Source organism: Pleurodeles waltl, chromosome 4_1, assembly GCF_031143425.1.
Source record: "Pleurodeles waltl isolate 20211129_DDA chromosome 4_1, aPleWal1.hap1.20221129, whole genome shotgun sequence".
NCBI classification, from domain to species: Eukaryota; Metazoa; Chordata; class Amphibia; order Caudata; family Salamandridae; genus Pleurodeles; species Pleurodeles waltl.
In genome coordinates, this window is record NC_090442.1 from 297,896,087 (window position 1) to 297,968,175 (window position 72,089).

The window sequence follows — 72,089 nt, forward strand, 5'->3', positions numbered from 1 at the left end:
AAAACACAGTATGATTCAGAAAGTAGGAGAGTCTTTCTAAGAGTCTTGTAAACATATAGGTCGATAAAGCGTTTTGCACCCATCATTAAAACATGGTTTTAAAGTGCTGAAAAAAAATAACGCAGATGTACAACGATCAATACGAAAATACTTTCTGTAGTTAAGAGGTTTCCTCTTTTCTGGCGAATCAGTAAATTGAAGAAAATATTATCGCTGTGGGGTTGAATTTTTCACAGTCCTCTTTTCGTGTATTATGAAGAGGACAATTATGAATTGCTTTAATGAACACAGATACATGAACTACTGTTATTTGCATTTCGAGCATGCCACTTTCATACTGGTATCAGTTGTTCGCCCTATGCTTTTTCTTGCATCTCTTTCAGAACGTGAACTTTCTGTGGCCTTTAAGGTTAAATGTGGTGATTATGGGAGCCAGCTGCATACATTATTACAAGAATACTTTCATTATGCTGCTTTGTGTTCCGCATTTGTAATTACCATTTGTATCTGGAAGGCATTGTCAGTTCTTTGTGGATGTTCCTTTGAAATAGCACATTGTTATGTAAGAGAATATTATTTTCAGCGTGCATAATCAAGAAAAAATTTAGATCGTGGTTTCTACCTTTCTACCTCAGTTGATAAAGTACGCCTGTATGTTTACTTCATGTTCTGTAGCATTATTTTCTTTTGTATTGCTTCCACGTTTTTGATCTCTTATTTCTTGGCCATACTGGTAGGCTACAATCAAGTAAGATGTGATGGCACAAACAGCCAAATGAAATTCGTCACTGTAAACAAGTCAACAATTAACCTTTATCTACCAAACAAATATCCAGGTCAAAAAGTGCATGCAAATTTCACAAAACCTAGTAGTAGCGTTCATGGCAGAAAAAAACACACCACCACAGGTAAAACTCATAAATATATCTCTAAGGAGCATGTCCTTCCACTCAAGAATCTTACTGGCGTGTACACACGCCAGATTGTCCAAACCAAACAGGGCAGTACAAGAATGGATGTACTCACAATAGCACATGCATTGACCACACAAGCTCAAGGGAATATCAGAGATACTTGCACTCCATGCAAAAGTACATGGAAAACACAATCACGGTATATCTTGTAAGCCAGAGACCAAACAGAAGGGTATAAATCACACATAAGTCAAGGATCAACCTGAACATCATGCAAAGACACGAAAATGACAATAGACAAGCAGCCAAGTGGACACTAGACTCAGTGCCCCACCACGTCTAACAAAAAGAAGTTACATTTAATTTACATTGAATATTTTAAAATCAATTACAACACAGATCCATCACTGTTAAAAAAGCATGTGCACTTAAAACCAACCAATAAAGTGATAATCATAAAATCAAGGCTGCTATAATTGGTCCTTAGTAATTACAGACACTAAAAACACATTAATCACAATTAGGGAAACAATGGTCAAGGACAAAGTTTACCTGTATATTTTTATTGCGTCCACAACAAATTTAAGAACACAGCTCATCTCGTTTTTTGGTAGCACGTGAGAAACCTAAGTTAATAGTGGAAAACTAGACCGACTCCCTGCAAACATAACTATTGGTCGTAGATATCTATACGTCCTGTTCAATACAGACAGCAAATACATACTCTGAATAACCACGTCCCCTCAAATTGTTTTAACAGGAGGTATAGGAAACAGAAATGCATATAAACTGTTCAGTGCACTATTCAAGACTCTCTCCAGTTAGTAGAATCATCTATATTAGGGCTCATCTTCTGACGAAATCTGTATTCATTGCAAAGCTTGTGATAGTGGCATGCTTCATGTTGGCGATTCTAAATGTACATCGAGAAGCACTTTTTCATAAATTGCATTATGAGCAATAACAATATGATGTCTCACTTTAGAACATTGGAGGCTCCATATTGGAATGGTGAAACAGGATGAGGCTACTAAATTTAACCTTAACAAAATCCTGAGAAAACACATTCAAAATTATATCAATATTTTATTATCATAATCTAAATGATCAACACCAATTTTCACTCATATTTGAATTCTACTTCAGACTTTGTAAGAAGGTGTCTAACCAAACCTCATGGTAATAACTGTTACTGACATTCCTGAGTTGGGCTGCACCATTACATGGTTTGGAAAAATTAAAAAGGTTTGTTAGGACATATTATGCAAGAGGAGAATGAAAAATGTCCTAGCTAGCATGAAGGAAAGTTTCAATTCTATTAAGGACACGGAGGCAAGGATTATGCTGCCCTTTCTTCACTTTTAATAATTACAGCAAGTTCAAACAAAAAACATCACAAATACTTCAAATCCCATGATGCTGTGAACATAGTAATGGAAACCATACACCAATCACAACAGTATCCGAATGTCCATATAAATGTTTGACGGGATCATTCCTTCCTCTTCTTCACTGTAGGAAGTTAAGTTCAAGAATCATCAATCTGTTTTTGAATCGCCCCCTAAAATGTAAGTAGTAGGTCAGTGTGCTGGTCTCCAAGTGATTGAAGCTTTTGAAAACAAAACTTTGCTCAACCTTGTCATACAAACAATGCTTACAATTAAAACAATGTTCATGAAAAGAGATCAAAGTCAATACAATCATGTCTGTAACGACATAAAGAAACAACCAATGGCATAAGTATGGATAAAACACATAGGGGGTCATTCTGACTCCCGCCGGGCGCTGGCACCGCGCGCCCGGCGGGAGCCGCCAAAATAGCGTACCGCGGTCGGAAGACCGCAGTGGGTATTTTGAGGTTTCCCCTGGGCTGGCGGGCGGCCTCCAAAAGGCCGCCCGCCAGCCCAGGGGAAACCGTCCTTCCCACGATGAAGCCGGCTCGTAATCGAGCCGGCGGAGTGGGAAGGTGCGACGGGTGCTCTTGCACCCGTCGCGTATTTCACTGTCTGCCAAGCAGACAGTGAAATACTCGTAGGGGCCCTCTTACGGGGGCCCCTGCAGTGCCCATGCCAGTGGCATGGGCACTGCAGGGGCCCCCAGGGGCCCCGCGACCCCCCCTACCGCCATCCGGTTCCCGGCGGGCGGACCGCCGGGAACTGGATGGCGGTAGGGGGGGCCGGAATCCCCTCGGCGGCGCAGCAAGCTGCGCCGCCTTGGAGGATTCAAAGGGGCGGCGGTACACTGGCGGGAGACCGCCAGTGTTGCCGGTCTGACCGCGGCTTTACCGCCGCGGTCAGAATGCCCTGCGGGGCACCGCCGGCCTGTCGGCGGTGCTCCCGCCGACCCTGGCCCCGGCGGTCTAAGACCGCCGGGGTCAGAATGACCCCCATAGTATCTGTAACACATTGAGGTCCTTTACATCAGAATGTACTGCACCACATTCTCTTCACCAGAGTACAGGGAGTGATAATCCTCGCCTCCGTGTCCTTAATAGAATTGAAACTTTTCATCACAGTAGCTAGGAAATGTCTCTTTCTATGTCAGGACCGGAGGTAACGATTATGCATTCATAATGTTCACCAATCTACCACCTACCTGTATGTCTTTTATAAGCCATTGTACCTCTGGTAGAATGAGCACCAATGAAATGGGTATCTATGCCCACTTCAATCATAGTCCATTGTACCCACCTAGCAATAGTCGGAGAAGTGACCTATGTGAGCTATGTGGTTTCTTAATAGTAATCAGTAATTGTCTCTTCCCCAGATGCCTTAATTCCTCTGTCATTAACTCATACGTTTTAAGGCATCTTACAACACACAGCTTAGGGTAAGAATCATGGCTAGGATAAGATACTGACCTGGTATTCGTCTTGGTTCATCTGGAAACTGTAAAAGTAACCCCTTCCTGGGTGAAGACCATAGCCATAATGTCCAGGGCTCAGACATCTGAGACTCTTTTGCATGTTATAAGACACAGCAACATGGCCAGTTTTGCTGAGATTTCTTTCCTAGATAGGAATTGGTTGTCCTGCCATGTTGAAATGAGGTTGAGTACCTTATTGACATCCTATAGCCTTGAATATCTGGGTTCTGGAGGTCTAGATAATCGGACCCCTCCCAGCAGTTTACTCACCCAGGGATGTTCCCCTATCGGAAAGTTGTTGATAAGTAGGTGTCCTGCCGAAATGGCCGATCTGAAAGAGTTGATTGTGTATAATGCCAATCCTGAACTGTACAGTTCTGCTAGGAAGTTGACTATGAGAGGGTGCTCCCATGTGATCCACTTTCCTCTCCAAACACCAACAGGCCCATCGGTTCCAAGCTGATTTATATCTCTTAGGCGTGACCAGTGCCCAAGAGTGTCTGATGAGGGAGTTAGCGTCCTCTGAAAGCTTGATGCCTTGCCACCACCCCCTGAAATCCTCCACGCCATGAGGCTGAGATGTCCCTGAGGGGTGTGGGCGACCCGCTGGATCCGGCAAGATCCCCACGGAAGTTGGCAATTGTCAAGGTGCCATCCAGGCAAGCTCCAGAAGAGTAGGGTACTGCGCTTGTGATTTCCAAATCAAGATAATCAATACTAGAGAAGCTTTCTGTCTCCGGACCTGAGCTGCCACCCGGGGATCAGAAGGAAAGGAGGGAAGGCATATCTCTGATCCATCATCCAGTCCTGTAGAAAGGCATCTACTGCTTCTGCTCCTGGATCTGGCCTTCAACTGAAGTACCTGGGGAGTGTGCATTCTGTCTGGATGCAACAGGTCCACACTGCAGGGTCCCCATCGATCCATCAGAGCCTAGAAAATTGAAGGATCCAGTTGCCAGTCGCTGGAGTCCTTGAGGTAGCAGGAATTCCAATCCGCCACTCTGTTCTTTGCTCATGGGAGATACTTCCCTGTCACCGAGATCTGCTTCAGTAAGCAGTAGTGCCAAACATCCTTGGTCAGCTCCACTAAAGCTCTGGATCGGGTACCCCCGAGTCTGTTGATATATTGGACCATTGGACTATATAATGTCTCTGTTGTTCACAAGATCCTGCCTTGCCAAGGCCAGGCCCCAGACACACACCAGGGGGTTGGAGACTGCATTGTGTGAGGGCAGACACATCCCATTCAGGTATAAGTGACCACTCCTCCCTCACTCTAGCTCAGATTCATCATCTGTGTGTCACAGTCTAGAGGAGATTCACAAACAGCCAAACTGTCAGTCTGACCTAGAAAGGGAATACAGAAACAGGCAGAGTCACAGAATGGTTAAAGCAAGAAAATGCCTACATTCTAGAAGAGGCATTTCCAAACTAACAATCTAAAAACCAACTCCATTAAAAGATGTATTTTTAAATTGTGAGTTCAGTGACAACAAACTCCATATATCTATCTGCTCTCAAAGGGAGCATGCGCTGTAAGAATATTTAAAGGCAGCCCCCAAGTTAACCTATGAGAGAGATTGGTCTTGCAACAGTGAAAACCAAATTTGGCAGTATTTCACTGTTAGGACATGTAAAACACATGAGTACATGTCCCACCTTTAAAATACATTGCACCCTGCCTATGGGGCTACCTTGGGCCTACCTTAGGGGTGCCTTTCACGTATAAAAAGGGAAGGTTTAGGCCTGGCAAGTGGGTACATTTGCCAGGTGGAATTGGCAGTTTAAAACTGCACACACAGACACTGCAGTGGCAGGTCTGAGTCATGTTTACAGGAATACTAATGTGGGTGTACAACCAGTGCTGCAGGCCCACTAGTCGCATTTGAATTACGGGCCCTTGGCACCTCTAGTGCACTTCACTAGGAGCATACCAGTAAATCAAATATGCCAATCAGGAGACGACAATTACAAATAAACTTAACACAAGAGCACTTGTACTTTAGCACTGGTCAGCAGCCCATAACTGATCAATCAGCTCATCAGCTTGGGGATGGGGTGTGCATCACCCTTAGTGATCTTATTGAGTCCCAGGTAATCCACACAGAACCTGAGTTCTGGGGTGGCACCAGGTTTAGCAGCTTTTGGGACTAAGGCCACAGGGCTGACCCAAGGGCTACTGGAGAACTCAATTATACCAAGGGCTAACATTTTGGATACCTCATCCTTTATGTTGGCCCTAACCTTGTCAGTCACTCTGTAAACCTTTTGTTTAACAGGAGGACTGTCCCCGATGTCCACATCATGTGTACACAGATGCGTGACCCTTGGGATCAAGGAAAAGAGAGAGGCAAACTGCCTCAACACTTGGCGACAGTCCCTCTATTGCTCTGGGGTCAGGGAGGGGGAGAGGTTCACACCCTCCACTCAGCCATCTTTCTCTTTGGGAGACAGGAGGTCAGGAAGAGGCTCATTCTCTTCCTTCACCCCATCATATGTGGCCAAGAGCATTGTTACCTCTGTCCACTCAAAATGAGGCGATTGACATGTAGGATCCGCAAAGGGTTCTTGGGAGTCCACAAGTTCACCAGATAGGTGACATTACTCTTGCGCTCCACTATCTCAAATGGCCCAGTCCACTTATACCAGAAAGCCCTAGGCTCCACTGGGCCATCACCCAAACCTTTTGGCCAGGCTGGAACTCAACCAGAGTTGCAATCTGGTTGTATCAGTGCTTCATATCTTCTTGGCTTGCTTCCAGTTTCTTTTGGGCAAGCTTCCTGAAGTGGGCTTCCTGGTTCCTAAAGGCCAGCGTGTAACTGAATACATCCTGGGGTGCTTACTGGGGGGGCTTACTGGAGGCCTTCTCCAAGCCTTCCCTAACCAGACTCAAAGGTTCCATGATAAGGTGGCCATTCAGTAACTTAAAAGGGCTAAATCCAAGACCCTTTAGAGGCACCTACCTGTAGGCAAACAAAAGGAATGGCAAGAGGACGTCCCACTTACGCCTCAAGGGCTCTGAGAGGCCCATGATCATGCCTTACAAGGTGCAGTTGAATCTCTCCACCAGTCCGTTTCTTTGGGGGTGGTCAGGAGTGGTGAACTTATATGTCACCCCACAAATCCTTCCACAGAGATCTCATATATGTTGATATGAAGTTGGTAACCCTATCAGATACCACCTCCTTGGGAACCCCATGCGGATAAACACCCCCATCAAAGCACGTCCCACCACAGGGGAGGTGATTGACCTCGGATGAATGGCTTCCGGGTACCGGATGACATGGTCCACCAAGACCAGGATGAACCTGTTGTCCATGGCTGTCTTGGGATCTTAAGGCCCCACAATGTCAATACCAACTCTTTCCAAGGGGGTGCTGACAACAGGAAAAGGTTGGAGGGAAGCCTTACATTTCCCCCTACTCTTGCCCCTTGCCTGACAAGTTTGGCAATACCTGCAGTGTGCAGCTGAGTGCATGTGCATTTGGGACAAATGGAAGTGGGTGACAAGATGTTCAAAGGTCTTGTCCTCGCCCAAATGACCAGCTGAAGGCACCTCATGACCCAGACCCAGTATGAAGGTTCTGAAGCACTGGGGTACCACCAGCACACGGGCTGACCCAGGGTCAGCAAACTTAGGCTCACTATATTGGAAGCTTTCCTCCTAGTAGATCACGTGTGATCCAGACTCCTTGACAGATGCCTGGTTTGCAGCCTGCTGCCACAAACCTTCCAGAGTAGGGCATGTCTTCTGTGCCTCACAGAGTGCTTTCCTGGTGGGTCCCCCTTCCTGCTGCCACTGAGTCAGCTCAGGGACCTCCCCCAGTTCTGCCACTTGTTTCCCTGTAGGCTCCAGGGCTTCCCTCTCAGTTTCAGCCTCCTCCTGAACCATGAGAACTTCTGGAGCGGATTTCCTGGGCCCATTGCCCATCCTCCTTCTGGCAGACATCTGGGCCACTCTTTTAGGCTCCAGGGTCTCCTGATCACCCTGACAGGCTGCCATCGAATGGAAGGACACACACACCTCATCACCTCATCACCTGCACAGGCACTCAATTCCAGCTTGATTGCCTAGCCATCAACAACCGGTAAAAGGAGCAGAAGAGGGAAGATGACACTAACTCGGGGAGGAAAAAATTGGCTAAGAGGTTAAGGCAAAGCTCCCCAGGAACAACAGACTTAATGGTCCAGCTGACTGACTCTTCTGAGTGGAACTCTTCCACTAACCCAGCGACGAACAAGAAACCCGTCAACACCTCAAGTAAACTAATTGGAGATCACAAGAAAGATGGATACAATATCACTGATTTCTGTTAACTAAGCCAGTAGATAAGCCCATTCTAGCTCACAATAGCTCACAGCCGGCTCTACTGCATATGGACACTGCTACTGGGACAACCTTTGCAGCAACACAGAGGCCCCTTCAGGACAGAGAAAACTTCCACAGCAGCACCCCAAGTGCCCCTAAAGTAATAACTATGGCAGAAGTACATACTGGTAATCTACAGGACTCCTTCTCCACTTTAAATCTCAGTAACTGGAATAACTGGAGCCAGAACTTCCCTCTACAGTTTCCACAAGTATCGTAATTATAGCCATTACAGCAATCACCACAGGGGAGGTGTATCAGCAACTACACAGTGACGCATGATCTACCTCTAATTGACCTCTCTGTTACTTGCGCTACTGTTCTTCAACTGAGCCAGTGGACTGTGGGATTTTCTAATGCAGCCCAATCATCCAACACCAAAACCAACATCAACACCACGTAAGGAGGAGAGGAGCATTCGGAGAATCCAACAGCTATTCTGAAACAGTGTATTACCAGTAGCAGCAGCTCATTGGCAGAGATGGCGGCATACCCCTCCTCCAATCCACGGCGCCCTAATGCCCTAGCCAAGCCGGATCAGGACACAGGCACTGTGTTGGACTGTCTAGAGGAGGCAAAAGCCCCAGCGGATCCTTCTCTGGAAGCTAAACTCAAGGAAGACCGGTCAGTTTCTGGGGAGGCCGGGGCCTCTCGACAAGCCCTCCCATCGACCATGGATGCAATGTCAGTAGCGATTTATTTTCAAGCAGACAAACAGGAAACTCAGGTGGACCTACTCAGTGACTTGGCAGTCCATGCCGTGAGTATCGACAAGAAGCTTCAAGAGTTGAACAACCTGAAAGGAAGGGCACAGACCCAAACTTACACTCAGCAAGTGCTTCTATTGGAGACAATACACCCAAGACTATTGAAATTCTAAATTACATCTTGACAGAAGTCATGGCCCAGGCCTCTAGATCTCAAGACGGGCTTTGTAGGAGGGATGGGTCTGTGTACGACAATTACCTTGATAAGAATGGCGCTGACAGTGAAACAGCAATCCAGGGGCTACTTGCTTCTTCTAGTAGGAGAAAAACCAGAGCGCATCTGGGGGTAGCAAAGACTCCAACACTCAAGCAACAAGTCCCGTCAAGGAAGGCATAGTAGGAGAAGCTACAAACACCTCAGCAGCAAAAGAGGTCTCTCTTACTAAAAGGAAAAATAAATGACAAAGGAAAGCTCGGAAGAAGGCCATGGTGGCTCAGCAAAACAGTATCTGGAAATCATTTGTAATGTCTGTTGGCACGCAGGGATTTGGAGGGCAGCAGCATACACTTCATGCAGCAGACGTCTGTGCAAAAGGTTAACCAGGATAACCCAAAACAAGCCATTTCCACATTAAAAAATCAACCATCTAATCAAAATCAGTCACTTAAGGATATCAGGTCTCCGTCCAGCTGCTGGGGTAGGATCCCAGTTCAGTTGGAGCTCATAACTAGCAACGCCCCAGAAATGGATCGTAACATTGATCAGATTACTGTTCAAGGGAACCAAAGGGGCAACGCTGATTGGGAAGCCATAATTGTAGGGAAAACAACCAAATTCCTGTAGTAATCAATCATTGTCAGGTCTTACAACACCCTCCACAGGCAAACACCATGCCGAATACCGGCAAGAAACAACACACAAGGAACAATACTAATCTTAATCTGCCGACATCATTAAGCCCACCAGGAGGACAGACCTTACAACAAACTGAGGCTTTGAGTGACTACAAACTCCTTTTCATCCCCCAGTACAATTCAAAAGGGGAATTTGACATCTTAAATAGAGGAACAATCATTAAGCTCTTAAATGAAATTCGGTCCCTAGTCCAAATTACTATGGCTGAGCTGCAGACAGTAGAGTTTGTTCCGCACCCGAATAATAGGGACAAAGAGGCAACACTCACATCTTGGTCCTCTCCAGCCACTGCTGCCCAAATTCTGGCACACCAGGACACTTTTGGTTCATGGGGCATCATGTTACAAAGACAAGGCCTCAGCGCTGAAAGGAGCAGTTGGAGTGGAGTTGACTCCAAGCAGACGAGCAAATTTAACTATAGTAAGGAATCAAAGTTCCCTTCATCAGGGGAGCAGCCATCAAGTATTTATTGGCAGACCTCCAATTTGGAATCAGGAAGAGCGGCAATCGTCTACAGTAGCAATTGCTCCTGACGAAAGATCTAGATGGGAAACAGCTATAGAGGACAGCCTCTACATATGCCCTTGGCCATGTTGCCATGGTATGAAACAAATAATAACAGACGCAGAGTTATCGATGTTCTCACAGAAATTTGATATCATCATGCTTTAGGAAACCTGGTGTACGGAGCCTATTCGAATCGCAGGCTATGTTAGATGGCATGTTCCTGCAGTCAAGATCCAGAAATGTGGCCATGCTAAATGTGGCCTTACTACCTTCTATTCAACTAAAACTAATTTGGCCATCAAACAAATTGATCTCAGAATAGACTGCTGGCTGCTACCAATTAAGTTGGAACGTCAGGGGCTAAACTGTGCTAATGCACCACTGCTAATAACCAATGTGTAAATTCAACCGAAAAAGGAACAAAATAGAGAAAACATGGAAACACTGTTAAATACCCTCAAAATGTTGACGAGGCAGTACAAGGAGGCCATTCATATTGTGTCTGGTGACTTTAATGTTGACTTGAGCAAAGGCTATACTAAACAGGGTCAAAAATACCAGGGCTTGCATCTGAACAATAGATATGAAAATCTTGGCCTCTGTCGCTTGATGACCCACTTAGGGGGAGACTCTCCTTCACTAGTAACATTTTCAAGTGGTTCAATAAAATACCAGTTGACTTCACATTAATATATGAAGCAGCTTTTCCACTAGTTGCCACCTACAATATTTATGCACATCTAGAGAGTGATCATTTTCTATAAGCCACACAGCTGAAACGGGCATTGAAGCGACTACCAACCGCAAACATTATCATCGCCGCTCCAAGCTGCTACAATACAAAGAAGTTAAAATGGCAGGTGCATGGCATTAAGAAAGTGATGGAATAAGTGTATTGCTGTGCAGGGTCACTAGAAGAGCTCAAGAGAGAATTTGAGAACCAGGAACAAACTGCATTGTGTTCAGGAGCACAGGTGAAGGCATGGAAGCATCTAGTCGATTCTCTCCTGAACACATTTCCTAATAAAATCCCTCTCTCAAGCTCTGCAATTGTAGCAAATAAAAATCTGAAAGGTGTTAACGAAGAGCATCCATGGTATAACAGATCTCTGTGTAAATTAAAAAATCAAGTCTCACATGAGACAAAAAAAGTGGCACAGGAGGCATGAAGGAATTAGAACACCGATAAAACAAAGCTCCTTGAATTGAGATTACAATATAAGAAATATTACGGGATGAAAAAGGCTGTACTATGAAGATCTGTGGTCAAAGCTCCTGATGTCCTATAAACTGAAGAACAACTAGAAGTTCTGGCAACTGATGAATGGGCTGGTACATGGGAAAAAACGTCCTTCTAATGCAGGCATTGATGCTGCCTTCTGGGAAGCCCACGTCTCGGCGTTGTATTTGTCCTCAGACCAAAAGGTGATGGGAGGGGACCCTCTGCCAGCAATTGGAAGCAGCTGAAGTTCGACTGACTTTGGCTTTAGAGTAAAGTTGAAAACAGACGCTTCCCTTCCCGACTCTGATCAAGACAATGCTATCATGGATATAGACATTGAGCAGCTAATAGGCATTATAACGAGGTTAAAAAGGGAAGGAGCAGCAGGACAAAGTGGTATCCCTAATGCCCTTTTTAAAGGTGATGCAACATACTGGGCTTACTACTTGGCGCTCCTTTTTAACGATCTCCATAGCACAAAGATGCTTCCAGATGCCTGGAAAGGTAACATCTTTCATCCAATTTATAAAACCGGCAATCCTGCCTCTCCGCTAAATTACAGGCTAATAGCCTTGATTGATGTTGAAGCAAAGCTTTATGCATCCTGTTTGCTGTTATAATTATCGGTTTGGATACATGAGAAACATCGCCTACCACAAAGTCAGATTGGTTTCAGAGTTGGCATGGGGACTTCAACCAACTTGACTGCCTTGGCTTTGCTACATATAAAGTCCAGGCACAAGAAAAGCCGACTATTTGCCTGTTTTATTGATCTTACGTCTGCGTTTGATTATGTCCCAAGAGCCCGCCTAGGGGAAAAATGAAAAGCTGGGGTATCACCAGTAGCCTGTTGAATGCAAATATGAAACTATACTCAGACACTTGGGCGCAAGTCAAAATTGGAGAAGGTGGTCATGTTACTAATAGAATTCAAACGGTAAATGGTCTAAAGCAAGGATGTGTCTTAGCCCCTATGCTTTTCAACCTATATCTAGCAGACCTAGCCAATGCTTTTTCTACGGTAAACAATCACCCGCCCGTTCTGTCTCAGGAAGCAATTGCATGGTTGCAGTATACAGACTACATAGTATTACTTAGTCAAACTCCAATTGGTCTGCAGCAGAGCATCAATGCACTTACTCGTTATATAGCCTAGCAAGGTTTGGAATTGAACTTGAATACAACTAAAGTGGTCAGACTGGTGGACTTGAAATTTAAATCTTTCTCATGATTCATCAACGCAACCCCAGTGGAGGTTGTTCCCACATATAAATACTTGGGCTTCAAAGTAGACCATAATCTAACCTTTAAACCTCAGCTTATTGCTGTTCAAGCAAAGGCACAATCCTTGGCCTATGGGTTTAAGATTTTAAAACAAAAAATGTGCTGGCAATCATACAACCATCTTCTCTCTGTAATGTCTGCATGGCTAATGCCAACAGATACATATGGGGCTGAAATAATGTTGTGCAAAGAAATAGCAGTTTTAAATCAAATTCAAAGGTTAATAAAACTGTGTTCCAGATACCAAAATCAGCTTCGCCGGCTCAGGTACGCTTAGAATTTGGAATAAAAAACAAAAAAATTCAGAGCAAAAACACGGACGTAAAACTTTGCTGGAGACTGCGAGCTGCAGCGACAGGATCTATAAGCAATCTATGCTGGAGTGAAATCGAGGAGCAACAGCACTGCAACAATACAGGCTCATGGGGAAATCATCTAAACAACTCTATAAAGGTCTGGGGCATGAGCTTGAGCAAAGCAGAGTTCTACCAGATGGTAAACGTTGCAACTCGGTACCATTGCTTACAACAGGCAAGAACATGCTTGCCAAAAGACGACACGCCTGGACCGTACTATCATCATGTAAAGCACTCCAAGCTCAGGAATATTTATCAGCATTTTTCACACAATCGCTGAAATATCAATTAATGCTTCTGTGCTTCGGGACAATTGAAACTAAAGACATGGCCCATCCTGGAAGCAGCAGTCCAGGATTCAATCTTGTCACCTTTGTGGGTACAAACAAGAGTCACTTGTTCATGTTTTCTGCACATGCCCGGTGTTGGCCCGAACAAAGGAAAACATACCTGAATCACATTTTTATGGCCCTGGGTATACACTCATGTAGGCCAGCCACCATCAGCTGGTTAAGTGGCTCATGAATTCCTCTCGCCTGCCGGGCGCTGTCTTTGAAAAAACTGTCAAATATTGCTGAAATGGTACCGCAAAGTCTGGGAGGACAGGTGTGCCACTGTTTCTAATTTCCCCGGGTTCTTGTGGATAGGTAGGAGTTATTTGGCTAAGCACAGGAAACTGAGCAGGTTGTGACATATTAGAGTTTAGTTGTAGTGTTATCATCTATCATGCGGTGTATTCAAGTATTTTTGGATTTTAGACTTAAGACTCAGGAACATGGGAACTCGTTATTTTGATTTTGTGGGCATTTTAGGATCGCTAATTAGGTTGTACTGCTATTGTATATATGGCCGTAAGAGAGGTCTTGTTTCTAAGACCCCACTCTTGGACCATTCTTACATACAGGTTTTAAGCATTATGACCACTAGGCGGGGCCAATACACTGTGAAAGTGAGTGGTCTAGTGGTACATCAATTAAATACTACTGGGGTCTGCTTTTACTGTTTTTTGTAATTGACTGTTACTAATGTATCTGCGGGCGCTCATTAGCCCGACAATGTTATGAGTTTTGAATTGCCGTTGGTTTTAATTAACTATGCTAATAAATTATTTACCACTATTTACCACTGAAACACACCCCGACCCAGGCAGACCCAAATCTCCAAGTGAGACCTCTGTTCCACCTCCTTCCAAGGGGAATCCTCCAGATCATTGCCAAGCAGACAATCTACAGGCAGGGTTGGACTCACACCTGAGACCCCTCCATGCAAATGGGAACCTGCACCACTCTGCACAGGTGCTCTGAGTTGTCTACAGCAACTACTTGGTGAAGTACATGGGGATCCATCGGCTCTTCAGACACCAGCTGACTTCTTACTGTAGTCCCTCTGGCTGCTGTGTTTCTCAGAGCCTCCATTCCACCCTCTGTCAATTGATTGTCACCCATTGCCTGTACTTCTTAGTGTTTTTAGGCACAATGGTTCTCTGGGCCATCTTAATGTCAACTAGTGAGACAAAAGTCATCTCAGTTGGCTCCCACCCACCTGGAACCAACTCTTCCCTAAGTGCTACACTCGCCAAACCATATGACTGAGCACCAGTGGGTGCCTGTGTCCACTTGGGACATTTGGAGTCCCCCCTCACATAACCCACCTGGTCACATGCATAACATTTGCAGGAACACCCCTCTGCAGGTTTCCGTTTGGAAAACCAGGGCTTCTTTTCAACTGGGGGCTGGGATTCATTACCCCGGGAACTAGGTTGGGCCCTTTAGAGAACTCCCCCTGTTTATCCTTACTCCCCTTATTCTTCTGAGGGGGACCCTGCCCACCTATGGCGTGGTCTCCCCCATATCTCTTCTGGAACCTGGTGCTCTCCCAATGGTCCACTTGCTGTGCAAGCTTCCTGGTGTCAGGAATCCCCAAGGTGCCTCCTGCATTATCTGTTGGCATCCCCAGGGATTAGGGTTAAATCATATCTCTGTTACTGGTTAAACCTTCATGTTTCTAAGTAAACATAATGTGCTGTGTTACACAATTGGTTTTATCATTGCTTGTTTTACCAATGCTTGTTTGCTAATGTGAGCAGGTGTAGACATGTGCTTCTAATTGAGTGTGGTGTAGACATGTGCTTCTAATTGGGTGTGGTGACTCATCCACATGTGGAAACACAACTGCTTTCTTGATTGGCTATAAATAGCAGAGTGAAGCATGCCTCCCTGCTTGGCTTTGTTTTGCTTCCTGATCTCAGCATCTAATTTGGCAGTCCCGCCCATGCTGTCATCCTCGTATTCAGGACTTTTGAGGCAATACTTTTCTTCATTCCTGTACCAGCTGACACCAGGCATTCTACCAGCACTCTGGGAAAGACCGCAGCTAAGTGACTAGTATTCTCCAGGGAGTTTGTTATTTGAGCGCTCCGCTTTCCTAGAACAGCTGGTGTATTTCAGACCTCGTATTTTGGCAGAGTGCTTATCTTGAAGAGACAAACTCATTTCTGAACATTCTACATTATTATTGTAGTTACTTGCCTAAATGTGCTTTAGGAAATCTGCTTGAGCTTAAGTACTACAAAAAGTGATCGTGCAATTTTAAAAGGTCATTTACGTGACTTTTCTTTCTCTAATAGCATAACTCTTGGATTTAAATTGTGTCATTCATGCCTGTGTTTCAGGTTTGAGGAACTTGCTTTTGAAGGGTTTTTCACACACACAGTGAAACCAAACTGTGCCACCCCAACTGTTTAAACCCAGAGTGGACATTTGTATTTCTTGGATTGTTTTTGTTCCTTTTAGTTTAACCCTATGCATGCAGGAAAGTTATACGTGATATGATTAATGCCCTTGTTTGTCTTTCATGTGCAACCACAGTTCCAATTGTAGTGTGCAACAGTGAATCTCTGTGAAGCCAGCCCTAGTGTTGCAGTACTTATTGTTATGGTACTCAGTTGGGTTTTTGGTAATGCAGTGTTAGTAATTGTGCCAACAGTTATTATTATCCAAGAAAAGTGCTGGAGCATCCCAGTGTTCTTCTACCGCTCCCGTGCCCATATCAGAAAGAGAGATTCAGTTTCAAGGAAGTTGAGTGCACTAACTCTACTATCACTCTGTGAACAACGACCTGCCCCACGAAGATACAAGGTGCCTGGCTGGACCGGCAAGACGTGGCAGTGTTTTGTCTCTTTCTCTTCCACTCCCCCTTTCCTTTTGAGACCCATGCCAGGGTTTCTGTGTCCACCAGGAAGTGCCGAGAGGTGTTCCAGGAGGTCGGGGGCATTCCATCTCCCCTGCAGACATTCTGCTTTTCAGGTGAGTGGCCCGTTTTGACATAAAGCCAAGCCACAACATACAGAGCTGCCTGGGCGATGGATTCCTCAATGGGTACTTTCAAAAGTACAGGCTTTACCAGCTGATCAGGATGCTCCATCTTTATTAGATTTAACTGGGGCCCTAGCGAGATTAAAGGAGAAAGTTCTTTCCTTAAAGCAAGAGAACCTGGAGTTGCACACTGAACTACAGCGGTATAAACCACAAGACACCCCCTGGGGAGGAGTCAAACTAAAACTAAGATCTCCAGTACTACAGGCCCCTCGGGTTGACCCGTCTAATCATGTTCCTAGACCCGATTCAGGCCCTACGACTTCCACCACACAACCCATGCAGGTAATGGTCACAACACCAACCCCTGTGCCCTTAGCTCCTCCAGAAAGGTTTTTTGCATATAGTGCCAAGTTCAACATTTTTCTTAACCAGTGCCAGCTACAGTTTTTGTGTCGGGCAGCTGCATTCCCCAACAATGCTGCAAAGGTAGCTTTTATTATCTCTTATTTGGGAGGCAATGCAGCTAATTGGTCCATTCCGCTGGTGGAGCGCAATGACCCAATACTGTATGATTTCAACCGGTTCAAGGAAGCCTTGCAGAAACTGTTAGCCAAACACCTCTTCGTTCAAGCCAGTGACAATGAGTTGCTGATTTTGCGCCAGGGAAACAAGGATCTATATCACCACTTTCAATCAGTTGGTGGCAGAGGCTGAGTGGCCCAAGGAGAAGAGGACCTCCCTCTTCTATCGTGGCCTTCGGGACGATCTCAAGAATGTTCTAGCCCAAATTGTGGAACCTCCTACGGAATGCTCCGAGTTCATTGACCTGGTGGTACGATTGAATCAACGCTTGAGTGAACGTAGGGGAGAAAAATTCTGGGGTGACACAGGCTTAGTGGTGCTCAAAACTGAGAAAAAGGAGTCCACCATTCTTACTCATGATACACCTGAGCCCATGCAAATTGGCAGTGTGCGGGTCCACTATCTAAGGAAGAGAAAGAACGTAGGAAAAAATTGAAACTGTGTTTATACTGCGGTAAGGCAGGGCATTTTGCTCGGGAATGTCCTAACAAGCCTACTGCTCCAAAGAAAGCCATCGGAGCGGTAACACAGCCTGAATTCTCTCTTCCTGACCAGGCGGAAATCTATTATAGAGTGCTTCTTTCAATATGGTCTCATATCTTCTGGCTAATACCACCAGTCCAGTACCTCAACATATAACTCTTATTGTGACGTTAGTGTTGCCCCCTCAGGTTCGTAAGGTCATTCCCATATTGCTTGACTCTGGGGCTACCGGAAACTTTTTAGACTTGGGTTTGGTTAAAACCCTAAATATTATGACTGTCAGAAAACACATCTCTGAACCAGTCAGAGCTGTGGATGGCTCAGAATTGTCCTCCAGGCTTATCGTTTATCAAACAACACCCTTGTCCATGCTTTGTGCAAACAACCATACAGAACAAATTCAGTTTCACCTCATAGACACCCCAGTATTTGGAGCCATTTTGGGATACCCTGGCTTCAGTTACACAATCCCAAAATTGACTGGACAGCAAGGACAGTGACATTTGACTTTAAACATTGCTGGCACTCCTGTTACCAAGACAAACCATTACTAGTGACACCCTTGCATTGTGGGTCCACACATAGTATGGCTATCAAGCCGGACGGCACACTGGCCATTCCTGCACCGTATAAAGACTTCCATGCTGTCTTTAGTGAACAGAAAGCCACCCAGCTGCCCCCACATAGGTCATACGATTGTCGTATAGACTTGATGCCAGGGGCAACGCTACCATGTAGTAGGGTGTATGCTCTTTCTGAGCCTGAGAATTCAAACCTGCGAGACTACCTGGATGATCTATTGTCTAAGGGTTTCATTCGTCACTCAACGTCACCAGTATCGTCGTCTTTGTTCTTCATGCCCAAGAAGAATCGTGGCTGCGCACCTGTATAGATTATCATGCAGTGAACTAAGTGACCATAAAAAATCGGTATCCACTTCCGGTACTTTTAGATCAGGTACGTCAGTCGACCATTTATACTAAATTCAACCTCTGGGATGCCTACCACTTGATCCGAGTGATGAAGGTGGATGAGTGGAAGACGGTGTTCCGAACTAAATTCGGACTCTTCGAGCACACAGTGATGCCCTTTGGGTTGTGTAACACTCCTGCATATGCTTGTTTGCTAATGTGAGCAGATGTAGACATGTGCTTCTAATTGGGTGTGGTGTAGACATGTTGTAGGAAGTTGGCTCTGTATGCACTATTTCAAAGTAAGGAATAGTATGCACGGAGTCCAAGGGTTCCCCTTAGAGGTAAGATAGTGGCAAAAAGAGATAATACTAATGCTCTATTTTGTGGTAGTGTGGTCGAGCAGTAGGCTTATCAAAGGAGTACTGTTAAGCATTTGTTGTACACACACAGGCAATAAATGAGGAACACACACTCAGAGACAATTCCAGGCCAATAGGTTTTTGTATAGAAAAATATATTTTCTTAGTTTATTTTAAGAACCACAGGTTCAAGATTTACATGTAATACTTCGAATGAAAGGTATTGCAGGTAGGTACTTTAGGAACTTTGAATTAGCAAAATAGCATATACAGTTTTCACATAAATCACATATAGCTATTTTAAAACTAGACACTGCAATTTTCAACAGTTCCTGGGGGGAGTAAGAGTTTGTTAGTTTTTGCAGGTAAGTAAACCACCTACGGGGCTCAAGTTTGGGTCCAAGGTAGCCCACCGTTGGGGGTTTAGAGCAACCCCAAAGTTACCACACCAGCAGCTCAGGCCCGGTCAGGTGCAGAGGTCAAAGTGGTGCCCAAAACGCATAGGCTTCAATGGAGAAGGGGGTGCTCCGGTTCCAGTCTGCCAGCAGGTAAGTACCCGCGTCTTCGGAGGGCAGACCAGGGGGGTTTTGTAGGGCACCGGAGGGGACACAAGTCCACACAGAAAGTACACCCTCAGTGGCACGGGGGCAGCCGGGTGCAGTGTGCAAACAAGTGTTGGGTTTGTAATAGAAAGCAATGGGAGACCAAGGGGTCTCTTCAGCGATGCAGGCAGGCAAGGGGGGGGCTCCTAGGTGTAGCCACCACCTGGGCAAGGGACAGGGCCACCTGGAGGTCGCTCCTGCACTGGAGGTTGGATCCTTCAGGTCCTGGGGGCCGCGGGTGCAGTGTCCCTACCAGGCGTCGGGTTCTTAGAAGCAGGCAGTTGCGGTCATGGGGAGCCTCGGGATTCCCTCTGCAGGCGTCGCTGTGGGGGTTCAGGGGGGCAACTCTGGCTGCTCACGGTCTCGCAGTCGCCGGGGAGTCCTCCCTGAAGTGATTGTTCTCCACAAGTCGAGCCGGGGGCGTCAGGTGCAGAGTGCCAAGTCTCACGCTTCCGGCGGGAAACGCGTGTTGTTTCAAAGTTGCTTCTTTGTTGCAAAGTTGCAGTCTTTGGTGAACAGAGCCACTATCCTCAGGAGTTCTTGGTCCTTCTAGATGCAGGGCAGTCCTCTGAGGCTTCAGAGGTCGCTGGTCCCTGTGGAAAGCGTTGCTGGAGCAGTGTCTTTAGAAGTGGGGTGACAGGCCGGTAGAGCTGGGGCCAAATCAGTTGGTGTCTCCGTCTTCTCTGCAAGGTTTTTCAGCTTAGCAGTCCTCTTCTTCTTAGGTTGCAGGAATCTGAGTTCCTAGGTTCTTGGGAGCCCTCAAATACTAAATTTAAGGGTGTGTTTAGGTCTGGGGAGTTAGTAGCCAGTGGCTACTAGCCCTGAGGGTGGGTACACCCTCTTTGTGCCTCCTCCCTGAGGGGAGAGGGGCACATCCCTAATCCTATTGGGGGAATCCTCCATCTGCAAGATGGAGGATTTCTAAAAGTTGGAGTCACCTCAGCTCAGGACACTTTAGGGGCTGTCCTGACTGGCCAGTGACTCCTCCTTGTTTTTCTCATTATCTCCTCCGGCCTTGCCGCCAAAAGTGGGGCCGTGGCCGGAGGGGGCGGGCAACTCCACTAGCTGGAGTGCCTTGGGTTGCTGTAACAAAGGGGGTGAGCCTTTGAGGCTCACCGCCAGGGGTTACAGTTCCTGCAGGGGGAGGTGTGAAGCACCTCCACCCAGTACAGGCTTTGTTATTAGCCACAGAGTGACAAAGGCACTCTCCCCATGTGGCCAGCAACATGTCTGGTGTGTGGAAGGCTTCTAAAACTAGTCAGCCTAAGGTACCTCTAAGGTACCCTCTGGGGTGTATGTTACAATAAAATGTACACTGGCATCAGTGTGCATTTATTGTGCTGAGAAGTTTGATACCAAACAGTTTTCAGTGTAGCCATTATGGTGCTGTGGAGTTCGTGCATGACAGACTCCCAGACCATATACTCTTATGGCTACTCTGCACTTACAATGTCTAAGGTTTTGCTTAGACACTGTAGGGGCATAGTGCTCATGCACTTATGCCCTCACCTATGGTATAGTGCACCCTGCCTTAGGGCTGTAAGGCCTGCTAGAGGGGTGAATTATCTATACTGCATAGGCAGTGTGAGGTTGGCATGGCACCCTGAGGTGAGTGCCATGTCGACTTAGTCTTTTTATCCCCACTAGCACACACAAGCTGGCAAGCAGTGTGTCTGTGCTGAGTGAGGGGTCCCCAGGGTGGCATAAGATATGCTGCAGCCCTTAGAGACCTTCCCTGGCATCAGGGCCCTTGGTACCAGGGGTACCAGTTACAAGGGACTTACCTGGACGCCAGGGTGTGCCAATTGTGGAAACAAAAGTACAGGTTAGGGAAAGAACACTGGGGCTGGGGCTGGGGCCTGGTTAGCAGGCCTCAGCACACTTTCAAATCAAAACTTAGCATCAGCAAAGGCAAAAAGTCAGGGGGTAACCATGCCAAGGAGGCATTTCCTTACACATGTGCTTCTAATTGGGTGTGGTGACTCATCCACATGTGGAAACTCAACTGCTTTCCTGATTGGCTATAAATAGCAGAGTGAAGCATGCCTCCCTGCTTGGCTTTGTTTTGCTTCACGATCTCAGTCCTGCTGTCACCCTCGTACTCAGGACTTTTGAGGCAATTATTTTCTTTGTTCCTGTACCATCTGACACCAGGCATTCCTCCAGCACTCTGGAAAATACTACAGCTAAGTGACTAGTATTCTCCACAACCCCCCCAAACAAAAGAGGATGAGACTAACCTTTCCCAAGAGAGTCTTCATTTTCTAAGTGGAAGAACCTGGAAAGGCCATCTGCATTGGCATGGGCAGTCCCAGGTCTGTGTTCCACTCTAAAGTCCATTCCCTGTAGGGAGATGGACCACCTCAACAGTTTTGGATTTTCACCTTTCATTTGCATCAGCCATCTGAGAGGTCTGTGGTCAGTCTGAACTACAAAGTGAGTACCAAAGAGGTATGGTCTCAGCTTCGTCAGGGACCAAACCACAGCAAAGGCCTCCCTCTCAATGGCACTCCAACGCTGCTCCCTGGGGAGTAACCTCCTGCTAATTAAAGCAACAGGGTGGTCAAGGCCATCAAAACTGCCCCTATCCCATGTTCAGAGGCATCTGTCTGCACAATGAACTGCTTGGAGTAATCTGGAGCTTTTAGAACTGGTGCTGTGCACATTGCTTGTTTCAGGGTGTCAAAGGCCTGTTGGCATTCTACAGTCCAGTTTACTTTCTTGGGCATTTTCTTGGAGGTAAGTTCTGTGAGGGCTGTCACTATGGATCCATATCCCTTCACAAACCTCCTGTAATACCCAGTCAAGCCAAGGAATGCCCTGACTTGAGTCTGGGTTTTTGGAGCTGCCCAGTCCAGAATAGTCTGGATCTTAGGCTGGAGTGGCTGAACTTGGCCTCCACCTACAAGGTGACCCAAGTAAACCACAGTTCCCTGCCCTATCTGGCATTTGGATGCCTTGATAGAGAGGCCTGCTGATTGCAGAGCCTTTAAAACCTTCTTCAGGTGGACAAGGTGATCCTGCCAGCTGGAGCTAAAGACAGCAATATCGTCAAGATAAGCTGCACTAAAGGACTCCAAGCCAGCAAGGACTTGATTCACCAACCTTTGGAAGGTGGCAGCGGCATTCTTTAAACCAAAGGGCATAACAGTACACTGATAATGCCCATCAGGTGTGGAGAATGCTGGCTTTTCTTTTGCTCCTGGTGCCATTCTGATTTGCCAGTACCCTGCTGTTAAGTCAAAGGTACTTAAGAATTTGGCAGCACCTAATTTGTCAATCAGTTCATCAGCCCTTGGAATGGGGTGGGCATCTGTCTTGGTGACAGAATTAAGTCCTCTGTAGTCCACACAAAACCTCATCTCTCTCTTTCCATCTTTGGTGTGAGGTTTGCGGACTAAGACCACTGGGCTAGCCCAGGGGCTGTCAGAGTGCTCAATGACTCCCAGTTCCAGCATCTTGTGGACTTCCACTTTGATGCTTTCCTTAACTTGGTCAGACTGTCTGAATATTTTGTTTTTGACAGGCATGCTGTCTCCTGTGTCCACATCATGGGTACACAGGTGTGTCTGACCAGGGGTTAGGGGAAAGAGCTCAGCAAACTGTTTCAGGACCTTCCTACAGTCAGATTGCTGTTGGCCAGAGAGGGTGTCTGAATAGATCACTCCATCTACTGAGCCATATTTAGGGTCTGTGGAGAGGAGATCAGGGAGAGGTTCACTCTCAGCTTCCTGGTCCTCATCTGTTACCATCAACAGATTCACATCAGCCCTGTCATGGAAGAGCTTAAGGCGGTTCACATGGATCACCCTCTTGGGGGTCCTGCTAGTGCCTAGGTCCACCAGGTAGGTGACCTCACTCTTCTTTTCTAGCACTGGGTAAGGGCCACTCCATCTGTCCTGAAGTGCCCTGGGAGCCACAGGCTCCAAAACCCAGACTTTCTGCCCTGGTTGAAATTCAACCATTGCAGCCTTTTGGTCATACCAAAACCTCTGGAGCTGTTGGCTGGCCTCAAGGTTTTTGCTTTCCTTTTCCATGTACTCTGCCATCCTTGAACGTAGGCCAAGTACATAGTCCACTATATCTTGCTTAGGCTCATGAACAGGTCTCTCCCAGCCTTCTTTCACAAGAGCTAGTGGTCCCCTTACAGGGTGGCCGAACAGAAGTTCAAAGGGGGAAAACCCTACTCCCTTCTGAGGCACCTCTCTGTAAGCGAAAAGCAGACATGGCAAGAGGACATCCCATCTCCTTTTGAGTTTTTCAGGGAGCCCCATGATCATGCCTTTAAATGTCTTGTTGAATCTCTCAACAAGGCCATTGGTTTGTGGATGGTATGGTGTGGTGAATTTGTAAGTCACCCCACACTCATTCCACATGTGTTTCAGGTATGCTGACATAAAGTTGGTACCTCTGTCAGACACCACCTCCTTAGGAAAACCCACTCTGGTAAAAATACCAATGAGTGCTTTGGCTACTGCAGGGGCAGTAGTAAACCTAAAGGGAATTGCTTCAGGGTATCTAGTAGCATGATCCACTACTACTAGTATATATAGGTTCCCTGAGGCTGTGGGAGGTTCAAGTGGACCCACTATGTCCACACCCACTCTTTCAAAGGGGACCCCCACCACTGGAAGTGGAATGAGGGGGGCCTTTGGGTGTCCACCTGTCTTACCACTGGCTTGACAGGTGGCACAGGAGACAAAAAACTCCTTGACTTTCTGGGACATGTTGGCCCAATAGAAGTGGTTGACTAGTCTCTCCCACGTCTTGGTCTGTCCCAAATGCCCAGCAAGAGGAATATCATGGGCTAAGGTCAGTATGAACTCTCTAAACTCCTGAGGCACTACCACTCTCCTAGTGGCACCAGGTTTGGGATCTCTTGCCTCAGTGTAAAGGAGTCCATCTTCCCAATAGACCCTATGTGTTACTGTTTTCTTGCCATTGGACTCTTTAGCAGCTTGCTGCATAAGGCCTTCAAGGGAGGGACAGTTTTCTTGCCCCTTATACAACTGTTCCCTTGAGGGTCCCCCTGGGCCTAGGAGCTCAACCTGATAAGGTCATAACTCCATAGGCTCAGTTCCCTCAGAGGGCAGAACTTCTTCCTGAGAAGAGAGGTTCTCTTTTTCTTGTTGTGTTGCAACTGGTTCCCCAGTTGTCCTTCCTTTTCTCTTGGTAGGTTGGGCCCTTTTTCCAGGCTCCAACACAAATTTTTCACCCTGAGCTTTGCACTGTGCCCTTGTCTTGACACACACCAGTTCAGGGATACCCAGCATGGCTGCATGGGTTTTCAGTTCTACCTCAGCACATGCTGAGGACTCCAGGTCATTTCCAAGCAAACAGTCTACAGGGATATTTGAGGAGACCACCACCTGTTTCAGGCCATTGACACCTCCCCACTCTAAAGTTACCATAGCCATGGGATGTACTTTAGTCTGATTGTCAGCGTTGGTGACTGGATAAGTTTGTCCAGCCAGGTATTGACCAGGGGAAACCAGTTTCTCTGTCACCATGGTGACACTGGCACCTGTATCCCTCAGGCCTTCTACACTTGTCCCATTAATTAAGAGCTGCTGCCTGTATTTTTGCATGTTAGGGGGCCAGGCAGCCAGTGTGGCTAAATCCACTCCACCCTCAGAGACTAATGTAGCTTCAGTGTGACACCTGATTTGCTCTGGCACACTGTTGATCCCACTTGGAGACTAGCCATTCCAGTGTTAGCTGGAGTAGAGTTAGTAGTGGAACCTTTCTTGGGACAGGCCTTGTCTCCAGTTTGGTGTCCAGGCTGATTACAGCTACGACACCAGGCCTTTTTGGGATCAAAGTTTTTACCCTTGTACCCAAAATTGGATTGTGAAGAGGCTCTGGGCCCACCCTCCTGTGCAGGTTTTTGGGGGCCTGTAGAAGACTCTTTACTATTTTTCCCTTTGGATGTCTCAACACTCTTCCCCTGGGGAGGCTTTGTGACCCCTTTCTTTTGGTCACCCCCTGTGGAAGTCTTGGTCACCCTAGTCTTGACCCAATGGTCCGCGTTCTTTCCCAATTCTTGGGGAGAAATTGGTCCTAGGTCTACCAGATGCTGATGCAGTTTATCATTTGAACAATTACTTAATAGGTGTTCTTTCACAAATAAATTGTACAGCCCATCATAATCATTTACACCACTGCCTTGAATCCAACCATCCAGTGTTTTCACTGAGTAGTCCACAAAATCAACCCAGGTCTGGCTCGAGGATTTTTGAGCCCCCCTGAACCTAATTCTATACTCCTCAGTGGAGAATCCAAAGCCCTCAATCAGGGTAGCCTTCATGAGGTCATAGGATTCTGCATCTTTTCCAGAGAGTGTGAGGAGTCTATCCCTACACTTTCCAGTGAACATTTCCCAAAGGAGAGCGCCCCAGTGAGATCTGATTACTTTTCTGGTTGCACAAGCCCTCTCAAAAGCTGTGAACCATTTGGTGATGTCATCACCATCTTCATATTTAGTTACAATCCCTTTTGGGATTTTCAACATGTCTGGAGAATCTCTGACCCTATTTATGTTGCTGCCACCATGGATGGGACCAAAAGCCATCTCTTGTCTTTCCCTTTCTATGGCTAGGAGCTGTCTCGCTAAAGCCAATCTTTTGGCCATCCTGGCTAGCAGGAGGTCATCTTCACTGAGGCTATCCTCAGTGACTCCAGAGGTGCTGGACCCTCCTGTGAGGGAAGCAGCATCTCTGACTATCACAGTTGGAGACAGGGCTTGAGGGGCCCTGATCTCCCTAATTAGGACTGGAGGGGGGAATTCTCCTCCAAATCACTAGCTTCCTCCTCTGGGAGGTCATCCTCAGAGGGGTTGGCTTTGGCAAACGCTGCCAACAGCTCCTGGAGCTGTAGTTTGGTAGGGTTTATGCCAGCTTTTATATTTTTTAATTTGCAGAGAGACCTTAACTCCCTCATTCTAAAATGGAGGTAAGGTGTGAGGTCAAGTTCCATCACACTCTCTTCTGCATTAGACATTATGGGGGTCATTACGACCCTGGCGGCCGACGGTAAGGTGGCGGTAACACCGCCAACAGGCTGGCGGTGTTCCGCCAGCAATTATGACCGTGGTGGAATTGCCACGGCCATACCGCTGGCCCCTCCAATATCCCGCCAGGATTCTGCCTGGCGGTCATAATCCCCAGGGCAGCGGTGCAAGCACCGCTGACCTGGGGATTATGAGTCCCTGACCGCCAGCCTGTCCGTGGCGGTAGACACCGCCATTGAAAGGCTGGCGGTAAGGGGACTTGGGGTGCCCCTGGGGGCCCCTGCACTGCCCATGCACTTGGCATGGCCAGTGCAGGGGCCCCCAGGCATAGCCCCGTCGTGCATTTCACTGCCCGAATTTCGGGCAGTGAAATGCACGACGGGTGCTACTGCACCCGCTGCACATCAGCATTGCCGCCGGCTCTATTACGAACCAGCAGCAATGTTGATGTGACATTTCCGCTGGGCCAGGGGACGGTAACACTGTTACCGTCCGCTGGCCCAGCGGATATGTCATAATAGGGAGCCAGGAATACCGCCCACAATGGCGGTATTCTGTCTCCGGCGGCCTCGGCGGTCTTTTTACAAGACCGCCGAGGTCGTAATGACCCCCTATGTTTCTAAAAGTTGGAATACTTTTTAAGAATCTAAAACTATCTCTAGAACTTAATTCAAACTTTCACAAAACTTTTAAACTCTAAAAGAAATGCTAACAGGGACTAACACAAGGCCCCAGCAGGACTTTAAAAAATTTAGAAAAATAGCTCAAATTTAAAAAATCAGTTTCTAATGACAATTTATGGAACTTTGTCGTGTGATCAGGTATTGGCTGAGTAGTCCAGCAAATGCAAAGTCTTGTACCCCACCGCTGATCCACCAATGTAGGAAGTTGGCTCTGTATGCACTATTTCAAAGTAAGGAATAGTATGCACAGAGTCCAAGGGTTCCCCTTAGAGGTAAGATAGTGGCAAAAAGAGATAATACTAATGCTCTATTTTGTGGTAGTGTGGTCGAGCAGTAGGCTTATCAAAGGAGTAGTGTTAAGCATTTGTTGTACACACACAGGCAATAAATGAGGAACACACACTCAGAGACAATTCCAGGCCAATAGGTTTTTGTGTAGAAAAATATATTTTCTTAGTTTATTTTAAGAACCACAGGTTCAAGATTTACATGTAATACTTCGAATGAAAGGTATTGCAGGTAGGTACTTTAGGAAATTTGAATTAGCAAAATAGCCTATACAGTTTTCACATAAATCACATATAGCTATTTTAAAACTAGACACAGTGCAATTTTCAACAGTTCCTGGGGGGAGTAAGAGTTTGTTAGTTTTTGCAGGTAAGTAAACCACCTACGGGGTTCAAGTTTGGGTGCAAGGTAGCCCACCGTTGGGGGTTCAGAGCAACCCCAAAGTTACCACACCAGCAGCTCAGGGCCAGTCAGATGCAGAGGTCAAAGTGGTGCCCAAAACGCATAGGCTTCAATGGAGAAGGGGGTGCCCCGGTTCCAGCCTGCCAGCAGGTAAGTACCCGCGTCTTCGGAGGGCAGACCAGGGGGGTTTTGTAGGGCACTGGGGGGGGACACAAGTCCACACAGAAAGTACACCCTCAGCGGCACGGGGGCGGCCGGGTGCAGTGTGCAAACAGGCGCCGGGTTTGTAATAGAAAGCAATGGGAGACCAAGGGGTCTCTTCAGCGATGCAGGCAGACAAGGGGGGGCTCTCAGGGTAGCCACCACCTGGGCAAGGGAGAGGGCCACCTGGGGGTCGCTACTGCACTGGAGGTCGGATCCTTCAGGTCCTGGGGGCCGCGGGTGCAGTGTCCCTACCAGGTGTCGGGTTCTTAGAAGAAGGCAGTTGAGGTCAGGGGGAGCCTCGGGATTCCCTCTGCAGGCGTCGCTGTGGGGGCTCAGGGGGGGCAACTCTGGCTACTCACGGTCTCGCAGTCGCCGGGGAGTCCTCCCTGAAGTGATTGTTCTCCACAAGTCGAGCCGGGGGCGTCGGGTGCAGAGTGCCAAGTCTCACGCTCCTGGCGGGAAACGCGTGTTGTTTCAAAGTTGCTTCTTTGTTGCAAAGTTGCAGTCTTTGGTGAACAGAGCCGCTGTCCTCAGGAGTTCTTGGTCCTTCTAGATGCAGAGCAGTCCTCTGAGGCTTCAGAGGTCGCTGGTCCCTGTGGAAAGCGTCGCTGGAGCAGTGTCTTTAGAAGTGGGGAGACAGGCCGGTAGAGCTGGGGCCAAAGCAGTTGGTGTCTCCGTCTTCTCTGCAGGGTTTTTCAGCTTAGCAGTCCTCTTCTTCTTAGGTTGCAGGAATCTGAATTCCTAGGTTCTTGGGAGCCCTTAAATACTAAATTTAAGGGTGTGTTTAGGTCTGGAGGGTTAGTACCCAATGGCTACTAGCCCTGAGGGTGGGTACACCCTCTTTGTGCCTCCTCCCTGAGGGGAGGGGGGCACATCCCTAATCCTATTGGGGGAATCCTCCATCTGGAAGATGGAGGATTTCTAAAAGTTAGAGTCACCTCAGCTCAGGACACCTTAGGGGCTGTCCTGACTGGCCAGTGACTCCTCCTTGTTTTTCTCATTATCTCCTCCGGCCTTGCCGCCAAAAGTGGGGCCGTGGCCGGAGGGGGCGAGCAGCTCCACTAGCTGGAGTGCCCTGGGGTGCTGTAACAAAGGGGCTGAGCCTTTGAGGCTCACCGCCAGGTGTTACAGTTCCTGCAGGGGGAGGTGTGAAGCACCTCCACCCAGTACAGGCTTTGTTACTAGCCACAGAGTGACAAAGGCACTCTCCCCATGTGGCCAGCAACATGTCTGGTGTGTGGCAGACTGCTAAAACTAGTCAGCCTACACGGATAGTCGGTTAAGGTTTCAGGGGGCACCTCTAAGGTACCCTCTGGGGTGTATGTTACAATAAAATGTACACTGGCATCAGTGTGCATTTATTGTGCTGAGAAGTTTGATACCAAACTTCACATTTTTCAGTGTAGCCATTATGGTGCTGTGGAGTTCGTGCATGACAGACTCCCAGACCATATACTCTTATGGCTACCCTGCACTTACAATGTCTAAGGTTTTGCTTAGACACTGTAAGGGCACAGAGCTCATGCACTTATGCCCTCACCTAAGGTGTAGTGCACCCTGCCTTAGGGCTGTAAGGCCTGCTAGAGGGGTGACTTATCTATACTGCATAGGCAGTGTGAGGTTGGCATGGCACCCTGAGGGGAGTGCCTTGTCGACTTAGTCTTTTTATCCCCACTAGCACACACAAGCTGGCAAGCAGTGTGTCTGTGCTGAGTGAGGGGTCCCCAGGGTGGCATAAGATATGCTGCAGCCCTTAGAGACCTTTCCTGGCATCAGGGCCCTTGGTACCAGGGGCACCAGTTACAAGGGACTTACCTGGATGCCAGGGTGTGCCAATTGTGGAAACAAAAGTACAGGTTAGGGAAAGAACACTGGTGCTGGGGCCTAGTTAGCAGGCCTCAGCACACTTTCAAATCAAAACTTAGCAACAGCAAATGCAAAAAGTCAGGGGGTAACCATGCCAAGGAGGCATTTCCTTACACATGTGCTTCTAATTGGGTGTGGTGACTCATCCACATGTGGAAACTCAACTGCTTTCCTGATTGGCTATAAATAGCAGAGTGAAGCATGCCTCCCTGCTTGGCTTTGTTTTGCTTCACGATCTCAGTCCTGCTGTCACCCTCGTACTCAGGACTTTTGAGGCAATTATTTTCTTTGTTCCTGTACCATCTGACACCAGGCATTCCTCCAGCACTCTGGAAAATACTACAGCTAAGTGACTAGTATTCTCCAGGGAGTTTGTTCTTTGAGCGCCGCGCTTTCCTAGAACAGCTGGTGTATTTCAGACCTCGTATTTTGGCAGAGTGCTTATCTTGAAGAGACAAATGCATTTCTGAACATTCTACATTATTATTGTAGTTACTTGTCTAAATGTGCTTCAGGAAATCTTCTTGAGCTCAAGTACTACAAAAAGTGACAGTGCAATTTTAAAAGAGCATTTACGTGACTTTTCTTTCTCCAACAGCATAACTTGTGGATTTAAATTGTGTGATTCATGCCTGTGTTTCAGGTTTTAGAAATTTGCTTTTGAAGGGTTTTTCACACACACAGTGAAACCAAACTGTGCCACCCTAACTGTTTAAACCCAGAGTGGAGATTTGTATTTCTTGGATTGTTTTTGTTCCTTTTAGTTTAACCCTATGCATGCAGGAAAGTTATATGTGATATAATTAATGCCCTTGTTTGTCTTTCTTGTGCATGATAAGTGCAACCACAGTTCTAATTGTAGTGGGCAACAGTGAATCTCTGGAAGCCAGTCTTAGTGTTGCAGTACTTATTGTTATGGTACTCAGTTTGGGCTTATTGTTATGGTACTCAGTTTGGGTTTTTGGTAATGCAGTGTTAGTAATTGTGGCAACAGTTATTATTATCCAAGAAAAGTGCTGGAGCATCCCGGTGTTTTTCTACCGCTCCTGTGCCCATATCAGATAGAGAGATTCAGCTCCAAGGAAGTTGAGTGCACAAACTCTACTATCACTCTGTCAACAACGACCTGGCCCCCTGAAGATACAGGGTGCCTGGCTGGACTGGCAAGACGTGGCAGTGTTTTGTCTCTTTCTCTTCAACTCCCACTTTCCTTTTGGGACACCTGCTGCGGTCTCTGTTTACATCAGGAGGTGCCAAAAGTTGTTGAAGGAGGTCGGGCATACCATTGCCCCTGCAGACATCCTGCTTTTCAGGTGGGTGGCCCCATCTCGACACCTGGGGTCAGTCAGGTTGCTGTCAATCAAGTGATGGTGCAGCTCTGGAAAACAGACTATACAAATGCTCCCAAGCAATTAAATTGTACAGCACCTCAAAAGGTGTTACCTTACTGCCCTTCACCTAACCATCCAGTGACCTGCAAAAAGAGTCAACACATTCCAACTATGTTTGGGATTCCTTCTTTTTGTAAGACCTAAACTTGCCATTATACTGCTCAGGGGTGAGACCATACCTGGTGAGTAGGTCATCTTTCAGAATAGAGTAAGTGAGTCCCTGAGGATCCCCTAAGGGTGACAGAGTATCCCTCCCCTCTACCTTAAATTGCTTCCACAGACCCGCCCCCCCAATGTGCTTCAGGGACCAGGTTCATGTGGAGAGCATACCACCCCTTGAACCACAGATATATGTAATCCTCCCACTTGTAATCCTTCACTAAATCTTTTGGGATGTGTACCCACCTGTTAGGCTGTACTGAGGTACTGCTGCACCATCTCTAATAGACCGGCTCCTCTGATCAAATTCCCTTAAAGTAAGCTCATGAGCCAGCTGTATTGTTTTCTCCTCACTGGCCAGTCCCATGGCTCATGGCATCCTAAACGTCTCTAACTCCAACTGGTGAGACCTCTCTGCCTGTCTGTCTGGCGACTACTCAGGAGTCAGACCCTTGGATGACACACTGCTACCTGCCCTGGAGACCCTCCCTCAGGCATATCAGGTGCATCCACTACACCATTGTGAACACACTGCACCTCCTCATCCTCATCCTCCTCCTCATTGTGCCCCCCAGCCTCCTTGGTTGTCACCCAGGCCCTCAGTGCCTTTTGCAGCTCCTCCTTCCTGGTGGAACTCTTAATGGGACAGGCAGGACCCTTACAGAGCTGTTTCATTTGAGCAACTGTGCAAGTTTCCAGTTTCTCTAGCTCAAAAACAACTCCAGCTGGCGCATCTCCAGATTGAGACATGATGGCAAATCAAAAGTGAAAAGTTCCAAGGCAGAAAAAAGAATTCCCAATGAGAAGTTCAAGAAATCAACACAAATGTCATCAAAAATATGGAAGCAGGAAAAAGTCCAAAAAGAGAAAAAAGCAAAAACAAGTAGTAAGTGATCACGTAATGGTCTGCACTGAAAACAATAGTGTACACTTAATCACTGTATGTCAAGTACAAATGCAAGTCCAGTACTCACTGCTGATCACCAATGTTAGAAATGGTGTCTTTGGTTGGCAGTCAGGTTACCCCCCTTTCCAAGCAAGGACACTCACTCAAGTCAGGGCAATGGTAAAGCATACTTAGATAACCCCTGCTTACCCCCTTGGTAGCTTGGCACAAGCAGTCAGCTTATCTCAGAAGCAATGTGTGAAGTATTTGTACCAACACGCACAGTAATACAGTGAAAACACTACAAAATGGAACCCACACCAGTTTAGACACATAGGTAATATTTATCTAAATCAAACAAGACCAAAATGACAAAAATCAAACATGCTCAAGTCAAAATATAAATAAGAATAGCAGTCTTACTCCATAGAAAACAATGGAAACATTGATTTTGCACAAAGTACCTGGTTTGCATCAAAAATAAAGCTGCACGGGCGAGCGTATGTTGGAAAAGTCAGCGATGCTTTAATTCCTTACTCTCAAGTGAGGCCATCCGTTGTTTCTTCTCTGGTTGGGTAGGTGATGCGCTGTTTTTCTCCCTCTCGAGAAAGAGATGTGTCGATTTCCGGACAGGGTACCTTTGATCCTCATCATTTCACAATGTCTTTGACACCCAGGGATGATGTGTGCAAAATCTGGTCTCCTAGTGTTAGAAAACTGAGCTGCGTGGGGTTTGCATCATTATCAGCAGCCGCAAGTGGGTGTTGCGTCCTTTCTCCAGCTGTGATGCATCGATCTCCCAGCCATGATGCAGGTGGAGCATTGATTTCAGCCACAAAGCAGGTCGTGCGTCGTTTATCAGCCGTGTTGCAGATTGTGCATCGAAAAAGTTTCCTGCACGGCGTTCTGTGCGTGGATTTTAGCTCTTGTTCTGCCAAATTCACCTTTCAAGGGAACAGGGACTGGATAAGGCGCCACTTGGCAGGGCAGGAGTCTCAGCAGACAGTCCAAGTGCTGGCAGAGTCTTTGATGGCCCTGAGACTTCAAAATAGGAGGCAAGCCCAGTTCAAGCTCTTGGCGATTCTTTTTCAAACAGGAATGCACAACAAAGTTCAGTCTTTGTCCCTTTCACAGGCAGAAGCAGCAACTGTAGGATAGCCCAACAAAGCACAGTCACAGGCAGCACTTCTCAGCTCTTCAACTCTTCAGCTCTTCTCCTTGTCAGAAGTTCGTCTTGGTTCCAGAAGTGATATAAAAGTCTGGGGTTTACGTTCCACTACTTATACCCCTTTCTGCCTTAGAAGTAGGCAAACTTCAAAGAAAGTCTCTGTTGTTCACAAGATCCTGCCTTGCCCAGGCCAGGTCACAGACACATGCCAAGAGGTTGGAAACTGCATTGTGTGTGGGCAGGCACAGCCCATTCAGGTGTAAGTGACCACTCCTCCATCCACTGTAGCTCAGATAGCTCATAAGGATATGCCAGCTACACCCCAGCTCCCTTTGTGTCACTGTCTACAGGAGATTCACAAACAGCCCAACTGTCAGTCTGGCACAGACAGGGAATCCACAGACAGGCAGAGTCACAGAATGGTTAAAGCAAGAAAATGCCTACTTCCTAAAAGTTGCACTTTCAAACTAACAATCTAAAAAACAACTGCCCTAAAAGATGTATTTTTAAATTGTGGGTTCAGAGACACCAAACTCCATATTTCTATCTGCTCTCAAAGGGAATCTGCACCTTAAGAATATTTAAAGGCAGCCCCCACGTAAACCTGTGAGAGAGATAGGCCTTGCAACAGTGGAAACCAAATTTGACTCCACACAGGTTTAGAAAAATAGAGAATATGTATCTGAGTAAAACAAGAAAAAGACAAAAAGACAATCATTAGAGGTTGAGATATGCTTTTTTAAAGAATAAACTAAATAGTGCTTAGAAGTCACTAGTAGTCAAAAGGTTACTTGAGGATTCAAGGGAGTGGTGCAAATCCAAAGTTCAGACCGACTGTGATGGAGGGTAGGCCGGCTACAAAACCCTCCCAGGGTCTTCTGAAAATTTACCTTAGATGGAGGAAAGCACAGATGTCGAGTGCACGATTTGTTGATCTTTTCAACAGAATCAGGTTACTGCGTCATTGTCGGGCTCCAGTGGAATACAGGTAATGCGGCGTCATTGAGCTGTGCAGAGTGTTGTCATCGGGCCATGCAGGCTGTGGATCTGCTGTTGTCGAACAACCTCTGCTTCTGAAGGGCGATGTGTCTGTTCCGACCGACGCAGTGGTGAAGATGCATCAGTTTTTGCCGAAAACAGTAGCAGAACCCTCTTCTGAGGCCCAGGACTGGAGTGGTAAACTCAGGCAAGGGCAGTACTCATAGACGGCAGTATACTGCAGCACCAGGAGAGTTGCAACAAGTCTTTTGTATCCTTGAGACTTCAGAAAACAGGAGGCAATCCCTTGGAGTCACTCTGGGTTCAAGTGAAATGGGTCCAGTCCTTGTCCTCAGCAGGGCAGAGATCAGCAGGCAGCAGGACAGCTCAGCAAAGCAGAGAAGCAGTTCCTCATAACAGTCAGTCCAGGCAAAAGTGGCAATCCTTACAGCACAGCAGTTTTTACTCCAGCAGAGTTCTTCCCAGGTCCAGTAGTGTACTGTCTTGGTAGGGCCAGAGCCACATAATTTATACCCAAATGTGCCTTTGAAGTGGGGGTGACTCCAAAGCAGTTCCTTGAAGTGTGCAGGTCCCCCTTTCATCGTGTTCCTGGCTAAAGACTATTAGTAGGGGGTAATCAGCTCTTTCTGTGGGACAAAGGACACTGCCTATTGAAGTGTAAGTGTCACTACCCCTCCCTCCTCCTGCTAGGAACAGATATCAGAATGCAGATGAATCCATATGAGTTCTTTGTCACACCTACCCTTCCTGTGTTTGTGTCTGTCTAGATGGAAGGCACAAAGTACAACTGTCACCTACCCCAGACGTGTTTTGAAGACAGGCTGCAATGCAAGCAGAGCAGTGAGAGCAGAGAAATACCCACTTTCTATAGTGGCATTTCTAAATTACTAATGTTAAATTCAACTTTACCAGAAAAGAGAATTTATTATTATCATTCCAAAGATATTCCTTTCAGAAATTACAACTTAAAAGCTTATTAAGGAATTCCCAATGCTAGCCTAAATTTAAAAGCTTATTAAGGAATTCCCAATGCTGGCCTATAATACTAGCAGGTCCCACAGTAGTGAAAAATGACTGTGGGAGTTTTTCACTACCAGGACATGTAAAACTTAAGAGTACATGTCCTACCTTTTACTTACATAGCACCTTGCCATTTGGGTTACCAAGGGCCTATCTTAGGGATGACATATATGTACTAAGAGGGGAGTTTACGGCTTGGCAACAGGTTTTAAATGCCAAGTCGAATTGGCAGTGAAACAGCCCACACAGGCTCTGCAATGGCAAGCCTGAGACATGTTTAAGGGCTACTGAAGAGGGTGGCACAATCGGTGCTGCAGGCCCACTAGTAGCATTTAATTTACAGGACCTGGTTATATGGTATACCACTTTACAAGGGACTTATAAGTAAATTAAGCAATAGAACTGCCCACAGACAGGATAGCTAAAGTTGTCTTTAGCCAAGACCTAAAAAGGGAGACACCACTATGCCAGTCATCTACAAGCCTATTGTTTTGTTGGACTTGGGTGGGAACTTGTTTGGAAGGATTTTGATAGTCAGATTGAAGCGATGTGTCTCTAAATAAATTACACCATTTCGGACAGAAAGAGTTCCACAACAATTGTGTTTGATCACGTTGATCATTCTAAAGAATGAGTATGTCAAGCTTAAAGAAGGGGTCTGTGACTGAAATCTGTTACATCTAATAATACAATTCATTTGCAGGGCCCGGGTTTGAGTTAAACTTCTGAATATACTGCTCATATCACCCAGTATTGTGACATATAATGAAATAAAATAGATGTGCATTTCAGCTCTGCTGCTTTTCTTCTATTAAAAGGCAGATTTGCCAAAAATACGAGTCTCTCTGGATGCTCATCCGCAAAAGCTGTCTGACTATAGCCTTACTGACATGGCCTATGCAAATGCTCTAGTTTTGGTGTTCAGAAGGGGTTGCAATGACTGATTAAAAAACTGCAATATAACAAGGATAACTCTTTGTGTTTAAATCTGGCTAAAATGAAAATACTAGGCTTCGGAGGCAAAGAAGAAGTCTCATGAGTGGATGTTTGAAAATTGAGCAATTGATTATGTCCCAGACTAGCCAAATCTTTGAATTGGGATAGACAATAAATTGAACTTGAAATGTCATACTCTTTCTGTGTAGCCTGACATGTTTAAATAGAATTAAGCCATGTTCACATATTTGTAATGGTGGTGCTTTAGGTCAGGGGTTAAAAATTAAAATTGTTCTATTTCTATCGACATATCACTTGTGGGTGCCTTAAAATGAAAACTGAGCTTAGTATGTACAACTTGTGTTTGAGTTTTTTTTAAAATCTTAGTACATTCCATTGTGCCTTATTAACATCTAGTATATTCGTGTAGTTTCTGCATTGGTGGAGCTTTGTTTTATGAATGACTTCATTACTTGCAGTAAGTTTGGCAAAGAGTCCTTAAAAGTCCTTAAACATAGCGAGTTGCAGAACAAATGCTAGCAGTAAAAAGAAAATACTAAAAGAGCCACTGGTCATGGAATATTCTTTTGAATGTCCAGGTCTGGAATAAAAAAAATACAGAGAAACAGATAATTCTTTTTTTAAAGAATGGTATTGGAAAATAACTTTGCAACAGATTTAGCGGTTGTGATAAATATAAATCTTCACAATATGTTACAATACATATTAACACTTACAGAGTGGTGCACTATATACACAGGGCCTGCAAATTAAATGCTACTATTGGCCCTGCAGCACTTTTTGTGCCACCCCCTTCAAAGCATGTTCCAGGCCTGCCATTGGAACCTGAATGCAGTTTTGAACTGCCATGTCAACTTGGCACTTAAACCTCCTTGCCGAGCCGTAAACTCCCCTATTATTACATATATCTCACCCCTGATGTAGGCCTGAGGCAGCCTGTAGGGCAGCATCTCTGTAATTAAGATGTTGGACATGTACGTTTTTAGTTTTTTTCATGTCTTTGAAGTGAAAACTCTTACATTTGATTTTTGCTACTATGAGGCCCACCCCTCCCATAGTATAACATTTGGTGTCTCTTATTATATTTAATTTGATGTCAGTGCCAATTGTGAACTGAGAGCTATTTCATGTTTAGTGTCTTTGGAATAGTGGGAAAGAGATCTATTTAATTGGAAAGTCAGGTTTTACTTCCTCCATCTTAAACTGTCACCTGGTCCCAGCCTGAGTGAGTTCAGACCCTCCAAGAGGTGCCCTTCTAATACTGGACCCTTGGAAGTGGTGCCAAAGGTGCCCAGTGAGCCAAAATCCAAAAGTGGGAGCTTAGAATCTTTTTGGCTGAAAACTACTTTAAGGACCAGGAGGAGACCGGGACCAACCTGCTTGCCTAGCTGCCTGAAGTGCATCGCCTGTTGGATGGACTTTACGGCTTCTTCCGCTGCAGAAGCAAATCCATTTCAGCAGTCCTTCACCAAAGGGGTATCTGACTTTGTGGAATTGTCTTCAGCTACAGCCCTCTGCCTCATCCCACTGGAGATTTTCAACTTCCATTTCAGAGTTTAAGGGGCAGTGTTAAGAGCCCCTAGCGCCTCTATGCACTACATTAACGTAATTTGTTTTATACAAATGTGGCCCAAGAAGGCCAAAATAGCCAAATTTACAAAATGGCACAATGCCTGCATTGCGCCACTTTGTAACGCTTTGCGCTACATTATGCCTGCTTCAGGCATAATGTATGCAAGCAGGATTCCCCGGTTAGGGGAGGCTGACAAAATGGTGCACAGAAATCAAAAAGATTTCTTTGCACCATTTTTTTCAGCACTTTTAAATCCTGCTCAGCGCATGCGTTAACCCCTTCGCTGCCAGGCCTTTTCTCCCTCAGGTGCCAGGCCTTTTTTAGCTACTTGGGCAGTTCGCGCTTAGGCCCTAATAACGTTTTGTCCACATGAGCTACCCATGCCAAATTTGCGTCCTTTTTCTCTAACATCCTAGGTATTCTAGAGGTACCCAGAGTTTGTGCATTCCCCTGAAGGAGACCAAGATAATAGCCAAAATACAGCAAAAATTTCGTTTTTTTCAAACGATGGGGAAAAAAGGGCTGCAGAAGAAGGCTTGTGCTTTTTTCCCTGAAAATGGCATCCACAAAAGGTTTGTGGTACTAAAATCACCAGCTTTTCAACTTTCAGGAACAGGCAAACTTGCATCAGAAAACTCAATTTTTCAACACACTTTTGGCATTTTACTGGGACATACCCCATTTTTACTATTTTTTGTGCATTTAGCCTCCTTCCAGTTAGTGACAGAAATGGGTGTGAACCCCATGCTGGATCCCAGAAAGCAAAACATTTCTGAAAAGTAGACAACATTCTGAATTAAGCAAGGGGTCATTAGTGTAGATCCTACAAGGTTTTCCTCAGAAAATAACAGCTGAAATAAAAAAATATTGAAATTGAGGTGAAAAAAACCAGCCATTTTTCTTCATGTTTTACTCTAACTTTTTACTGCGATGTCAGATTTTTTAAAGCAATATACCGTTACATCTGCTGGACTCTTCTGGTTGTGAAGATATATAGGGCTTGTAGGTTCATCAAGAACCCTAAGTACCCAGAGCCAATAAATGTGCTGCACCTTGTAATGGGTTTTCATTCTATACTGGGTATACAGCAATTCAGTTGCTGAAATATAAAGGTATCAAGAAAACCTTTGTATTTAAAAAATGGGCACAAGATAAGGTGTTGAGAAGCAGTGGCTAGTTGCACATCTCTCAATTCTGGGGTCCCCATACTAGCATGTGAATTACAGGGCATTTCTCAAATAGACGTCTTTTTTACACACTTTCTTACATTTGGAAGGACAAAATGTAGAGAAACACATGGGGCAATAACACTTGTTCTGCTATTCTGTTTTCCCCCAAGTCTACCAATAAAAATTGTACCTCACTTGCGTGGGTAGGCCTAATGCCCGCGACAGGAGATGCAACATGAACACATCACATTTTCCCAAAGAAAACTGACGTGTTTTTTGGAAAGTGCCTAGCTGTGGATTTTGGCCTCTAGCTCAGCTGGCACCCAGGAAAACCTACCAAACTTGTGCATTTTTTTAAAACTAGACACCTAGGGGAATCCAAGATGGGGTGACTTTTGGGGCTCTCACAAAATTCTGTTACCCAGAATCCTTTGCAAACCTCAAAATTTGGCCAGAAAAACAGTTTTTTCTCACATTTTGGTGACAGAAAGTTCTGGACTCTGAGAGGAGCGACAAATTTCCTTCCATCCAAAGTTCCCCCATGTCTCCCGAAAAAAATGGTACCTCACTTTTGTGGGTAGGCCTAGTGCCTGCAAAAGGAAATGCCCCAAAACACTATGGCCCTCATTACAACCCTTAATACTGCCAACAGGCCAGCAGAAAAATAATGGAATCACGACCGTGGCGGAAACCGCCAACATAGACAGCCACTTTAACACTCCGACTGCCACGGCGGTACAAAGAAACAAGGTGGCAGACACCGCCAACAGACAGACGAAAGACAATGTACTCCCCACACTATTATGAGAGGCCAATCCGCAACCTTTTCCGGGGCGGAACCAACGCAAACAAAAACACGGCAGAAACAGGACTTGGAAGGGAAAACACTCACCACTCCACACCCCACGAGGAACCAGGATGCCATGGAGCCAGAACTACTAATACTCCTTGCAATGGTATTCCTGCTCCTCTATCAGGAGCTCCAAAGACGGCAGCGACGACCACGGTGAGTACTGCACCTACAACACAGGGGGGAGGGAAAAGAGAGTGACACACACACGCAACACGCAAAACCCCCACCCCCACTCTCACCCACAACAACATACAAACAAATACATGCTGAAACATTACATTTACACCCCCCCATCCCCTCTGGAAGAACACAAGGACAAAAGGAAATGAGTTGAACGATTGTAATCATGAAAAAACCAGTAGTCCAAACTCGAAATACAGTATATGCAATTATGTACACCAACTACACAAGTCCGTATAGTGCACCAATTATTGTCTGTGGACCACTGGGCCCAAAATGCATGGGCGAGGGCCACACTCAATACCACACTTCAAACAGAGAGAACACTGCAGGGGCACCAGATCGAAATGAAAGAGGCACCTCAGGGGGAAGGAAAGGGGGGGCACCTCAGCCGGATGAGTGCACGACGCTACTGCTCCACGAGGGGGCTCCATGCCCACTGCTTTATCCTGGGGAATGCAAAGCCACAGTCTCTCAAGTCTTTCCAGTGGGTGGTTTGCCCAATGCTGTATCCTGGGGAGTGCAAAGCCACAGTCTCTCAAGTCGTTCCAGTGGGTGGTTTGCCCACTGCTTTATCCTGGGGAGTGCAAAGCCACAGTCTCTCAAGTCTTTCCAGTGGGTGGTTTGCCCACTGCTTTATCCAGGGGAGTGAAAAGCCACAGTCTCTCAAGTCTTTCCAGTGGGTGGTTTGCCCACTGCTTTATCCTGGGGAGTGCAAAGCCACAGTCTCTCAGGTGGATGCCTTTGTCCACTGGTTCTGGAGGGGGCTTTGTGCCCAGAGTGCTTCATCTTGCCAAGGACAGAGATAGTGGATGCCTTTCTCCACTGGTTCTGGAGGGAGCTTTGTGCCGAGAGTGCATCATCATGCCAAGGACTGAGGTAGTGGATGTGATACTCCACTGGTTCTGGAGGGGGCTATGTGCCCAGAGTGCTTCATCCTGCCAAGGACTGAGGTAGGGGATGTGATACTCCACTGGTTCTGGAGCGGGCTTTGTGCCCAGAGTGCTTCATGCTGCCAAGGACAGAGGTAGTGGATGCCTTTCTCCACTGGTTCTGGAGGGGGCTATGTGCCCAGAGTGCTCCATCCTGCCAAGGACAGAGGTAGTGGATGTGATACTCCACTGAAGGTGGTGCAACATGGAAGCTGCCCAGGCTCCTGGAACTGACCACCAGGCTCGGCGACTGACCGCTGGGGATGGCAGCCATGTCTGCGGTGGTGCCACTGGCTCAGGATGTCGCGGTGCTGCTGGCAGTGCTTGCGGTGGTGTCAGTAGTGGCGGTGCTTGTGGCGGGCTCTGTGGCATCAGTGCTGGTGGTGGACTCTGTGGCAGTGGTGCTGGTGGCTGACTCTGTGGCATCGGTGCTGGTGGCGGACTCTGTGGCAGCGGTGCTTGTGGCGGACTTTGTCGCAGCGGTGCTTGTGGCAGACTCTGTGGCATCGGTGCTGGTGGCGGGCTCTGTGGCGGGGTGCTGGTGGCGGGCTCAGTGGCAGCGGTGCTGGTGGCGGGCTCAGTGACTGCGGTGCTGGTGGTGGGCTCAGTGGCAGCGGTGCTGGTGGCGGGCTCAGTGACTGCGGTGCTGGTGGTGGGCTCAGTGACTGCGGTGCTGGTGGCGGTGCAGGTGGCGGTCTTGTCCACCGTACAGGTTTGCATCGACGTGAAGGTGTGACACTGGTCCCATTGTTGGTGCCACCATGCCCTCTCCTGACCTGCCCTTGATTTTCTGGCCCTTCCCCACCTTGGATGGTGGCGCAGCTGTCTTGCCAACATCCCCTTTTGTTTTGCCTGAGTCCTTGGTGGCAGGTGTTTTCACCTTCTCCCTCCGGGATGTGGGCACATTTTTTACTTTTGCAGGTGGCGGAATGTCCTTGCCCTCACTCCGTGGCACTCTGGCATCCCTGATGCTTGGCGCACTCCAAAAGCCCGCAGTTGCTGGCACCACTGTGCCCGGTGAGGGGATGGCTGAGGTGCAGGGTAGGGACCTGGAAAGCCTGGCCCTAGGGGACGGACGGGAGGGGGGAGGTGTAGGGAAGAGGTCAATATTAGCTAGGAAAAGTTTTTTAGACACACTGGGATGGGTAGGTGGTGGGGGTTTGGGAGTGGAGGACGAGGTAGTGGTTGTAGGAGGTGTACGTTTGCTGAATTTGGGTGAAGGTGCATGGGCTGGAGGCTATTATGAGGTGGATGGCTGTTGGGTGGGTGTGTGGCTGCGTTTGTGTACTTTGGGAGGAGGGCTCACAGACACACTGGTAGAGGACACGGGATGTGTGAATGGTAGTGGCGGTGGTGAGTGCATGTGAGCGGTGTGTGGTGATGGGCGTGCTGGTGATGGAAGTAGTGGCTGAAGATGTAGTGCATGCAGGTGTGAGTGGAGATGAGACAGGGAGGGAGGAGGGAGACGTGGAGGAGGGAGACGTGGAGGAGGGGGACACAGTGGGGGCAGTGGACGTTGGTATGTGTGCATGGGTATGATGCTTGTGTGAGTGCCTGTGGGATGTGTGGTGCTTATGTTTGCCAGAGCCACCCTTGTGTGTTGAGGTGTGTGCATGCTGGTCTGATGGTGTGCTTGGGATAGGCTGAGGTACAGGGGATTGGGTCTGGGTGGAGGAAGTTGGGGGGGGGGAGGCTGGACACAGGGACAATGGCTGCCATCAGTGCTGAGGCCAGAGCCTGAAATGCTCTCTGTTGGGCTGCCTGGCCACAATGAATGCCCTCCAGGTATGCATGTGTTTGTTGCAAATGCCTCTCAACACCCTGGATGGCATTCACAATGGTAGATTGCCCAACAGTGAGGGATCTCAGGAGGTCAATAGCCTCCTCACTGAGGGCAGCAGGGCTGACTGGGGCAGGGCCTGAGGTGCCTGGGGCGAAGGAGATGCCCACCCTCCTGGGAGAGCGGGCATAGGACAGATGCTGAGGGGCTGCTAGGAGGGCGTTGCTGGTGGGGGGGTGGCAGCTGTACTTGTTGATGCGGAGGGCACAGAGGGGCCTTCCACCGCAAGGGAGCTCCCATCAGAGGAGGAGTCGCTGTCACTGATATCACCTCCTGTCCCCGCCGTGGAGTTCCCCTCGCCATCCGTCCCACTGTGGCTTCAGACTCCGTTGTCTCGCCCTCCAGGGCCAAGTGGGATGCAGCTCCCTCCTCCTCCGGTGCCAATGCTCCTCCGCCTAATGATGCTATGGCACACAAGAACAGGGATACCACAAAAAGAGGGGGGGGGAGACAGAAGAAAGACATGTTCAGTGCATGCAAAACCACTACCGTTGGCGGACACTACAGACACAGAAGCCCTCTGCACTACGCCATGCACTTATAGTTCCTAAATTAATCACATGCCCATGGGGTACAAGGCCTATGCCCGATTGCTGCACACTTGGAAGTCACAGGAGCCTGACTAGATGTAGATGGCTGTTACCACTGGTGGGGTTGGGGTGCCTCAAAAAGGGTCCTTGCCTACAAAGCTTGCCCTGGCCTAGGGTAACCCACTGCCCACCTCCCCCACCCAGACAACTCGTAATGCGCGCAGAGTCAGATGGATGTGACGGTACTCACCCCCTTGTGGCTGCTGTGATGTCCTCAAGCACCCATCCAACTCCAGATACGCCACCGCCAGGATCCGGAACATCAGGGGGGTCATGGTGCGACGGGCACCTCTCCCACGTTGGGAGGCTATCCCCAGCTGGGCCTCCGCCGTCTTCTTGCTCCAGCGGTGAATGTCCTCCCATCTTTTCCGGCAGTGGGTGCTCCGTCTGTGGTGGACCCCCAGGGTCTGGACGTCCTTGGCGATGGCACGCCAAATATCCTTCTTCTGGTGGGCGCTGACCTACAGGAATAGTACAGGGGAATACGTAAAACTTTAACCGTCTGGACCGTCACAGTGATTGGCCCCCGTTCCCACCCTTGCCCTGACGCACATACACTCACTGTCTGCACATGCAGGCCTCAACCCCCCATTTATCTTCCATCCACACCACTCCAAACAGGCATTGCCCATGCAGCATACTCACAGTGTACTCACCTGTTTGTCTGGAGGACCGTAGAGTAGCGTGTACTGGGGGAGGACCCCATCCACTAACTTCTCCAACTCCTCCGAAGGCTCTTTCCCCAGACACATGAGCCATCATCCCTTCCAGACTGAGGTCACAGCAGCACTTGCAGTGTAGGTCCTCTCCTGTCAAAGGTCAGGTATCAAGTGAGTGAACAGACAGAAAATGGCGGTCACGTCCGCGGCGGTGCACACCGTCACCGCCGGCGTACATCGTCATTGGCTCCTGGGACCCATAGGGTCCAATGTTAACCAATGCAGGATTTTGCTGCGGTCTTCAACCGCCTACCGCGACGGTGTAGAACGTCAGCGCAGTTACCTCATCTCCCCTTGTCCCACCTTACAGGTCAGGCAGCCGCCATTTCAGGGGGCCACATGGCATTAATAATCACTGCGTCACACAAATGTAGGCCTTGCATACACACAGTAACAGGCACATTACGGATTAATAACGTTTCTGCAAATAACATATTGTGATACCTCAGTGTTGGCTGACTCTCTGCTCGCTGTTCTCGGCCATAGGGCATGTCCACTGGGGCAGGTGAGGTGATGGCTGCATTCTCCGGTGTACAGACCTGTCGACAATGGAAGAGAGACACGTAATAGTCACCTACAGACTTGATCGTGCAACAATCCATGAACTGTGTGCCCAGTTGGAGCCAGACCTCATGTCAGCAATCCACCATCCCACAGGGATCCCCCCTCTAGTGCAGGTCCTGTCAGTACTCCATTTCCTGGCAAGTGGGTCTTTTCAGTGGCCATTGCATTAGGGATGTCCCAGCCTATGTTCTCAAACGTGTTGTCCAGGGTGTTGTCTGCCCTGCTGAAACACATGCGCAGCTACATCGTTTTCCCTCAGGTGGACGATTTGCCTACTGTGAAAGGTGACTTGTATGCCCTGGGACATATCCGCAACATCGTAGGTGCCATTGATGGGACACATGTGGCCTGGGTACCCCCCTCAGGAGTGAACAGGTGTACAGAAACCGGAAAAGCTACCATTCAATGAATGTGCAGATGGTGTGTTTGGCTGACCAGTACATCTCCCATGTGAATGCCAAGTTTCCTGTCTCAGTGCATGACGCTTACATTCTGAAGAATTGCAGCATCCCTTATGTGATGGGGCAACTCCAGAGGCACTGTGTGTGGCTAATAGGTGAGGATATGGACCCTATACCCTGTGAATAGTTGTCTGGGTCTGGGGTTGTTCCTAAGGGTTAGTGTGTGTCTAACAGTTGTCCCTCAACATTTGCAGGTGACTCTGGGTACCCCAACCTGTTATGGCTACTGACCCCAGTGAGGAATCCCAGGACAAGGGCAGAGGAACGCTACAATGAGGCACATGGGCGAACTAGGAGAGTGATTGAAAGGACCTTCGGCCTCCCGAAGGCCAGGTTCCGGTGCCTCCATATGACAGGTGGTTCTCTCTACTACTCACCAAAGAAGGTGTGCCAGATCATCGTGGCCTGCTGTATGCTGCACAACCTGGATTTGCGATGACAAGTGCCTTTTCTGCAGGAGGATGGTCCAGAAGGAGGTCTTGTGGCAGCTGTGGAGCCTGTGGACAGTGAAGAAGAGGAGGCAGAAGAAGAGGATATCGACAACAGAAACAACGTTATCCAGCAATACTTCCAGTGAGACACAGGTAAGAAGATGCCACTGCCTCACACATCTCATACAATTGTTAGACCTATCATATGTCTGTCACTTTCACCCAGTGTATGGACCCTGACTTGTCACTTTGCCTTTCCATTTCACAGATGTGGGTCCCACTGTGTGACCTCTGCTATATTACCTTATGGACTAGAGCTGTGTTACATCAGTATGTTGACAATACAATCGACATTGCTATTTTCCATAGTTATTGCTAATACACTATTTTGAAATTACAGACAGACTCCATATTGTTTTGTGCTTTAAGGGTGTTTATTTATGTGCTTAAGATTGGAGGGGGTTGTAAAATGGTGAGGGCTGATGGTGGAGGAATGTCCATGGCAGAGTCCAGTCTATTAGTCTCACAGGTGCATTGCCCAAATGGGCATAGGAAGTGGAGCTAGGGCAGTTTGAGGATGGACAGGGTGACAAAGTGGGACAGAAGGATGACATTCAGGGTGGTCTCATTTCTTGGTGGGGGTCTTGGCATCGTTCTCTGTCTTTGTCCTGGATCTCAGGGACCGTTTGCGGGGTGGTTCTCCCTCTGCGGGGTGGGGTGCTGGTGTGGTGGTCCTGTGGCGGTGCCTCCTGTCCACTGGCGCCGGCGGAGGTGGTGTACTGTTCATCATCCAGGCTAGTGTCAGGGGCCCCTTGTTGTGCCACAGTGTCCCTCCTGGTGTTGACAAGGTCCTTCAGCACCCCCTTACAATGGTGACCAGGGTGGTGTTGATGGACTTGAGTTCCTTCCTGATCCCCAGATACTGTTCCTCCTGCAGCCGCTGGGTCTCCTGAAAGTTGGTCAGTACCGTTGCCATTGTCTCCTGGGAATGATGGTACGCTCCCATGATGTTGAATAGGGCCTCGTGGAGAGTGGGTTCCCTGGGCCTGTCCTCCCCCTGTCGCACAGCAGTCCTCCCAGTTCCCCTGTTTTCCTGTGCCTTTGTCCCCTGAACCGTGTGCCCACTGCCACTGCCCTCAGGTCCCTGATTTTCTTGGGGTGGTGGGTTTGCCTGGTTCCCTGCTTGACGTGTCCTGGGGACAGAGGTATGAGCCTGCTGGGTGGGTGCTGTGCTGGTGTTTCCTGAGGGGGGATGCTTTGTGGTGGCATGTGCCAGTGTCAGGGGAACCGACTGTCCTGAGGTCCCAGATGGGCCGGGCTGGTCATCTTGATCCAGTTGGACAGAACTGCTGTCATCACTGTGGGCCTCTTCTGTGGGGGGAGTGGACATGTCTGGAACCTCCTGTCCGGTGACGTTGGGTAGGGGTCCTGCAGGGGTGTAAAGGCATGATTATTGCATCTGTGTGTGCCATCATGTGCAATGGGTGGGTGACCCTGTACTCCAGTGCTTGCATTCTGGTCTAGGACCTTGTGTGATACTTGGTTTAGGGTCTGTGTGGGTATCTTTAGTGGACATGCTTTGGTGATGGGTGTCCATGCTTTGGTGTTGCATGCAGGGCTTGGTGTTGGGATGGGTGGGTTGTGATAGTGGGACATTTGTGAGATTTGTGAGGTGTTGGAGTGATGGGGTGAGGGTGGGGTATGTGATAGCATGCAGGTAGGGTGGGGGATGTAATAGTTAAGATTTGACTTACCAGAGTCCATTCCTCCTGCTACTCCTGCGAGGCCCTCAGGGTGCAGTATAGCCAAGACTTGCTCCTCCCATGTTGTTAGTTGTGGGGGTCCGCCGCCAGTCCTCTGTACTGCAATCTGGTGTCTTGAGAGCACGGAATGCACCTTCCCCCGTAGGTCGTTCCACCTCTTCCTGATGTCATCCCGTGTTCTTGGATGCTGTCCCACTGCGTTGACCCTATCTACGAATACGCGCCATAGCTCAATCTTCCTAGCTTTGGAGGTGTGCTGCACCTGTGATCCGAATAGCTGTGGCTCTACCCGGACGATTTCCTCCACCATGACCCTGAGCTCCTCCTCAGAGAAACTGGGATGTCTTTGAGGTGCCAAGATGTGGTGTGGGTGATGTGTGAGGTGGTGTCAGTTATGATGTGTGAGGGGATGTGTTTGTGTGTGTTGTCTGAGGTGCGTGGATGTTGTGTGAGTGATGGTGTTGTGTGCCTGTGGATGCTAGTGTTGTCTCTGGTGGTGTCTCTCTCTGGGCTTCTTTCTCAGTTTTGGTCGTAAGGGTTTGTGGGTGATGTGGGTGTGTGTTTTATATTGGATTGGGTGTGTGGGAGTGGTGTGTGTATGTGTATCAGGTGTGTGTATTTTGAATTGTCCAATGTGTTTTGTAAATGTGTGTGTATTTTGAGCGCAGCGGTGTGTACCGCCAATGGTTTACCGCGGTTGAAAGACCACCGCGTGGATTCATGGGTCGTGATAGTGTGGGCGTATTCCTGTTGGCGTGACGGTGGAGGTTTTGTTATCGCCAGTTTATCACTGACCTTTGGTGTGGCAGACTTGTGTGGGTGTCTGGATTTTGTCAGATTCCGAGCTGTGGGTGGTAATAGCTGTAGCGGAATTCCGCCACCGCAGCAGTGTGTTGGCGGTCTTCTGCACGGCGGTAAGCGGGATTTAGCACCAATGTTGTAATGAGGGCCTATGTGGACACATCACATTTTCCCAAAGAAAACTGAGCTGCTTTTGCAAAGTGCCAAGCTGTGGATTTTGGCCTCTAGCTCAGCCGGCACCTAGGGAAACCTACCAAACCTGTGCATTTTTTAAAACTAGACACCTGGGGGAATCCATAATGGGGTGACTTGTGGGGCTGTCACCAGGTTTTGGTGCCCACAATCCTTTGCAAACCTTTAAAATCTGGCCAAAAAACACTTTTTCCTCACATTTTGGTGACAGAAAGTTCTGGAATCTTAGAGGAGACACAAATTTCCCCCAAGGGTTCCCCCAAGTCTCCTGATAAAAATGGTACCTCACTTGTGTGGGTAGGCCTAGTGCCCGCAAAAGGAAATGCCCCAAAACACTATGTGGACACATCAAAATTATCAAATATTAAACTACCTGTTTTTGCAGGGGACCTGCATTTTTGGTCCTGGGCTCAGCAGCCATATAGGGAAACCTACCAAACCCAAACATTTCTGAAAACTAGACACCTGAAGGAATCCAGGGAGGTGTGACTTGTGTGGATCCCTCAATGTTTTCTTACCTAGAATCCTCATATTTAGCTAAAAAACATTTTTCCTACATTTCTGTGTGGGATCACCGCACCGGGACAAATTACCACCAAACGGTCCCCTCAGTCTCCTGGTAAAAATGATACCTCACTTGTGTAGGTGGGCCAAGTGCCTGTGAGATGGAAGAGCCAAAAACATATCGAAATTGAGGGGGAACCAAAGCGAGTCCAAAAGGGAAGTTTAAAAAAAGAAAATAAGGCTGACAAGTGGGGCAGAATTTTTATCGTATAGATGCGACAATGCTGGGGGTTATGAATTGTGGGGCTTCCTTCAGATTCTGGAAGGTTCCATCACAAAAATGTGGGAAAAATGTATGATTTTCAGCGAAGTTGGAGGTTTGCAGGGCATTGTGGGTACGAAAATGGTGCTGGGTGCATGTGAAGCTCACCACCCTGGAATCACCCAGATGTTTAGTTTTCAGATATGTCTAGGTCTTGTGGATTTCTCAGCATGGCAGCGTGCCAAAGTCCAAAAAGTGCAGCCCTCACCATTCCAAGTGGGACGATTTTGAGAGTTAGCCAAGCTCTCATTGTCCAAGTGTAAAACCAAAACCCAAAATAATCAAATGTCCTCTTGCTTGCCGTGGGATAAGATGTTTTAGTGTGCGAGGGGAGAGCTGAAAGACTGTTACCCCCTTCAGTTGCAGTGGGGGCATAACCAGGCCTATACTGGTTGGTAGCCACCACCCCACTATTTTTTTTCATTTCATGGCATCTAGTAGACTTTCTGCCCCCCTGGGGTGTGGATCGGGGGTAAATGCCCCATCTGCCCACTGCTGGGCTGAACATCTTTGGCCCGATTTATTTATATGGCCATACCCCCACCCTCTTATTTTGAAAAAAAAAATCTTCCCTGGTCTCTGGTGGGCTTTCTTCCCCTCCCCTGGGGGCCAATGGGCCTTCCAAAAATAGGCCAATCTGCCCCCGAGGGGGATAGATATGGCCAACAGTAATGTTCCCCCATTGGGACCGACCCTTCCCCAAGGGGCATCCCATCAAACAAAAAGCACACACACCAATCCCTGGTGCCTAAGTGGTTTCTGCCCCCCTGGGGGCAGATCAACCTAATAAAAATAGGCCCACCTGCAGAAATGGCCTAAATACAATTTTCCCCCAAGGGGAGCGACCCTTGCCTAAGGGGTTGCTCCCCACATATAAAAAAATAAAGTAACCAAAAAAATATATATCCCTGGTGTCTTGGGGTTTCTGCCCCCCCGGGGGCAGATCGTCCCAATTATAATAATCTGATCTGCCCCCGGGGGGGCAGAAATGGCCTAAAAATATTTTGCCCCCTGGGGAGTGGCCCTTGCCCAAGGGGCCGCTCCCCTTATGTATAAATAAATAAAACAATCCCTGGGCAAGGGCTGCTCCCCAGGGAGGCAATTTATGTTTAGGCCATGCCCAATGGGGGCAGATTGACCTAATACAAATAGGCCGATCTGCCCCCAACGGGGACAGAAATGGCCTAAAATTAATTTTGCCCCCAGGGGAGCGACCCTTGCCTAAGGAGTCGATCCCCACATATAAAAAAAAAAAATGAAACAACAAAAAAAATTATCCCTGGTGTCTAGAGGTTTCTGTCCCCCCCCCGGGGGCAGATTGGCCTAATTATAATAGGCCAATCTACCCCCAGGGGGGCAGAAAAGGCCTAAAAATAAATTGCACCTCTGGGTAGCAGCCCTTGCCCGAGGTGTTGCTCCTCTTATTCGATCATTAAAAAAAAAACATTTCCCTGGTGTCTAGTGACATTTCTGCTGCTTGATCGCGATGCTGAGAAAGGCATCAAAGGAAAGGAAAGGCCTTTCCTTTCCTTTGATGCCTCTCTCGACCCCTCCACGTGTTTCCTTTGATGCCTCTCTCGGCCCCTGCACGTGATCGGAAGAGAAATGCTGTTGTGTGAGGCCAGGGCACAGTCTTTACAAATGCAGGTGTGCCCCGCCTCTCCCTTCTCTCAGCCCAGGAAGGCTTTACAATATGTAGATGCACCTCTGTATCACCTCCACCCTCCCTGTGTTCAGGCTGTCTGAAAAGTAACCACAAAGCCCCAACTGTCAGTCTGCCCAGAAGTGGATTGGAGACAAGCTGCAAAACACCAAAGTCATAAGCACAGATAAATGCGCACTTTCTAGAAGTGGCATTTCTGTGATAGTAATAAAAAATACACCTACACTAGTAAGCAGCATTTCTCACCACTATCACAACCATACCAAACATGCCTACGCTACCCCTCATAAATCAGACAATACTCCTCACACATAAGGCAGGGCATTTCCAATGTAAATCTATGAGGAGGCAGCGCTCACAGCAGTGCAAAAGTGCTCAGAGTCAAAACGTCAGCCAACAAAGGTCAGAAAAATGAGGAGGCAAAAGCAAAAAGTCTGGGGAATGACCCTGTAAAAGGGCCAGGTCCAACAGAAAGGAACCACAAAGAAAGTGACATCATCTGGTTTGTGTTTGAAAAGGTTAACTTGGAGTGATACTAATAAAAGAAGGACGTTGGGAAAACTATACTATGTTTATTGAAATTCAGTTATTTTGGTGTAGGTTTGAACAGTAGAGAAGACTAGAAACGCATTGTGGGCTAACTGTATAGTAATATAGTAGTATTGGATGATTGTGTTATTTTTGTATAGTTGACAGCCACTAGATGTTGGGTATGGGCTTGTGAGGTCAGCGACTACCTCCCTGTCTCTTTGTACAATTGATAAAGGGTTTGATCCCAAGGTCTGCCCTGTAGTCCCTTAGATGAGTGGGGCATATTTACATGAGAAATTTAAGGTTTTCAACCCTGGGTGATTTATGTTGGTTTGTAAGCCGACTTGTAACGTAAATTATTTGGGTTCAGTTGATATTCCTCTAGGAGCGTTTGATTCCTAAACCAGCCTGCATGCAAAAATGGCGCCAATGTTAGGACATCGGTAGAGTCCCTACCGTGAATAAATGGAAAACTAAGTAGTTCTTCAGTCTCCAATACTTAGGGCCTGATTACTACCTTGGCGGATAGGATACTCCGTTACAAATGTGATGGAAATACCGCCCAATGTTTTACATGTTCCATAGGATATAATGGAACTTGTAATTCGCTGGGCGGGATATCTGTCACGTTCGTGATGGAGTATCCCATTGGACAAGGATGTAATCAGGCCCTAAGTGTTTTATTTGATAGTTCATAATAAAAAACATATTATCTTAGCTAAGCAAGTGTTTGAGGTTTAATATCGAAAAAACACCGAGACAGTAAGATAAGATGGGGTTGCCGGTTCGAGTCTTTTATAGCTGTTCATTTCTATGAAATTCACCAGCAATTATGTAAAACAGGTGAGGGAGAACGCTGGGAGATATAAATAGTAGGCTACCCAGTAGATATTTCTTTTTCAGATTATCGTGGAAAGACATGAACAGCAATAACAATATCGAAGGTAAGCAGGTGGTCATCTGTCAGCATAGCACTAGACAGAGGGAATTTACAATATCAAAAATGGGTTGTAATGTATATCCCTTCCCACCACAGACGGAAGCTGTGACCAGCAGCACAACTAAAATAGTCGTCATTAGGAGTTCCAACAGGAACTGAAGCGATTGGAGCTTAGTTTACAGCTTGTTTTTAGGAAAGAATGTTACGGCAAGTAACAGGAGATACTATTGACGAGCTAAATTCATATTGAATTTTATATTTTTATATTTAAATTGCTGGAATAGTGCGCAAAACTAGGATAATCCCCTGAGTGATCTGTTGATGGTTTCTGTCGAGCCTCCGGTTAAGAATGTCCCCCAAATTCATTAGAGAAGAAAATATGATATGGTGAGACACAGAATTTTTGAGCTTGTAGCTATGAATCGAAATAGTATGTCATTGAGAACTAGCTGTGATAATTTTTGGTGTGCAGCGGTTGTAGAAAACCCTTTTTAAAGAAAGTATTTCTCTTTAATTTATAGAGGGGATTTGAAGCTATTTTATTGACTTTACTGGTAGGGGAGAATCTGCACATTTTGTAACCTTTTGAGTTTATATATTATGAGGTGAGTACTTAATTAAAAGAAGCCAGTGTATCAAATTACAGAACATTTATTTATTGGTATGGGAAGTATGTGGTACATTTTTGGAACAGATATCCACTTGTATCTACCCCTTTATTGATGGTTATGTTCGATTTTGAAAGCTAATACATGAGCCTGTTAATATATATTTTTTCTTATATTTTTGATGTTTGTGTCTATGTGTTTTTATGGTATATTAATACATAACAAAATGAACACGTTTTTAGAAGATTTTTTTAAATAAGTATAAATATTTAATAATAATCTTAAAAATATGATGTGGGTGTTTTCACAGTGTTCCTATATTTCGATACTGGAAATCCTACCTCCCAGAGTCTCACGATGGAACAGCCTAGTAGGAGGTTATATCCACACACAACAGGAATTTTAGAGACGTGAGACTGAAATTTAGCTTTCTTCAAAATACTGCATGAATAGTATTGGTATCTATATAAATAGTATTGGAGGAAACTGTCGGAGCATGCCCACTGCTGGAGGGGTGGCCACGCCAGTGGAGACATGGCCTATATACTTTTGTCCTGCCAGGAAATCCAACTATACTGGAAATCCCTCTGGAACACTCTAAATGATACCATGGACCTCTGTACGAGCCCATCCATTGAGTTGGCACTGCTGCATGATACCGACCAAGACATGGATAGTGTTACCAACCACAAGAAATGGTGGCTTGGCACGTAATTTCCTGCAGCCATATTATGTGTACTAAACCATTGGAACCAAGTGTAACCTCTGACACGAGTGGAATTGATGCAGAATATGGCATATATTGCATTCCCAGGAACAGATATTCTACAAGCTGAATGACCAACTACAAATGTTTGATGACATTTGGGGACCCTTCCTGTGCTAGGTGCCCCAATGTTCCATGGGATGACCCGCCTCTGCCCATCCCTAACATGCTCAAGGGTCCACTATTCACTGATATTATACACACCACGCTCCTACACATTACGCACTAGTAATGGGGTGCATGTATTATGATTCATGCGGATTAAAACATTGTATGCCACATGTGATGCATCCATGACTCCCCACGAAGTACTCAAAAAACAAAATGTTTTACAGGTGAGTTAAACCCATAGACTCACGCACGCCAACCAGAATAACGCATGTGTTTATTACTGTAAGAAATTTGGATTTTGGTTGACAGTGATGTGAGCGCTGGTCAAGCAGCAACCTCAATCCTTGAGAGGGTATGGTACAAGCAAACCCCAAGATAACCTGTGTTCAAATATCTTGTCAGCTTCGCGCAGAGCAGTCATGCTTAATCTAGAGGCAATGATATAAATATTTTTGCAACACTTCAAACAGTAACTGAGAACACACAGCAAAAGGAGCCCACAACAGGGTTAGAAAAAAAGAGTAGTATTAATTAAATAAAACAAGACCAAACGTGTAAAAAATCAAATTAGTAGAATTTGAAATAGTGGATTTAAAAGTTTCAAAAGTAAATAGCGCCTAAAGGCATTAAGAGCGAACTACGGTTATCTGGTCATGCTGGACCGGGACAGAGTAAAAAGGTCAGGCTAGATGCAATGGAGTGCAAGCCGGCTATAGGGACCCAGTTAGGCCCACTGAACAAAAATACCTTTAATCCTGGTATGCCAAGCTTTGCATGGATCAGTGTCGAAAATGTGTTGCACAGCCGAGGTGATGAGTCGGTTGCAAGATGTGTCAATGCTGTGGTGTGAGGTCCTATTGTGTTGATGTTGAGGATCCCATTGACAGGACTTGCAATATGTAGTCAGGTATCGGTGATGGGATGTGCAGTCAAGGCGCTGCCTCATTTTCGAAGAGATGCAAAGCTGCACTGCAAAGTCTGGCATTATTGTTGAGGCTGCCTTTGACAAGAGATGCGAGGGCTTGCACCTGGGAGGCGTCCCGCAGATGCAGTTCTGAAGGTGATGGCGATTTGAGTTTTTGCAGTGGGTTGAATCCACACAGTGGTGGCGATGCATTGGTTCTGCTCAGGTTTGCGCCGCACTGCAGGGGAGATGCATCCACTGGATCCACAGGCTGGCAAAGAACCTTAGGCCTACTTCCAAGGGTACTCACTACTGCAAGGCCCACTCCTCTCATAGGTTAACTTTGGGAATTTCTTATTACAATCTTAAGCTGTAACCCCTGTTTGAGAAGAAGTGGCTTTGCCATGTTTCATATCATTGGAATGGTAAAGAGAAATCCTCTTTGCTGGCAAAGTTGTATTTAACATTACTCTTTTAGAAATACCACTTTTAGAAAGTTGGTATTTCTCTGCTCTTAAAGCTCTCTGTGCCTGTAGCCTGTCTCCCATACACGTCTGGGGTAGGTGACAGCTTGACTTTGTGCATTCCCTGTAGACAGCAACACACAAAGGAAGTCACACCCACTTCAAAGACAAAACTGGTTATAAGCAATGGGTCTCTGACCCCACCAAATCAGACACTTCTGGCCCTCTAAAGAACCTCTGTCAGAACAACTGCTGTGCTGCTACAAGGACTGACATGCTGTTGGACTGCTGCTCTGGAAGAACTGCTTTTCTGCTGTGCTGCCCTGCTGCATGCTGCTTTCTAGCCCTCCTGAGAGAGAGCTGGAAGTTGCCTGGAATCCAAAGTGGTTTCTGAGGGCTTGTTGGCTTGCCTGCTCTCCTAGGGTTTGTCAGCTTGCCTCCTGTTGCTTGAGACCAATTTATAAAAATAGAAACAACGTTATTGAGCAAATAGATGCCAGAACAACAAGAATTGGTTTTAGGGAACCAGAGATATGATTTTTCAATGTTTCAGATATATCTAGTGCCAAAAAGAAAAAAGCTCCAACTGTATCTAGTAATGCTGGACCGGATCAAAATCACAGGTTAAGGCCGATCATGGTGGAGCACCTGTCAGATACAGGGTTCAGGTTTGTCCTGCTAGAAAATGTACAGAGAAGAATGCAGAAGCAACGCCCAATTTGCCATTTATATACAGTAACATTTTTCTTTTAAACAATCATAATTTTTAGAACTATGTGGGTGCACTCCTTCATACTTTGTATTTTTCAAACCTAGATGACAGAACATTTAGATATTTAATACCTTGGGTATCTGGGGATGAAGGACGGTTTGCAATGCATTTAATTGAACTGTCATTCCTTCATTTCCTTCCACAACAGATTTGATGATGATGTTGTGCTGCTCATCGACCTGATGACTATTGCTGTTGTGTAGTGTTTGTCTTTGTCACACCTTTCCCCAATTACCTGTTCCCATCCATTAATCAAGCCCCTAGTCCTGTTCCCCCACTCTGCGTGATTATTGAGGTCTGACTTTACACCATACATGGATCACGCACTTGGTGGGGCGGATGTGGTGAAAGCAACACCAACTAACTGCAGGATCTAATCTCACCTGAGCAATAGTCCATGCCAGCCTGTCATAAAAGGGATACATATATAACATAATTCTACAAAATCATCATTGAAGTCTTGTATTGCTTAAATGCGTAACTTTCTCCTGAGTCCAATCCTCCTGACTCAAGGATTTCGTAAGTTTAGTTTTAATTGTTTTGATAAATTAAATACTAGCTCCCCATTGCTCAGACAAAGTTACTAGTGCTAGGTTTTTGTGATAATATCAGGTCTTTGTGTTATGGTGGTAGTCTGGCTGCAGGCTTTGACAAGGTATGATATAAATAACGCATTAACTATGTGTTTTCTTTCAATCTAGTTGCCTGTGAGGGATAATCCTTCTGAATAATCCCACAGTTAAAGTTAATCAAAGTGGGAGTAGGATCTCACTTGTGATGTCTCCACTTTTAGCAAGCTAGCCTGCTATTACTACAAGCATCATTAATAAGGCACCTTGGTAAACCCTGCAATATGTTTTTGGAAGATTGAGAGAGGTGTCAGCCATCACTTCAACTATTCAGGTAAAAGAACTAAGGAGTGAAGTGAACTAGTATAGTTAGTAATGTATGTTACAGGCAATAGGCATAGGCATAACCCCCTATGTCAATATAGTTACAGAGGGTAGTAGGACAATCAACTTGCATACACTTTGATAATTGCTTCGGTGCTGCAAAAATTAACATACTCAAGCAATAATACAGACCTACAGCCTGATTTAAAGTTTGGCGGATGGGTTACTCCGTCACAAATGTGACCGATATCCCGTCCGCCATATTACAATGTCCATAGGATATAATGGACTTGTAATATGGCAGACGGGATATCCGTCATATTTGTGACGGAGTAATCCCATCGGCCAAACTCTAAATCAGGCCCCTAGCCTGCGTTGTTCCCACTCTCGTAATGGGGTATTGTTTGGGTACAAGTAAAGTAAGTAACCTAACAAATAATTATATGCAAGGGACTTCAGAATCAGCTATAGAAATCTAGGGGGAAAAGTCGATGTTCAGTAAATGATTGTTTTTTGTCAATTAAAAAAAAGGAGGCTGCGCTAAAAGCAGTGAATAGACAAAAGGCAGATAGCTGCCATATTAAGAAACAAACTGTCCATTTATTTTTATTACAAATACAACTGACCAAAGTAAGTCCAAAGACCTTGCCCCAAATGCCCTTCCCAATTCTGACCCTCTCCACCCACAATAAAAGTCCCTCACACCAAAGAAAGCATATTGAAAAAAAGGCTTTAGAGGGCATCTAGCTGGGCATGAAGACATGGCACCTCTTGATGAAGCAGCACCAGCTCCCATAGGATGCAGGAGAGGAGGCAGTCTGTGTAGGATGGGGTTAGGTGTGCTAGTGGGTGGCAGCAGTGGTGGATCCTGGGGCCAGAGGGACTGGGGCATTGGCACATGCCTGCGCTTCCTCCTCTTCCTGTTGTGAGGTTGTTTTGGTGTTTAGGTAGGCACATTTATTTTAGCTTGGGTCTGAGGCCTATGCCCTCTCACCTGGTCACTTGTCATTTTATTCCTCTTATTATTTTAGCAAGGTTTCATTTTAGTAGTGGTGATCTATCATTTTTTATCAGTTGCCCTTCCATGCAGAATTTGTTATTCATTTCCTTGCACAATATTTTCATCCTGTGCTCACTCTAAGGCTGCACACAATAGTTTACTGGGTATTGCCGATCCAGAGATTACAAATTCTATCCTACACAGAAAAATATGTGTTGTCACATCAGGGCAGTTCTCAGAACAACAAGATGCTTTATTATAAAACAACATGCTACCCCTACTATGTTAGAGCGGACATTCCAGTCAGCCAGCCATCTCATGTTGCACATCATCGCAGTTTCTACAGAAACTCTGCGCTATCTCTTTGTCTATGTGGGAGGACTCTCAGCAGACTAACATACCTCTTCTCTACCTCTGAACACAGGTTTGGGGATTGGGCTTCCTTATCGGGACTAGATGGGCAGTATGATATTTGCTCTCATGTAGAAACTTAGTAGTGTAGAGAGGGATATTAGAAACACTATTGTGACACTATGGTGGGACTTTTCCTGTGTTTCACTTTCCTGGTCACTGCTGTAATAGTGTTGTGTTTCATTATCCTCATAATCGCAATTCATTCCTTTCTAAATAGAACCCAGTTGCTTCACTAAAACCTATTGAACAAACACCTGCTTCCATTTGTCTTTGCATGTATGAGACTTGTATCACTGAGAGAAAGGGGTACAATCTGTTCTACTATGACTTCCCTGTACAGCCTTTGAGTGTCATGCAATAGGCTGCCACAAATCACTTTTACCTCTGGTACGGGTGAGTTGCTGCCAGCTAGCCAGAAGGGTTAGGCCAACAGCTGTCACACGGTGTGAGATCAGACTCAGTCCCCTGTGCTCAGTGGTACTGTCAACCAAAAGCCCGCAGGTTTTGTCATTACAACAGGATTCCTATGACATGGCGTAGTTAACGTTGGTTTGGCACTGACTTTACAGATCTCCCAAGTATCTCTGTCTCATTATGTGCAAAAAGCACCCCAATTACCTTATACGGAGACACCGGTGGTATTAGGGAATACCCTCCCCAGCTAGCTAGGTAGTACCTATTGAACAATGTAGGTTGTTCAAGCTTGAACCTTTAAAAGGATCTCCTCAATTGGAGTTTCTATCTCTGAACAATTCAATTCTATTTTACAAAATGGCAGACCAAAACAGGGTTGTAATTGCAGCAAACATGAGGCTCCCCCTCACAACACACTTAAGAAATAGTGGTCTCACAGAAGAGGGAGGAGAGGCTACGTTAGTCGTTGAGGATCGCAATGAAATTTTGAAACCTAAAGTGGTGGGAACAGGCTCCCCCTCCCTCAAAGGGACGCTGTGAGGAATTTGCTCAGTTCCTCATTGTTAGAAATGGGGTCTTTGGTTGACAGTCAGGTTACCCCCTGTTCAAGCAAGGACCCTCACTCTGGTCAGGGTAAAACAGAACCCCTGCTTACCCCCTTGGTAGCTTGGCAGAGCAGTAGGCTTAACTTCAGAGTGCTAGGTGTAAAGTATTTGTACCAGCACACACAGTAACTTAAGGAAAACACTACAAAATGACACAACACCAGTTTAGAAAAATAGAAAATATTTATCTAAACAAAACGACAAAAGTCCAACATACACAAGTCAAGTTATCAATAAAAATGCAAAAAGAGTCTTTAAGTAGTTTTAAACACACACTAGCACTGCTAGCATGAAATTGTACCTGGTGTGCGTCAAAAATAACCCGGCACAGGCGGGTGTGAGTCGGAAATCCAGCCACACGATAATCCGAAAACCCCACAGCACAGGTTGTGATTGCCCAGCCTCCGTCAGCGATGCTGCTCATCGTTTCTCCTGCTCCGTGCGTCGATTCTTCGGTTGCGTTTCCTGCGAGCATCGTTTCTCAGCTGTGGAGCCGGCGGCGTGTCATTTTTTCAGCCGCAGATCGGAGTCGCGTCAATCTTTTCCCCGCACAGCGCTCTATTCGTGGATTTCCTTGTCTTTAGGCTGCTAGCTTCTCCTTTCAGGGTCCCAGGAACTGGATGGGCACCACAGGGCAGAGTAGGAGTCTCTCCAGAGATTCCAGGTGCTGGCAGAGAGAAGTCTTTGCTGTCCCTGAGACTTCAAACAACAGGAGGCAAGCTCTAGATCAAGCTCTTGGAGATTTCTTCTCAAGATGGAAGGCACACAAAGTCCAGTCTTTGCCTTCTTACTCTGGCAGAAGCAGCAACTGCAGGATAGCTCCACAAAGCACAGTCACAGGCAGGGCAGCTCTTCTTCCTCAGCTATTCAGCTCTTCTCCAGGCAGAGGTTCCTCTTGGTTCCTGGAGTGTTTCTAAAGTGTGGTTTTGGGTGCCCTTCTTATACCCAATTTCTCCTTTGAAGTAGGCCTACTTCAAAGTAAACTCTCTTGTGAATGTGAAATCCTGCCTTGCCTAGGCCAGGCCCCAGTCACTCACCAGGGGGTTGGAGACTGCATTGTGTGAGGGCAGGCACAGCCCTTTCAAGTGTGAGTGACCACTCTTCCCTTCCCTCCTATTACAGATGGCTCATCAGGATATGCAGGCTACACCCCAGCTCCCTTTGTGTCACTGTCTATTGTGAGGTGCAACCAGCCCAACTGTCAAACTGACCCAGACAGGAAATCCACAAACAGGCAGAGTCACAGAAATGGTATAAGCAAGAAAATGCCCACTTTCTAAAACTGGCATTTTCAAACACACAATCTTAAAATCAACTTTACTAAAAGATGAGCTCAGAGACCCCAAACTCCACATGTCCATCCGCTCCCAAAGGAAATCTACACTTTATTCAGATTCAAAGGTAGCCCCCTGGTTAACCTATGAGAGGGACAGGCCTTGCAACAGTGAAAAACGAATTTAGCAATATTTCACTGTCAGGACATATAAACCACATTACTATATGTCCTACCTTAACCATACACCTCACCCTGCCCTTGGGGCTACCTAGGGCCTACCTTAGGGGTGTCTGACATGTAAGAAAAGGGAAGGTTTAGTCGTGAGCATGTGGGTACACTTGCAAAGTCGAAATTACAGTTAAAACTGCACACACAGACACTGCAGTGGCAGGTCTGAGACATGATTACAGAGCTACTTATGTGGGTGGCACAACCAGTGCTGCAGGGCCCCTAGTAGCATTTGATTTACAGGCCCTGTCACCTCTGGTGCACTTTACTAGGGACTTACTAGTAAATCAAATATGCCAATCATGGATAAACCAATTACATACAATTTTACACAGAGGGCATATGCACTTTAGCACTGGTTAGCAGTGGTAAAGTGCCCAGAGTTCAAAAGCCAACAGCAACAGGTCAGATAAAATAGGAGGCAGGAGGCAAAAAGATTGGGGATGACCCTGCATAAGCAAAAAAGTCCAACATTCATTAATAAGGTTAATCTTATTTATGATTTCATGGGAGGAAACATGATTCTCTCAGAGGGTAAGGAGGACAGTCCTTTAGAAAATCAAAGCTCTCCTTCTCTCTGAGGCTTTCCACAGTTGAATTACAATGCTGTCAGGGAAGTAGCAACTATTATTAAATCTAGCTCCCCGGCAGACCCAGCTCCTATTGACATTTTGTTGAAAGCAGGAGATATTATTTTATCCACTCTGACTACCTTGTACAATCTGTCTCTCGTAAAGGGACAAGTACTGTACCTTTGGAAGCATGCAATTGTTAGTCGTCTGCTGAAAAAGCCTTCTTTAGATTCAGACACAGCAGATAATTAGAGACCTATCTCTTTGCTTCCTGGCATTAGTAAGACTATTGAGAAATGGTTCAATAAGTGTCTGACCAATTTCTTGGAAACCCATAACCCTCTACATCAGACGCAATTAGGCTTTCATCCTGGGTACTGTATAGAGACCACTCTGCTACTCACCACCGAAGAAATTAGGAAACTGTTAAATCTTGGTGGCTCGGCTGCGATCATTCTCCTGCACTTGACCACAGCTTTTGATGCAGTCTCCCATCCCATCCTCAGGTACAGGCTTGAAACACTTGGAACCAAGGGCAGGGCATTAAACTGGTAGTCATCCTTTCTGGACAATAGAAGTTTTCAGTTCAAAGAAGGTCACTGTTATTAAGAGAGTTATAAGCTCAAATGTGGTGTACCTTAGGGTTGATCCTTGAGTGCCACTCTTTTCAATATCTACGTTCGTCCCTTAGCGGACATTATCTGTTCCGCCGGTTTCTCTATGGTGTCATACGCAGACGACACCCAGATTGTCATCTCCTTGAGCCCTAATTTCAGGGGTACATCTGAGAATTAGTCCAGCTGTCTGAAGCAAGTACACAGTTGGATGACTAAGAGTTGTCTTAAATTAAATGGTGATAAAACAGAGTTGATGGTGAGTGGAAATAACATTTCCCTATGGCACCAACTTAGCTGGCCCACTTGTCTCAGGGAACATCCCACCACAAAAGAAGATGTTAAGAGCTGAGAAGTTCGCCTAGATAAAGATCTTTTGATAGTATCTCAGGCCAGGAAAGTTGCAAGGTCCTGTTTTGCCCTGTTAAGAATCCTTAGGAAGATGATCATTTGGCTCCCTGCAGAGACTCAGAGAATTGTAATTCCAGATCTCATCCTGCCTTGGATGGGTTATGGAAATTCACTCTTCCTTGGTAGTCCAGAGTACGTCATCAGGATGCTGAGTATATCCAAAATGCGGCAGCTAGAATGCTGTTACATATCCCTGGATCACAGTCAGTGCAGTCGACACTGGCCAGCCTACACTGGTTATCAGTGGGAAAAAGGATTTATTTTAAAACTCTATGTATTGTTATAAAGTAAAATATGCTCAGAGACCATCACCCCTTTTCCTACAACACGAGAATTAAGGTCTAAGAATCAGTTTCTCCTGGCTACTTCTAGGATCTATAGAACCAGGAGTAGCTGTAGTTCCTTTGCCTTCCTGACAGCTTGGCTCTGGAACTCCATCCCCATCCAATCACAATGTGCTCAGTTTTAGAAAACAACTAAAGACCTATCTTTTTACCTAAGCAGCGTGTCCATTTTTAATTTTCCTTGTTCTTGTTAGCGGTGGGAATCCATTTTGGGTAGCCGTGCACTTTATAAACTGCTTGACATAAACCACTTGACGCATACAGAACAGATTTTTTTTACTCATGGGTCACCTTTTCAGCAACAGATGGGAACAAACATACATTTCATCGCTACACTTCAACAAATGCACCTGCACAATGCAGACCATATGCAAATTTAGAAATATCACTATCTTATCAAGAAGACCAAAATTGGCTTGATGGCGCCCTACCACACATTCCACAGAATAGTATATTAGGACCTTTAAGTAATGACAGACCTACATGGCCAGAACTGGCTACCTATGTACTGCACCCTAATATAGGTGCAATGGTGTATACGAACACCACCTATACACTATTTCAATAATTTAGCAGAAATAAATAGATGACAAATACAATCTGTAATGCAGACTTTGAACTTCGCCCCAGCAAGGACTGTTCCAGTGCAACCACATGTGACCACAGCGGGCATTAATCCTGCTACTATGTATTAAATTATGGGTAAAGTACCCACCAAACGTGAAGAGATTCCATTTTGATTAGCAGTGTTTCCCCATACGGGACCCCAAGATAAACACAGAATTCTCACAATGTGCTTGTTATTTGGGACGGGTCCCTCAATGGACAAATGCGCCACTTGAGGAGCAGTGATTGCTGCACTCTACACTTTCGCACACCAACACTTGCAAATCTCCAGAAAGTATTAAAACAAATTCAAGATGAATATGGGGCTCCTGCGGCACTAGATGCAATTAATAGGCAATTTTGCCACAGTATCCTCAATAATATTAGGTACCTTAAAGGGGAAGCAATAGCATTGGCAATATGCCAGCAGATCCAGGATGTTACTGTACAGGATCAAGAAAATGAATTGCCAAAGATTATTGCTGAGACTTATAGCAGTATAGGGCAGGATAGTCTGGGAGCTAGACCAAGTAAACCAAAACTACAAGGTAAATCCAATAAGGATTATATCAAGTAAGCAGCTGAGGGTTCTAAAAAACGCTGGGATAAACAAAAACAAGATAAAAAATAGTGCAAAACAAAGAGGAGAATCTCCACAATTGGAGGCCTCAGAGAAACGTTATACTCTTAGAAATAGAGATAGTTTAAAAACTCCAGATAGATACCAATATATTGATAAAGGCCAATCTCATTCATTCCAGGATTCATCAGATGAATGCAGTGAGAAAGGCGGGTGTTTCAAACAATGAAACAAGTATGTGAAACCAAGAGAAGATTCACAACCCTCATCTGAACCTTCCGTATGAACGGAAGAGAAATCTTCCCAACAGAAAAGACCATTTAAAAAGAAAAAAGGACGTCAGCACTGACTCTGTTAGACAACGCTGCAGAAGTCACAATAGTTTGCTGGAATTTTCAAGGGATGAGTTTTTAGAAGTTGAAACTGCGGACATGCGAGTCAACTCACCAGATATAGTTTACAAAGTAAAAATACAAATTAAGGGAGACATAGAGTACGCAACTAAAGTTATATTCTGGGAAAAAATAATGTCATCCCATTGGCAGAAAAAGATTGGCCTTAAGAATTTGTTCATAAAATGCCACTAGGGGAAGATGTCATTATGCCATTTTTCTCAATCTTTGATCCTCAAGAATTAAGACAGGATTATGCAGTAGATTGGGCATTGGCACAAGCCTCGGCACTGTATCGCAATCATGTAGGATGGGATAAAGTCTCCCCTTAGCATATAATACCGGTTAGATCAACACCACAACTGCAACCACAATACCCCATTAAACATGAGGCTAACGTGCCAGTGAGAGAAATAATCACACAACTTGAGTACCAGGGTGTTTTAGAACCTTGCAAATCACCAATGAACAATCCTTTGTTCCCTGTGGCTCAGCCAGATCATTCATATAGAATAGTACTAGCGTATAGATATTTAAACAGTCACACTTGCACATTTGCTATACAAAATGCACACAGCACAGCACTTATTAACAATTTAGTGTTAAAAATAAAAAACAACCTTGGATATTTTGAACATTTTTTTTGCAAAAACATGGCACCTGAAAGCAGGGATCTGACCGCCTTCCGTGTGCTAGGCTCGCAGAGAAAATGTGGCAGACTCCCACAAGGCTATAAGAACAGTCCTGGACTGTTATCAACACATGTAACATCTGTACTACACAACATTGACCCTGTGACGTTGTTCTATGTAGATGACATCTACCTAACAGATGACGATCTGGTCACACACCTAAGATGGGTGAACTGCATTGTGGTGGGTTTAGTTGAAATAGGCTACAAATGTAATTTCAAGAAAACTAAAATTGTCCTGTTTTTTGGGGGATATGAGTTATCAGACAAAAGAAAGAGCCTGGCGCCACACTTTCTACAAAAGTGCGCACAGTTGCAACCACCAAACTTGATCAAAAAGCTACATTCATTATTGGGCTTTTTATATTTTGGCAGAATATACATCCCAGATTATGCACAATGCATAAAACCACTTTATGACTAGATACGTCCAGACTTTTCAAGTAAATATTGGACAGTTGAACCTGCCTGCATCCATAGAGCATTACATCAGGACATGCTTGAAGCAAAACTCTTACATACATATGATAACAAAGCAAATTTGGTCATCAGAGTAATTGCTGGTGTCATTGGGTTCTCCTATGGAACATTCAATGAAGGCCTGTGCATGGACTCACTATAGTTATGCCTCTTTTTCTAGCACTGTAGAAATCATGATGTCTTTGCCTTTCATTGTTGTACATTGCACATTTTTTTCTTTCATACCATTGTTTTTAAACAAACTGGAATTTTACTTGCTGTGCAGCCACGTTCTCTCTATATATTCTTCAACTGCTCAGTGGGCACAACAAGTCTCAGGTGTTGTTTTCTGTCTATTCAGCAATCGTTCTCAGGCTCCTAAATACATAACACAGTAGCTTTTCACTGTATCAAGCTGATGTTATAAATTAAGTCCCGTAGTGTTTATTTTTAGAGAGGATGATTCCAGCAGAGCTGTCACATCTGGTGAACAGATGCCCTCTGGGGCATGCAGCCTATGTAAACTGGGTTTACACTTCCCTATGAGGACCACTTGGTTCAGCACAACCAGCGATGGGCACCAAACAGCAATATTCCACTGCTTGCGCGGCTTTGAGTGGATTCATGAGGGATAGCAAGTTTTACCCCCAAAACATATATGCAGACCTTAGGGGACTGCACTGCACAACTGGCAGAGTGTAAGGCTCTAATACTGGCACTGAAACATATGAATCCTGAACTTCTGACAATGATTGTGTGTGATTCGTATTATTGTGTCCAGTCTATTGATGAATACCTACCTTATCGGAGCCAGAATGGGTTCAGAGATTCAAAAGGGAGCACCATCAAATACAGACGTCTGGGGGGGAAGGTAGGTGATCTAAAGGAGACTCTACCAAATACCCATGTAGTACATACAATGGACCACCAGCGTGTAGGAATACACGTTGCAGGAAAGTCTTAGACTAATGAAACAGCCAAATCAGCAGTAGCTACTGCTGCTGTGATTACTCATTCTAGGATGAGGTTGGATGATGAAACACTGGCTGCTGTGAAAGCTTCAGATTACAGCAAGCCCTTGCCAAAGGCATATTCCTCCAAATATTCCTACCATCTAAGTACTCAAAATATTTCTTCCACGACCACACCAGGGCAGGGTGATCGTGTGATCCCCAACCAAGACCAAAGACTAGATCTAAAATAAGCAGTCCATGAAGGGGTTGCTTCTGTCCTTGCAGGTGTGACGGCTACGATTTCACTATAGCAAAAACGCTATTGATGGCCAAGCCTAAACAAACAGACCAGACAGTATGTCCTTTGTTGAAACATCTGCCAATACAAAAGAGAGTCCATCACTAAATGCCCACCGCTGACACCCCTCCTCATTTCCAAAAAAACACTACAATGTGTGTACCTTGACCACTGTGGTCCCCTAACACCTGATGCTGCATACAAATACATTATAGTAACTGCTGATTCTTACTCCAGATTTCTATGGGTATTGCCACAATGATCAGCTGACTCTCAACTGTTATTAAAGATTTGCACGTCTTCATTGGAACATATGCAGGTGCAGCATTCCATTCGGATCAGGGCCCTGCTTTTGCCTCAAGGGTATTCAGGTACACCATGGCGACGATGGGTTTCCAACTCCAATTCTCACCTCCCTATCATCCTGCAGTAGTGGAGCAGAAGAACAGAGACTTAAGACCATCTTTAACAACAAGGGTACTAGGTACAGGTCGTAGTTGGCTTAATCACCTATATGGAGTCCAGAAAGCACTTAATAATCTGAGGAGAAGGCCCTTGGGAGGGTGCACCCCATACGAGGTTCTGCTTTGCATACCTATGTATATTCCAGACCCTGATGACCCTGGCCCAGTGGCGGCAGATACACCTTTTGACATAAATGAACGTGTCTCTGTTGTGCAGAAATTACAACAATTCTGTGATAAAAACGCATCTACATGTGCCGCCAACTTGAGAACGTGGGATTCACCAACAACATCCACAGGCTGGATTCCAAAAGTTGAGGATCTAGTGCATGAAAAGATTGCTATAAAAAAGGAATTTGGCACTGCATATCGAGCACCAGTTTCCGTCCTGGAAATACATGGTTCTACCACCGGTGGCTGGTTCCAAAGAAAACCGCTTTGTATCAATTGTCAAGTTTCACCATGTGGCCAGTTCTACACAATAGACAATGAGGTCTCCTGGGCAGTTACCGAACCCCTCTCACTGCCAGTTAGGATGTGCCTCTTCAAAATTTAACCAACAGTAATGTGACCCTGAGCTTGGGGAGGGTGGAAAATGAAATCTCATCAGTACCTGTCACTACAACTGTGACAAGAAATGTCCAACATTCTGAGCTATATTCCTCAAACTCAACACAGACGGATGAAGATTTTAAATGTCACTGAAGAACAGCTCAACAGGTCGGTCCAAAATGGAACACTGAATTTTACACTTTCTGGTCCAAATGGGTGGTTATTGTGGCTAATGGACACTAATGGTTGTCAAGGGTGTTTTGTAAACTCCACAGAGGGTTTTAGATTGAGTCGACATGACCCTCGTGATATATCATCACAACACTCAGATATTGTCACCACATATAGCGTTGTCAAACTATGTAAACAATGGTTGAAATCTTCCACACTAGCAGCCTTTACAGATCACCTTACTCTCCTGTCAGAAACCACAGACTTACAAGATTTCCTGTTAGGTCCTAGAAAACAATGAACAAAGCGCTTCTTATATGCAATATATAAGGAGGTTTGAAAACTTTCACAAAAAGAAGCCTCCATCCGGTTGAGGCAAATTCAACAGGAAAACCTCCAGACAGCTTTAGACGTTGTAGATAATGGAGTGAACACTTTGTCCAACTACATTTACACTCTAAACAATATTGTTTCATCAGCAATTGCCATCATAAAAATGATATGTCATTCTTACAACATGGACGGAGTCAACTTAGGTCCATTATGCAGTTAGGTTGGACGTTACAGGTTCTGAAAAATGGCTGCATACCCCAGCAACATGTCAGCTCCAGGGACCTGTTTTCTGTGGTTAACTTTACACGAAAGCAACAAATATTGGCAAGAAAGAAGCAACTTATATTGAACATTGAAAAGTTAGAAAAACTGCCTTCCACTGTGGCGGAAATACCATCAGCAGTTCGGTTAATACAAGGTGTTAGTCATCTGCCCATTTCAACATTCCAGTTCAATTTGTGTTTAAAGCACATCCCTGAAAGCAGAGTTCAGAAGTTAGGAGACAGTTACATCTATGAGGTGTGGCAACTACTTCTTACGTACAAGTGTTTCAATGGCATGAAACAAGTCATTCTTAGAGGAAGCAAATGCAAGACTTCTGTAAGTCATTCAATGATTTGTAATCAGCTGACTTGCATGGAGCATGTTATGCTTCAGCTGTGAATTTAGATACTTATCTGAAGGGTGTTCCTGTCCTTTTGATTCATCTGGCATTGCAGGTGCTCTTGAATGGGAGTTATGTGATGCTGAATAGAGAAAGCCATTGTGTGAATGCGAGCCAGATTGCCTACATAGTTTTGGTGTCCCAAATTGTGACTTGTTAAGAAATGTGCTTTTTTCCCCCCACACAAGAGATAAAAGTAGCAAAAGTTTGGCCACATATTGCTACTTCAAATGTACATTTTGACAAGCTGAGCAGACTGAAAGCTCTTTTAAAAAAAAAAACATGTGATGCTCACATCTGCCCATGAGACCTATGCTCTTCAAGTGGCGAGGTCATCTGCAGACAGCTGCGGCCTGCATGCGGAATAGCGGTGCTGGGCTCTCCCTGGCCCCCAATTGGCCAACTCAGAGGTGCAGCTCTCAACTGTCCCTAGCTCCACCACGACTGCCAGGCAGCTTGGCAGCAACCGCCATAAACCCACTGATCTGCAGCATGGGGCCGCTGCACTAGTGCCACTGAGCTTGACCATCTTCATTGTCGGATGGAGCTTTGGGACATGCAGGTGGTAAACTGCCCTTCAAAAGGTACGGCCTCTAACCCACCTGACCCATAGCTGCCTTCACCGCAGTCTCCGGACAAACCAGCTAGGGCAACAGCACCCAGACTCTGGACCCCAGAAGCACTGCCTTTGGCTCCATTTATGCCAGCATCACTACGGCCCCTGGGGAGACTGAGATAGAAGCAGAATGCCCTGACACGAACCAGCCCACGGAATACTTGTGGCCTACAGCAATGTGGTGCCCACCTTCTCTCTGTAGCCAGGGTGCGAGCTGCAAATGCTGCCAAGTCTGTCCCAAGATGACACATTTGTGGGGAGTGGGTGTTTTCCCCCTTCACCATCCCCAGCTACTCTACCGTCTTCTTTGCTTCAGCACCACAGATATTAGGGATAGACCAGGGATGGAACTACATGCCTACGGGGAGTGAGTTTTCCCCCCTTGTCAACCCCTGCCACTCTATAATTCCTGCTGTTTCAGCACTATGTATAGCGGGGACTGACCCAGGAGCCCTGTCCTTGTCTCGATTCCATGCCTTAACCTTGCCATCGATCAATGTGGAGAGCAGGCCTTCCCCTCCATTATTGCTGCCTGACACTGGAGATTGACCTTTATCTGTCACCTATTGTTCAGGGCCGCACCTCTACCAAGGAGGGTCCTTCAGTGCCATTGGCCTCCATTTACCAGCATGCCCAAACACAGTGAGGCCCATCTGGGCTTTTAACCTGCCTGGCGACAGAGGAGTGGGTGTCCTGGCCCATGGAGGTCCTACGTAGTTGGTGCCCTGCTTACTCCTGGAGGGAACTTTTGATTGGCACCAGAGAAGGCCCACACACCCTCCTTTCCTAACCTGCAAGAGGCTGCCCTAGGCCAATCATCGCATCCACTGTGGGACTTGCCTCCTACTCTCCTTGGCTCCTCTCCTGGCTGGTGGCTTGAACTGGGTGCCCAAGACTCAGTACGTACATGTCCTGTCTGCATCAGTTTCCCATCCAAATGTTGACCTGTCATCAACCTGCATGTCAGCTGCTCTTCTCAGAAGTGGTGAGACGCTTCCAAAATTGACCTGTCCAGAAATGTCAGTATCATCTGGGCCAGACCTGGAGGCACTTCTTGTTGAAATCTTGTCCATAAGGTCCACACTCACAGAGATTGACACTAAAATGCTTGATCTCACTTTGGAAGTCTAATCAATTCAGTAGGAAATTTGACAAATGGCACTGGCTAGATGGAGTGGACAGTGGCCTAGATGCCATCAAAGCCCGGTATTACCGTGTCCCTGCTTGGGGTCACGCCATTGAGTTTCTATATCGAAAAGTGACTACTTAGGAGGACACAATGAGGAAGGAAAACTTCTGAATCTATGGAGTTCCAGAGAGCATGGAACAATCAGACATGATTGCTTACCTATTGTCCATGTTTCTAGACCTTCTCCATCTGTGCCTTCTGGAGGACCTCAAATTCCTGCTGCCCCACAGAGTCCAATCCCGCCATGCCTCTGACACAAACACCCCTGCCCAATCATCGCCTGTACACTGCACCACCATCACACAAGTCATCCTGCAGGCAGCCAGAAACGCATTGCACCCCCTCCTGAGTGATGGCAACAGGATCTCATTTGCAGTGGACTACTGATCGGCAACCAACAGCCGGTGAAGGAGGTTCCTGGTACTCCCCCCATAGGATGCAACTTCAACATGTAAAATATGGACTGCTGGACCCGGCAAGGATGAAGGTGACTTTCAAAGGGCGGACTCTGGAATTCTCAGACACCTGTGACTTAGAAGCAATTGTGGACTCACTGGTGGAGTCCCCAGTGGGCATAACTCTTCGGCTTCCAAAGACAGCTTGAACAAGGATGACATGTTCCTTTCCTTGCAACCACCAATATCAATTCCAGCACCTGCGAACAGAGCTGGGCCCCATAAGGTGGTGGAGGTGCTTCAAATAGACAGGGATAGAGGCAAATCGTAATCCCAGCTGAAACAACCAGCTGGGGCAGACTGAGTGACCAAGGAGGACTGATGGTAACATTTCTTTTTTGCCTGTTCTAGATGACACTTTTCATTGAGAGTTTGATTATTAGCCTTTGTTTGGATCAGAAGAAAAAGTAGATGAGTCACTTTCATCACTTCCTCTCCACAGTCCTTGGATGAGCTGTGCTTGTTAGATGCCTCCCCACAACCCTGGAAACCTGTTCTTTCACCCCCTCCCAAGCCCCACATCATCACCTGCAATGGGTGATGTTCTCCACCCTTCCACCTCGCAACCTGGAACTGTGTGATGCATGGGGCTGTTCAAAGAATCATGTTTTCCAGCAGAGAGACACCTTTCTCATTTCCATTTGAACACATGTTTTTGAACAGGTATCAAGTGATGAATTGCAATCTCATTGAATGCACATTTTGGCATGTGTTTTTCTATTCTGTTAAGGTATAATGAATATCTCTGATAAGCCAGATCAATCAAAAACACATTCAGAGATAATTTGGTAGCTATTTTGTTTAGAAATTATT